At 41.7% G+C, this 60918-nt stretch overlaps 4 protein-coding genes and 1 pseudogene across 4 annotated transcripts in view; 2 read left to right on the top strand and 3 right to left on the bottom strand.

Annotated features, from left to right (window-relative positions):
- Positions 1-2637: 2637 nt before the first annotated feature.
- On the top strand, positions 2638-5921 carry LOC144325287 (vomeronasal type-2 receptor 26-like). The gene is made up of 3 exons (XM_077918043.1): positions 2638-2954; positions 5355-5646; positions 5808-5921. The coding sequence occupies exons 1-3, from the start codon at positions 2746-2748 to the stop codon at positions 5919-5921; spliced, it is 615 nt and encodes a 204-aa protein (XP_077774169.1). The 5' UTR covers positions 2638-2745.
- A 560-nt stretch (positions 5922-6481) lies between these two features.
- Positions 6482-12306, top strand: LOC144325288 (vomeronasal type-2 receptor 26-like). The gene is made up of 4 exons (XM_077918044.1): positions 6482-7297; positions 7953-8180; positions 10075-10201; positions 11405-12306. The coding sequence occupies exons 1-4, from the start codon at positions 6482-6484 to the stop codon at positions 12304-12306; spliced, it is 2073 nt and encodes a 690-aa protein (XP_077774170.1).
- A 3031-nt stretch (positions 12307-15337) lies between these two features.
- LOC114583653 (vomeronasal type-2 receptor 26-like) lies at positions 15338-16359 on the bottom strand. The gene has a single exon (XM_028704953.2). It carries the CDS (start codon positions 16355-16357, stop codon positions 15461-15463), a length of 897 nt encoding a protein of 298 aa, XP_028560786.2. The 5' UTR covers positions 16358-16359; the 3' UTR covers positions 15338-15460.
- Positions 16360-26934: 10575 nt separating this feature from the next.
- On the bottom strand, positions 26935-34829 carry LOC114583423 (vomeronasal type-2 receptor 26-like; annotated as a pseudogene).
- Positions 34830-54725: 19896 nt separating this feature from the next.
- LOC114583421 (vomeronasal type-2 receptor 26-like) overlaps positions 54726-60918 on the bottom strand; it is a 6605-nt gene continuing 412 nt past the window's right edge. Inside the window, exons 2-5 of the mRNA XM_077918045.1 lie at positions 59908-60774; positions 58296-58523; positions 57119-57131; positions 54726-55627 (exon numbers count right to left, since the gene is read on the bottom strand). Coding sequence (XP_077774171.1) covers positions 54726-55627; positions 57119-57131; positions 58296-58523; positions 59908-60774 — 2010 coding nt within the window. The remainder of the gene's footprint in view (positions 55628-57118; positions 57132-58295; positions 58524-59907; positions 60775-60918) is intronic.

A 60918-nucleotide genomic window follows, 5' to 3' on the forward strand; every position in this document is an offset into this window, starting at 1 on the left:
AACCATAAACCAATGCCTAACCGCAACCTTACAAGTTGTGACGATTTGCTACATGCCAATCTGCCAAATGGAAAAATTCCTACCCGGTCCCCATCCCAAGCCGGGCAACCAACCGTCCAAAGCAAGGCCAGAGGACACCTAAATTAAAGGGAGGGTGGGAGGGTGTTCGGCAGCACAAAGCAGGTGCTTGGCACACGTCGTGCTGCTGCTTTTATACCCCCCCCCCATGATCACCTGACTCAAAATGATTGGCCAATAAGCCTGGGGTGATCGTGGTGCCACTCCTGCATGAGGGTATTACTCTGCCCATGCTAGGGCGGGGGGAACTGGGTTGATGGCCTGCCCGCAAAAGGGACCATCTTTTAAGATGATCCCACTTACAGTACAAACTAAAAGCTGTCAATAGATCAAGGTGAGAGAGCAAAAGGAGCACTTTGTCCTCTGCATTCATCAGACAAAGCACTCTTCTGCTTGTTCATTTGTTCCCAGTTTGTTTATGCAGTTGTTCAGGTTTAATTAACTCTTTTTTGCTACCAATACCATGTACCTAAATGGCCTCGGCCCAGTAGACCTGAAGGAGCATCTCCACCCCCATCATTCTGCCTGGACACTGAGGTCCAGTGGCGAGGGCCTTCTGGCAGTTCCCTCACTGTGGGAAGCAAAGTTACAGGGAACCAGGCAGAGGACCTTCTCAGTAGTGGTGCCCGCCCTTTGGAATGCCCTCCTACCAGATGTCAAAGAAATAAACACTACTGACTTTTAGAAAAGCGTGCGCAGAAGCAGGGCCTCTAGACATGACTTTTCGGGGAAAGTACGGACCCCTGAGATGAATTAAGTTTGTATCCGGAGGGTCCACTGTATTATTATTATTATTATTATTATTATTATTATTATTATTATTATTACCTGCCTGATGGTGAGACACAATGTATGAGGAAGGAATGGTAGGAGTCTGTGAAATTCAACTTACTGTGTGCTGTTTTGCTGCTTATACACTGAGGGCTTGAGCACGAGGTAGCACTATACTCCACTAATAGAAAACAGTGGGGGTGGTGGAGCAACCGGCATGTGCATGTGCATGCGTGCACACACACAGAAACTTAAGCAAGAGTTGATATTATGCCATTAATTCATATTAATAAGAATAAGTATGAGTGCTAAAAATAACCTCCCTTGGACACTGAACAACTCTGACTCAATTTCTCTCCCATCCCTAAGGTAAAGGTAAAGGTACCCCTGCCCGTACGGGCCAGTCTTGACAGACTCTAGGGTTGTGCGCCCATCTCACTCAAGAGGCCAGGGGCCAGTGCTGTCCGGAGACACTTCCGGGTCACGTGGCTAGCATGACAAAGCTGCATCTGGCGAGTCAGAGCCGCACACGGAAACGCTGTTTACCTTCCCGCTAGTAAGCGGTCCCTATTTATCTACTTGCACCCGGGGGTGCTTTCGAACTGCTAGGTTGGCAGGCGCTGGGACCGAGCAACGGGAGCGCACCCTGCCGCGGGGATTCGAACCGCCGACCTTTCGATCAGCAAGCCCTAGGCGCTGAGGCTTTTACCCACAGCGCCACCCGCGTCCCCTACTCCCATCCCTAGCTGTGTGTAAAGAGGCTAGCCATCATGGAAGCTGTAATAATCTACAAATCGGATCCCTTCCCTCACTGCTTACAAGCTCTAGTAAGCAGTTTCAAGGATGGGATAACAAACAGGGTACCTTCAGTTTTAGATATCCCAGAGAATATTACATCGGCTCCGAATCAGATAACCAGGGGCAGAGACGATGAAGAAGAAGAAGAGGAGTTTGGATTTGATATCCCGCCTTTCACTCCCCTTCAGGAGTCTCAAAGCGGCTAACATTCTCCTTTCCCTTCCTCCCCCACAACAAACACTCTGTGAGGTGAGTGGGGCTGAGAGACTTCAAAGAAGTGTGACTGGCCCAAGGTCACCCAGCAGCTGCATGTGGAGGAGCGGAGACGCGAACCCGGTTCCCCAGATTACGAGACTACCGCTCTTAACCACTACACCACACTCCACATTCTAGTGCAGGGTGAACTTGGGTCTGCTCACCAAGTGGATTAAAACAAAATGCAAAACACAATTGCAGGTTTGTCCTAGGAGATGAAAAGGTTAATTGTAGCATACAATTAAACACACTCTTGCTCCACATTCATTTCATCCGTACAGTCACTGTGGGTCAATGTGAAATTAACTTTCACTACTATTCCTTTCTCTGCCATTATGGAGCAGATGATTTAATCCAGAGAAACCAGGACTCTTTGTTATGACAGATATGTTTGCTTCAGCAGTTTACTACTAAGGATGCAGCATAATCGTTGCAGAAGTGATTATTTGACCTGTAATTATCAAAATCACTACAATCAATTCACATGCTCAAAGACCCACTGGCTCTCTTGAAGGCAGCAGGAAAGCCCCAGGTCTAAAATGATTATAAGTACTGCAATATTCCATAGACCTCTAAGATTAGGGTCAGAAGAGGGACAGGGCACTGCCATTTTGATCAGCCTATTGTCTTTCTCTATGTTGGTGTTTATATACTGGCATTCATAGCATGCTTTTATAACTGTGCTGAGGTCCAGTATAAAGTGGATAGCTGCCTTTTTAAAGAGCTCATTTGTCAAAGTCAGCTGCCACCCTAGTCATCTTCTTTAAATGAGGCTGATGTTAGCAATAGTGCTGTAGAAAGGAGGCTGGTGAGTCTATTTGTGGAGGGAAATTTGTCATCGGGATGTTTTTTCTGCTTCTCCTGCTGCTTTCAAACATAGAGTGCAAAATGCATGCTTTGAATTGCACCAGAAATGATCCTGTACATATTCCACATGAGTGGTATGAGCCAGGTGATCTCCTCATTGGTGGGATGGTTTCTCTTATCCATTATGTATCCCGCCCAGTCGACTTCACGGAACACCCTTCTCTGGTCTTGACTGAAATCCCACTGTAAGTCTTTAGTTTAATTTAGAGATTCTTTAGTAGGGCACACTACTGAAATGTTCATTGTTCACTTTGCTTCATGATCTTCTTGTGGTATAGACATCCTTCCACACTTCTTTATTTGTTCCTTCTGTATGTCCCTTGCCTGATATGTGCTCCTCAAATCACTAATAATATTCAGGTCTTCTTGAAGATTTGCAGTGTAATCCTTATAGATAATGTTTTTCATTGCTGACACCAACTCTGTCTGCTGTGTGGAGAGCCGTCAGTCCCAGACTCTGGGGACTGTTAGGTGCCAGGAGAAAAACTGCCTCTACAGAGAGGTGCTTAGGACTTTTTAATTGATTTTCTGTAGGAGCTATTTTGAGTTGCTTTGGGAATGAACATTCGTGCCTCTCTTTGCTGTTGTGCATTGGTTTGATTTTCATTAGTTTCTTCACTCCTAATTGTGGAGACTTGAGTTCAAATTCCCACATAGTCAGGTCTTTCCCCAGCAGGATCTTGGGGAAATTCAGTTCCGGCACCTCTCATGTGGGTGCCATTTCTATTTTAAGAGAATGAGGGAGGCGTTCATGGTGAATTCTGGTGTCTCTTTTTCTAGAAAAATAGCACTGCATATACTTCATTTGGGGTATTCACCATATTTCTCAGTTTACAATCTGTGAAGACAAAAGGAAGGGGATAAACATGCATACCATCCTTGAATGAAAGGTTCATTGAATGAAAAGTTGTGTTTATAGCATAGGGAATAAATAATCAGATCTAAAGCTCACGCTATGCTGCTCTGGTTTCGCCAAAAGCAGCTTAGTCATGCTGGCCACATGACCCGGAAAAACTGTCTGTGGACAAATGTCGGCTCCCCCAGCCAGTAAAGCGAGATGAGCGACGCAACCCCAGAGTTGTTCATGACTGGGCTTAACTCTCAGGGGTCCTTCACCTTTTTAAAGCTCACGCTAAATAATATTTGTATAGAGGAAGCTGCCTTATGTTGAGTGCAGTCATTGAACCATCTAGTTTAGAATTGCCAAGATTGACTATCAGTCGTTCTCCAGCACATCAGAAAGGAGCCTTTCCCAAGCCTAACTAGAGACGCCAGGAATTGAACTTGGCAGCTTCTGCATGCAAAAGCATGCACTCAAAACCACTTTCTAAAGGCAGGTGACAAAGGCACGTAGTAATAATTGGGTGACAGCCCTTTATTTATTGAAAATGACATCTCACAGTCAACAATGCCAGCTAAGAGGGGGAATATGGACAGAAATCCAGCAAATGGAGTTTCTCCATCCTCAACAGCATGAAAATATACTTTGTACTGAAAAAGGCAGGCCTCATCTCCTTTGGTTTCTCATATATATATATATATATATATATATAATCTCACCACAGATGGCCACTGGAAAAGGGATATATGCAAAACGTGTGTGTGTGTGGTTAAATCATTCCACGATGGAAATTAGTTCAAGGTGAAAGTAGATTTTTAACCATTCTTATCTTGAATAAGTTAATTCTAAAAGAAAACTGCAAACTACAGCAGCACACAGTTAAAAAACAATTGTTCTGCTTTTACTTGCCTTTGCACCTTAAGAGGCAACAAAATGCTGTGAAGAAAGACACACATTGACTCATTTCACACGGTATGTTTATTGGATATATTCAGCAGTAAGTGCTGACTAGCAAAGAGGTATACTATAGAATAGAAATAGATTCATTAAAGCAGTCTAAAAGGTAATAGATTTTTGGACCATTTGTATCATGAAACAGCTTGTTAAGCTGAGCTAGGAAAAAGGGCAGCAAAGCATTAGACAAAAACTTGCTATCTTTCTTTGTTCTTGCAATTGTTTTACAGACTTTAGCAGCAATTTTGAAAATTAAGAAAGTGGAATTTAGGGAAATGCTTGAGCTAATCAATACAGAAATATACAGCATCTATGTTACGAATATGGTTTGGTTTAAAGCCTAATCCAAACATTCCCTTAGTTATGATGTACAGTGGTACCTTGGGTTACATACGCTTCAGGTTACATACGCTTCAGGTTACAGACTCCGCTAACCTAGAAATATTAGCTCAGGTTAAGAACTTTGCTTCAGGATAAGAACAGAAATCGTGCAGGGGCGGCACAACAGCAGCAGGAGGCCCCATTAGCTAAAGTGGTGCTTCAGGTTAAGAACAGTTTCAGGTTAAGAACAGTCCTCCAGAACGAATTAAGTTCTTAACCCAAGGTACCACTGTACAAGTATGAAAGCACATTACTGGAAAAGCTAGCCACAATACATTTTACTTTCTTTCTAGTACAGTAGTACCTTGGTTTACGAACTTAATCCGTACTGGAAGTCCATTCATTGTGTTAAAATGACTTTGTGCCGTGTTTAATGCACCCACGAAATAGCAAGTGACTTTCTTTGCAGTGTTTTAACCAGGTTCTACCAGAACATCTTGGCCTTGGTCTTTGCTGTTGACACAATCAATGACAATCCTAAGATCTTGCCCAATGTTACCCTTGGGTTCCACATCTACGACAGCTACTCTGATTCAAAAATGACCTATCGAACCACTCTGGACCTGCTTTTCAAATCGAATCAGTTTGTTCCTAACTACAAATGTGGCATCCAGGAAAATATAATTGGAGTAATCGGAGGACTTAGTTCCTTTACTTCTTCACGCATGGCAGATATCTTGGGCATTTATAAGATTCCACAGGTAGGATCTGAGTATGAGGGCAAATTTGCCACATTATTCTCCCCTTACTTTCCAGTGCAATTTGAGTACCAGTTGATGTAGAAATAGAAAAGGAGCTGTAATATTTGGAGTTGCATTGCATTATAAAATGCCTAACTACCTAAGAGACTTTCTCAAAACAGCTTTTGGAGGAATTAACTGTTAAGATACTGCTTATGAAGAAGCACAAGTCAGGAGATGGCAAGGATAAGACATGGTTCAATTGCAAGTACTTCATGCCTTTACAGATGCAATAAAGTTAGAAACCTCTCGCAATATTAACACCCAGGGGAAACTTACTGTATCTTACTATTACTGAAAAGCTGCCCAAATGTGTTTTGTTTTTTACAAGAACATAAGATCAGAACCTATTTTATGTGTCTGCAATACCTGGATCTATTTGATGTTAAAGGATATTGTTTTTATAGTGTACAGCACTTAAGATACTTTTTAAAAAAATGAATGAATGAATGGTCATGACGGCAATCTTGGTACATTTTAGCTAATGACTACCTGTTTTGCTTACAACTGCCTGTTAATCTGGAAAGTGTTGACTATATTGGGATTTATTTATTTTTAAAATGTTCTAGTATAGATGGTCATTGATCACAAGAGATTAAATTGCCTTGTAAATATTCCAAATGAAAAAGTAAAATATCAAAATATTTAAATCCATGAGACTAGAATGCGGAAAGGAGCAAATAGATACTCCTTACCCATTCTCAATTGTCTTGCTGTTCCTCTCTTCTTGCAGTTTTCATATGGCTCATTTCAACCAGCAGTGAATGATCTAATTACCGGTCCCTCCTTTTATCACATGGTTCCCAATGAAGGCCTTCAGTACCAGGGAATTGTCCAATTGCTTCTCCATTTCAACTGGAAATGGATCGGGCTCATTACAAAAAATGATGAAAGTGGGGAAGATTTTTTGAAGATAATGGAGCCGATACTCTCCAGGAATGGAATCTGCTCAGCATTCACAGAAAGAGCTGTAGAACACATGCATGATGCCACAATAAATCAATTTAAGAAGTATGCAGAGAGTATTTGGCCAATCCTCGGTGTAAGCAATATCAGAACTGTTGTCATACATGGAGAAATTTCATCAGTTATGTGGCTGGTTTGCATTATAGGGTCAGCCAGAATAATGCAAGGACTTTTTCTTGAATATAGAAAGAGGCTCTCTGAAGCAAAAGTGTGGATTACCACAGCCCAAATTGACTTCACCTTACATCACTTACACAAGTTAATAGATATTGAAATTCAAGTTTTCCACGGTGCTATCTCCTTCTCAATTCATTCAAAGGAGCTACAAGGCTTTCAAGAATTTGTTCACACTATCCACCCTTATTGGTCAGAGAAAGATGGTTTTATCAAAACTTTCTGGGCACAAGCATTCAGTTGTTCTTTTTCAAACTCCACATTCATCTCTAACCCATGTACTGGAGAAGAGAGGCTGGAGAGCCTTCCTGCACCATTTTTTGAAATGAGCATGACTGGCCACAGCTACAGTGTCTATAATGCTGTCCATGCTGTGGCACATTCCTTACATACCTTGCAGTCCTCTAGATCAAGCCACAGATCAATGGAGGCCATGGACACACTGTCTCATTGGAATGTAGAACCTTGGCAGGTAATGTTATCTCACAAGCCCAACTCAATTGTCAATACCCTACCACAGGACAATCGTTTGGCATGCAGTAGCCAATGCCAATGACCAATTTCTCTTTCATGAATTCTTGTTCAATGTTCTCTTAGCATTACCACCATGGATAAATCTTATTGTTGTTGTTTTAAATCCAAATAGAAGTTATTCAAGTTTTTCATAGAAAACAAAACAATCAACCATCATGTCTACATTCAGTGCGCACTTCTTAATGTTTTGCCACACTGTGATCTAGCATAATGGCATAAGTCTGGAATTCATGAATACTTTGTCTCATACAAAAAACAAATATAAATTCATGAAAGAAAATTACAGTGCTACCTCAGTTTAACAACAGTCCTGTTTATGAACAATTCAGTTTACGAACTCCACAAAACTGGAAGTAGTGTCCCAGTTTGTGAACTTTACCGCAGTCTAGGAACAGAATCCAAATGGTGGAAGGGCACCGGCGGTGTGAGGTCTCATTAGGGAAAGCATGCCTTGGTTTAAGAACAGTTTCTGTTTAAGAATGGACTTCTGGAATGGATTAAGTTCGTAAACCGAGGTACCACTGTATATGTAAAATTCAGGTTGAATATTTCAACACCTGAACAATGCTTTGGTTCTGTCTCTTTTTGCATAGCTGCACTCATTTATTCAGAGGATCTCCTTCAACAACAGTGCTGGAGATGAAATTACATTTAATGAACATGGAGAATTAGTAGCTGGATTTGATATTACAAACCTGGTCACTTTCCGAAATAACTCCTATGTCAGAAAAAAAGTGGGAAGGCTGGAACATCAGGCTCATCCTAGCAAAAAGATAATCATTAAGGAAGATGGAATAAAATGGCACAGAGGATTCACTCAGGTGGGCAATAGCAATTAATAATCATCAGGAAGCCATTTCTACCTTAACATTTGCTTCCACTTTATGTGTGTAAAGGTGGTGTCTCCCCTTTGCATTAACACTCTGGCACAGTCAGCTTCATATTTACAGTCTTTATTACATATGTACAAGAAACAGCTACAGTTCAGGATTAAGTGTCCGAACCCATTGAGTCAGATTTGGGGAGTGGCTTCCTTCGATTCCCACGCCAACAAAGTAGGCGTGGGAATCGTGTGAGATGTCTTTGACCCTTCCTCTCCCTCCTTTTCTGTGCTGATTTGAAAGCCCCCTCCCTTCCAGAGTCTGAGCTCCCTTCCTGAGCCATTGGGCAGTTGAAGAGCTCTTCAGCATCCCTGAGCCCTTGCTTCGCCTCTTCTGTCACTTGCTCCTCCAAATTCTCCCTGACAGTGTGTCACCTTTAAATGTAAGGATCTTGTATTCCATTCCATTTGACTTTTGTTTTTAATAGCACACCATCTGGTCTTAAATAAATTCTGCAAACTTTTTCTAAATACTAACTGTTCCTTCGTAGACAGCTGGATCGAGGCGGGTCGAGGCTGCTGATTCTTCTAGATCTGTCAGCAGCTTTCGACATGGTCGATCACGAACTCCTGGACCACCGCCTTGCCGACATGGGGATTCAGGGCACAGTTCTTCAATGGCTGCACTCATTTCTCTCTGGTCGGGGAGAGAGGGTGGTGTGTGGAGTACCTCAGGGTGCGATATGCGCCCCCTCGCCCAGCTTGTCCGGAGTTTTGGGCTGGGTTGCCATCAGTATGCTGATGACACCCAACTCTATCTATTGATGGATGGCCATCCTGACTCGGCCCCAGACACACTGACCAGATGTTTGGAAGCTGTGGCTGGATGGTTACGTGGGAGCCGGTTGAAGCTAAATCCTTTGAAGACAGAGGTCCTGCGGCTAGGACGGGACGATATGGGATTGGGGGGGCAACTCCCATCTCTTGCGGGGGTGCAATTAGTGCCAGCACCGTCCGTTAAGAGTTTGGGTGTACTCTTCGACACCTCCCTTTCCATGGAGGCACAGATTGCAGCTATAACAAAGGCAGCATTTTTCCATCTCCGCCAAGCTAAGCAGTTGGCTCCTTACCTCTCTCGCCCCGACCTAGCCACTGTGATCCACGCGATGGTCACCTCCAGACTGGATTATTGTAACTCGCTCTACGTGGGGCTGTCCTTGAGAATGACCCAGAAACTCCAGTGGATGCAGAATGCTGCAGCGAGACTCCTTACGGGGTCTTCGCTGCGAGATCACATTCACCCGGTGCTATACCAGCTGCACTGGCTCCTGGTGGAGTACAGGATCAGGTTTAAGGTGCTGGTTTTAACCTTTAAAGCCCTATACGGCCTAGGACCCTCGTACCTACGGGACCGCCTCTCCTGGCATGTCCCACAGAGAAACTTATGGTCTTCAAATAAAAACATCTTGAAGGTCCCAGGCCACAGAGAGGTTAGGTTGGCCTCAACTAGAGCTAGGGCTTTTTCAGCTGTGGCTCCGATCTGGTGGAACACTCTGTCACAAGAGACTAGGGCCCTGCGGGACTTGACATCTTTCTGCAGGGCCTGCAAGACAGAGCTGTTCCACCAGGCCTTTGGCCAGGGCACAGCCTGACTCCCTCCCTCGGCAATCTTTGCAGAGCTCTGGCCCAATGGTTGCCAGTGGCTTGATTTGAATTAATTCTATAATGAATGATTTTAGAGTGTTGCGTTGTGTTGTGTTGTACTGTTGTACTGTTTTATTGTTGTTAGCCGCCTTGAGCCCAGCTTCGGCTGGGGAGGGCAGGATATAAATAAAATTTATTATTATTATTATTATTATTATTATTATTATTATTATTATTATATCTTTGGATAGGTGCCACCCCTTTCAGTATGTAATGACATCTGCCATCCTGGTTTCGGGAAGAAAAAGAAGGAGGGAAAGAAATTTTGCTGCTATGATTGTGTTCAATGTCCAGAGGGAACGATCTCAAATAAGAAGGGTAGGGCATGTAATCTTAAAATATACTAAATGATCCATTTTATCATAATTAAATGTGAGCAGCTTTTTGAAAGTTTGTTGTCATTAATCTTGTGGGTTTCTTTTTTTTAATGGATTTATGTATTGTTCTCATTGTTTTAATAGTTACAATTATACTGAAGAGTTGGGCACAACCATAGTTTAAAGCCGTGTATCCATCCAGTTTCTCACCCGGTTAACATGACTTTTAACCATACTTTCTTCTCACTCACTGCAAAAAGTGGCAGTATTGACCTTCCTCTCAAAGCACACTATATGATGTGAGCCAAATAGCAATTTTCAGTGTTTAGTACATATGTCAGCTATTTAAGATATTTATGTAACTTTTTTTTGACACAGAAAAATGTGGCTCATGTGCCCCTTGGCTGATTTTTCCTATCAAAACCTCCACAAATGCTGCTCAAAATTTAATGCACCCATGGTAATATGAGAGTACAGCAGTAGTGTTATTCCACATACAACCTTTATAAAAATAGTTGGATAAATGATAGCTTCCAGAGATGTATTTTTCATGAGTCTGACCAGACTGCAGGAGGCAGTGGAAGACAGGAGTGCCTGGCATGCTCTGGTCCATGGGGTCACAAAAAGTCGGAGATGACTAAATGACTAAAAATCAACATGAAAGTGGAACTGGAAGTCTGTGAACCATTATATGCCACAGGGAAAATATAACAAGGGATAAAAAAAGTCTGAAAGACAAGGGAAGGTCTAGAGTGGGAGGGAACAGAAATAAATGTATCTTTTTTAAAAAAGAAAGAAGTTGTTTGGAGAGATGATGAAGGATATCAACAAATGAACTAGAGTTGATCCCAAGATTTGGATGACTGCTGGAATGATTCCCACATTTCAATGTTTAGGATTAGGAATTATTTTTAAATTGTGATCTTTGTATGCAGGGTGGTATAGAAATTTAATAAACACATGAATAGAAACCTTTATAAAAATCAGGTGGAGGGATCCTAAAACTCCTCCAAAATACAGTGTCATTAATATAGTAATGTCCAGCTCCAACACTTAGCAGTAATTTTAAGGAATTTGGTCAGAAAATTTTAAAGCTTTCCTTTCTTAAAAAATGGTGGTTAGCTCATTTTGTAATAAGATTGTTCTTAACCCTGAAAACGATCTTGATTGTTCTTAGTTTATCATAATAAATTTACATTATCAGGTGAAGAAACCTGTGTCAGTTGCCAAGAGGATCGTTACCCAAACAGAGGGCAGAATCAATGCATCCCTAAGATTCCAAACTTCCTTGCTTTTGATGAAACTTTAGCCATTATTTCAACTATCTCTGCACTTTTGTTGTCTCTGGTCACAGTTCTGGTGCTGGTCATCTTCATTAAGCACCGGGATACTGCCATAGTCAAAGCCAACAACAGAAGCCTCACCTATATTCTCCTCACTTCCCTCCTCCTGTGTTTCCTTTGCTCCTTGCTGTTCCTTGGAAAGCCTATTGAGGCGACCTGCCTTCTCCGACAAACTGCTTTTGGTATCATCTTCTCTGTGGCCCTGTCTAGCATCTTGGCCAAAACCATCTCTGTTGTTTTGGCATTCATGGCTACTAAACCAGGATCCAGGATGAGGAACTGGGTGGGGAAAAGACTGGCTTATTCCACTGTCCTCTCTTGCTCTGTTGTTCAAGTAGCGATCTGTGCTCTGTGGCTGGCAACCTCTCCCCCATTCCCAGATTTGGATATGCACTCATCAGCTGAAGAAATCATATTGTTATGTAATGAAGGGTCCGTCCTCCTGTTCTATTGTGTTTTGGGCTACATGGGCTTCCTGGCCATTGTCAGCTTCATTGTGGCCTTCCTAGCCCGGAAATTACCTGACACTTTTAATGAAGCCAAGTTCATCACCTTCAGCATGCTGTTATTTTGCAGTGTTTGGATCTCCTTTGTTCCTACTTACCTGAGCACACGAGGAAAGTACATGGTAGCTGTGGAGATCTTCTCCATTTTGGCTTCCAGTGCTGGATTACTGGGCTGCATCTTTTCCCCCAAATGCTTTGTAATTCTGGTGAGACCTGAGATGAACACCAGAGAGCAACTAATGCGGAAAAAAATATAAACAGCAGATGAGATTATGTTTTAATTGATGAAAAAAATAAAACTATTTCCTTCAATTATTGTAGAGACTAATTGTTCCATGACAGAAATGGCTCTTTCCCCCTAAATTCAACCTGATTGTTGCAAAGCCTGAATTGAAGAACAAATTGTACCTTTCAACATCTGTAGCTTCATTTATGTTATTTTTTATTCTACATAGGCTTATGAAAGAGATGTGAGGTGGGACCCTGTGAAGGAATGAATTCAGATTTTGCATCAGGAGGTTTGCTTCTGTGGATTCATAACAGCGACCAAAAACATTGCAGAAATCATTCTCTACCATGTAGTTATCAAAAATCCTATACAGTGGTACCTCGGGTTAAGAACTTAATTCATTCTGGAGGTCTGTTCTTAACCTGAAACTGTTCTTAACCTGAGGTACCACTTTAGCTAATTGGGTCTCCCGCTGCTGCTGCAAAGTTTCTGTTCTCATCCTGAAGCAAAGTTCTTAACCCGAGGTACTATATCTGGGTTAGCAGAGTCTGTAACCTGAAGCATCTGTAACCTGAAGTGTTTGTAACTCAAGGTACCATTGTAATCTGTCTAGAGCTCTAGTAGTCTGTTCTGTGTAGGACCACCTGCTCCAATACTCGGTACCTTTAGATGCCACCAAGAACTGCACCTTCCATCTTATGAATTATACTATGTATGATTTTATTTTGCTCTTATGTCACAAGGATAATTTTCAATGACACTATATTGGAAAACTGCCATTTGTTGTTCTATTAACAATGGCATCTAGCTAATATGTGGCTGTTTCAATTAGTCCATTATTAATTGGAGAGCCTGTGAAATGTATCAGCATGGAAAGTTGGGACTGGACAAATCTGGAATAGACTTTTCAGGTTGCTGGGAGACTCAAATTATAGTAAAGATGGAAGGAGCATGGGAGAATGACGCAACCCAAACTCAGCTACATTGAAGGTGGGTGGTATAACGATATAGAAATGAAATATTGTCTAAAATGAAGGGGTGGGGTCAAGTGACTACTGAAGAATCCAGCGAGTGTCCCTCTCTTGCTGTGACAAGCTCCCTTCCCCCGCTTTTCAAGAATGCACAGAGTAATGAGGAGATCAAAGCAGAGGTCGACACAGTTTGGTGTGTGGGAAACAGCCAGGTGAGGAGACAACTTAGAAAACGTGGAAGACAGGGACCATCAGTCCTGGCAACTGCTCCATAGGGGCAAGATCTGCTGAGCAACATTGCTGAGTTGTTTACTTGAATAAAAAGTTAACTTCACTGACAACTGGCTCTCCTTACCTGCATCTGACGCCAGCCCTGACAATAATGTATGTGATCAGATCATAACATTATGGTTTGAGCTCAAGATCCAAATTTGTCCATTCTTATGAAGTTCAAATCTAAATCCAATGAGAACCAGTGTGGTATAGTGGTAAGAGTATCAGATTGGACCTAAGAGACCAGGGCTTGAATCCCAACTAGACCATGAAGCTCACTGGATGACCTTTGGCTAATCACTGCCTCTCAGTCTAAACTAACTCACGGGGTTGTTGTAGGGATTAATGGCAAAGAATAGAACCATGTACACAACCTTGAGCCCCTTGGGGAAAACATTGAGATACAAAATGTTGTGACATAAGACAATGAGATAATCTTTTCAAACACATGCTCTTTATTTCTGAAATGGACCTATGTGGAGATATATATGTTCCAATATCTATAGAATAGTTAGCATGCAGCAAACATATAAGTCACTTCCTCTTCTTAAATTACGTAGAGAATTACAATAATAATGATATTATAATAATTTATTATTTATACCCCGCCCATCTGGCTAGGTTTCCCCAGCCACTCTGGGTGGCTTCCAACAAAATTTGAAAATACAGTAGTCCATCAAACATTAAAAGCTTCCCTAAACAAAAGATGCAAGAAGCTTTTGACAAGTTGCTAAAACAGATTTGCTACTTGAGATTAGTTTATCTGGCAGCCCTCGGCCTAACATGGCAGTCTGGAGTTATATATGTTAGAACATTTTTACACAACTTTTTTTCTTGTGGTTAGATAATATCAATCAAGGGGGGTGGAATCAAGCAAGCCCATGCAGAAAGCAGGGCAACCAGGTACACTTCCTCTGAGCCTTGTAGGGTTAAACCAACTGGGGGATCCCACCAGGGGCCTGCAAAATTCTTCAAATGACCACTTGGAAATTTTGAATCTGTCAGAAAAAGTCATAATTCACCACACAACTCAAAGAAGTGCTTCAAAAAATTTCCTCTTAACAGCCAACACATTTCTGTATGCAAAAATAACTGCATATATTGAGTTCTCATTTCTTTTCATAATTTTGTTAAAATTAAGAATCTTGACAGCTTCATCAAGTACCTTTTGAAAAATGAGTCTGGCATCTTCTTTGTAGCCAAAGCTTCTCATTGAATGAAACATTGGGTGCATTTCTTTAAAGGTGCCACAGTCTCCACACAAGCAACAAGTTCAATGATTTCCCCTGACATAGCATGAGCACTATTTTCCATATCTCTTTCTTTACAAGCACAGCATACAAACACTAGCATGAGAGCTTTGTTTGTAATATTAGTGGTTTCATAAATTTGCAATGAAAAGTTGTTGCAAGTCTGGACCCTTAAAATGAGTCTGTTTTATAACATCAAACATATTGAACCTGTGACTTCCTGCATGCAAGGCAGATTCTCAGGCCCTGATCAGTCTTTCATGTTTTTTCCTTATCCTGCAGACAAACTGATGATTTCCCTGTGCCTTTTTATTCACGTTATTTTAGGATTTAGATGGGGGGAGGAGAGTTAGCTACCTTCCTTCCTTCCTTCCTTCCAAGGCATGTTGGTATTTCTTCTTGGCCAGCTGTGGATGCTGCGATCCTGGCAACTTGTTGATGGAGATGCATCAACAAGGAGATGCATCTCCATCAACAAGGAGATGGAGATGCATCTAAGAAGGATGTGGAGGTATTTAAATATTTATTTGATCTAGCATCATTTATTGTGTAAGTACTGATTGTAGTTTCTACTTTGTTTTTAAATGGCATTCTTACATTTTGGGTGGTGGCCACACCATTCTAATTAGAACAAACTGGAACACACAATAGGCATGAGAAACGTCCACCAGACTTGCAGCTGTTTTTACTAATGTTTCATCTTCAGCTGCTCTTTTTTGTTGAGTTCAGGCCTGAGGACAATGATATAACATTTTGGGGAGAAGATACAAACCAGAATCCCAGCACTAGAGGCCAAGATGGAGAAGATCTCCACAGCCACCATGTATTTCCCTTTGCTGCTTAAGTAGGTTGGAACAAAAGAAAGCCACACACTGCAAAACACCAACATGCTGAAAGTGATAAATTTGGCTTCATTAAAAGTGTCTGGCAGCTTCCGAGCAAAGAAAGCCACAACAAAGCTGACAAGAGCCAGCAATCCCATGTAACCAAGAACAGAGTAGAACATGTTGGCTGAGCCTTCATTGCATTCCACTATGACTTCTTCAGGCAGAGAGTGCATGTCCAAATCTGGGAAAGGAGGATCAGTACCCAGCCATAGCATACAAATACTTGCCTGGATAACTGAGCAGCCTAGAATAAGAGCGGTTGAAAACCTTTTCCCAACCCACTTCCTCATCTTGGATCCTGGCTTGGTGACCATGAAAGCCAAAACCACAGTGAGGGTTTTTGCCAAGACAGAAGAAACAGCTACTGAGAAGATGATACCAAAAGCAGTTTGTCGCAAATGGCAGGTTAGCAGCTGGGGACGCCCAATGAATAGCAAGGAGGAGAGGAAGCAGAGAAAGAGGGAGATGAGCAGGGTGTAGGTGACATTCCGGTTGTTCGCTTTGACGATGGGTGTGTCCTGATACTTGATGAAGATTCCAAACACCAAAACAGTAGTTCCAGAAAGAGCCAGAGCCAAAAGTGCCAAGCTGATGCCTAAAGGTTCTTCATAAGAAAGAAAGTTTTCATGTTTTGGAAGGCACTGGTTTCGCTCCTTGTTAGGATACTGATCTTCTTGGCAGTGGAAGCAATCATTCATATCTTGAATCGGGGGTATAAATAAGAGTAGTGCATTATTCCGGAAATGTAGAACTCTGCGTCTGGCTAAAATAAAGTTATTTACTGTACATGATCATGGTGTTTCAATTTTTTAATACACATTTTTACTCCATATATTTTCATATAGTGCATAGTACAGATCACACAGGATTATTGTACAGTATAGGAAAGATATTTCCTTCCAAGTGTTTACATGTTCAACTGTTATATTAAGTAAATTACATTATAAATGTACACACTGTCTCAAGGATAAGCCCCAGAGTTCGCAGTGGCATTTATTTCTAATTATGTATGCATAGGATTGCAGTTTTGGTCTAAAGGGAGAGTAATTTCTATGCTCATGCGTAAACACTGCCAAGGAATCTGGATGGAGAAGTATTTCTTATCAAAAGCAATGTTTCACAGCTTACTAGTTGAAGGGAATCTGATACATTAACAGCAATAGTGGAATCATTTCCACTATTTCCCTAAATAAAGTTTAGCACTAAGGAAGGACTAAAGGACTAATGCTGTTAATATAATCTACTCAACATACCCATACCATCAAGGAACTGCATGGTACTTTCAAACTGACTGAGCTGGTGCTCTGATGAGGAAGTATGCTGGATACAATGAAGTAGAAGATCTTCATTTGTAAAAATGATAGTGCCCTAGCTCAACTCACATTTCTTGTCTGAGACAGCTAAGTTTCAGGCAATGATGACTGGATAAACCATGAAAAAATGTGCAAGGACTATATATTCCTTGAATGAAAGACTATATTTGAATGCATATATTGAGTGCGACAATTATATTGAGTGCGACAATTAGATGAGCTAGCCCAGTGTTTCCATTCTGATTAAGAGTAGCTCTCCAAGGTCTCAGGAAGGTGTAAGTCCTGCCACCTGAGATCAGTTTAAATGTGGTTGGCAGGAAATGATCTTGGGATACTCTGCATCTATGTCCAGAAGCTAATGGGTGGATTGTGGTGGGCTTTGTTATTATCTTTTCAATCACAGGCACCGACTCCAGGAAGCCAAGGCTCTGTTGGACACCTCAATCTTTTTTTGAGCTGCCCAGACCACCCCCTATAGTTGAGGCCAAACACTGAGTTGGGCACGCAGTGACATCAGGACATCACACGGTAACAGTGTTACTCAGAATATAGTGCCTCTTTTTTAAAATATGAAATACTTGTTTCTCATACACACAAAAAATTATTTGGGATCCTGTACTATCCCCCTCACTCTTGATATGACAAATTCCATCGCAGCATGAATAACATGTTTTCAATAGCAATTATAGAATAGTATGTTGTCTCCTACCTGTCTGGTTTGTAATCTTCCCTTCTGGACATGGAGCACAATCATAGCAACAAAATGGTTCCCCCTCTTTCCTTTGTCTGCTGTAACCTGGGCAGCAGTGGTCATTACACAGGGCAAGGGGTACAACCTGTTTTTAAAATAGATGGTAGAAACTGTGTTCTATTGTATTCTCATTTGTTCTTTGACTTTGGATCAACAGGGTGTTCTATTGAAATGATATGTTTTTGTATAAGGGATTGGTATGACTGTAATACGTTCTCAATGCTGTTTCGGTTGAGTTAAATTGTTTGTGCATCCTTATTAGTGGGAATGACCTGATTTGCTGGAATTCCATGGCTGTGGGACATAAATGCCAATGATCATGTTCTTTCTGGTTAACATCTGAGGCATATTAAGGCTAGTAAATCTGATAGGGAGGTGTTTAATTGTGAACAAGTAATGGGAAATAGAAATTGTACAAAATAAGAGTCGAAATGATTTGTGTGACTAATGTTGATTTCAGAGTGTAGTTGTCATTGTGGTGTTAGTATGTTACAGATATGTTGAGCAGTAGCTGTGTGTTTAAAGATTTAATGGGGGGGAGAGAATTTAGTTTTTTTATATATACATGGGATGCAGATGAGGTAAATTCATTTTTATTGATCAGGGAAACAGCAAACTAAATAGTGATTCTAGACAGTGAAAAAAAGATTCCTTTGTGTGAAAGGGCAGGATATATATTTACAGTGGTGCCTCGCAAGACGAAATTAATTCATTCCGCGAGTTTTTTCGTCTTGCGATTTTTTTCGTCTTGCGAAGCACGGTTTCGGAAAAGTTTTGGGAAAGCTTCAAAAATCACCAAAGTCTTCAAAAACCTCAAAAAAGGCTACCACACCGCGTGCTATGAGTTGCTCCTCGAAGTCAAGTCGCAACTGTATTAACGGTGTTAAGAAAAAGGAAACAAACTTGCAAGACGTTTCCGTCTTGCGAAGCAAGCCCATAGGGAAAATCGTCTTGCGAAGCAACTCAAAAACCCAAAAACCCATTCGTCTTGCGAGTTTTTTGTCTTGCGAGGCATTCGTCTTGCGAGGTACCACTGTAATAACTAAATGAATGAATGAATGAATGAATGAATAAATAAATAAATAAATAAATAATGTATAGTTAACTGTCAACTGAGAGAAATATCAGTTAAGAAAGTCAGCTGATAACTGCCTTCCATTAGCCAACTGCCATTAGTTCTTGGTTCTATGAAGGAGTCTTGGAATTTTAGTCAGCTAATCACAGAGCTGCAGAGTACTAATGCTGGGTTACCAGAATCAGTACAGTGGCATGTTCACAAACCATTCCTAAGCATAACAAGCCTCAATGAAGCAAACAAGAATTTATGCAGCATAGTTTAAGGAATTATCAAAATATCTAACTATGGACCTTAGAAGATGCAGTTGGATCCTACCTGGTTAAAACTCTGGTGCCATCTAATGATCTTCTCATTGATGAAGAAATCTCGGCCCAGTGGAGCTTGGGGATCCATTTTTCCGACTTTCACTCTTAAGAAGGACTTATTGTGGAAAGTCAACCAGTTGATAATATCAAATCCACCTTCTAGCTCACGTTTCTCATTAAAGAACACAGTGTCCCCAACACTGTTGTTAAACAAGATATTTCTCAGGAAAGGTTGAAGCTACAGAGGAAGAAAGAGAATGGTAGATTGGGTAAAAATAGAGCACATAGCACAAAGCTTCTGTTTTCTCATACTGCAATAAAATCAGACTATTTCTTGAAACCCCTGGTTTTCTTTCCTTTGAAGGAAAAACCACATCCAGTAATGTCCAGTAATGACAGCTTCCTGAATCCATACTAGCTATTACCACCATCCCATTCTGTTATCTTCCTTGAATTCTGGGGAAGAAATTGGACAGCAGAAACACCTTCACATTTTCAAAGTTGGTTTTTTTTTTTTTTGTAACAGCTTTGCAACAAACTTTAAAAAAGTAAGAAACAGTAAGAAGCATTTGCAGCTTACATGCAGGCAAACATATACAGTGGTACCTCTGGTTGTGAACGGGATCCATTCCGGAGGCCCGTTTGCAACATGAATAGAACGCAACCTGCAGCGGCACGTCTGCACACACACAGGTTGCAATTTGCTGCTTCTGAGCATGCTCGTGATGTCATTTTGCATGTCTGCACATGTGCGAGCGGCGAAACCCAGAAGTAACCCTTTCCGGTACTTCCGGGTTGCTGCGGGATGCAACCTGAAAAAATGTATCATGAAGCAAACGTAACATGAGGTATGACTGTATGCACACACCTCCAATTATCTCATGTGTGCAGGTATGCAAGACAAAGAAATGGCTGCAAATTCTACAACCACTTAGAACCCATATAGAAGACGTATATAAGGGTGCATATTGCTGAAGTATAATTAAATAATGTTATCTGGCATGTGTGTGTGTGTGTGTGTGTGTGTGTACACATAATATAGAGAATCATACAAACTGCCACTAGAATATTAATCTGTTATAGCTTGAAGAAAATGAGAACACCATCCCTGGAAAAATGGATTATCAAGAATTCAGACATTGTATATATGGTTATGTCTTTAAAATCTGAAACATGTATTGACAGCATCTGGAAGATCATGTTTGTCAAATATTATTTCATATGTGAAGAGATGCAATTTTTATGAGCAATATATTTTTGCAGCTTATTATAACGGAACTTTGTACTAAGACCCAATAATAATAAATGCATATAACGTGCAAGTCATTTCAGATACAAAGAGCTTAATGAAAAAGCAACAGCCCCTATGGATGTGGAAGTATGTGTCCGCACTCTCAATGCTGTCATCATACACATAGGCTTTTCATATATATATATATATATATATATATATATATATATATATATATATATATATGCTTTCGTAGATTTTCACGGGTACAGGAATGCAGGTTTTGGTGTCCTCGGGTATCTTCCCGTGTAAAAGTTGGGGTGTCTAGGCGACGTTTCGACGAGGTCTCACTCGTCATCTTCAGGCTGGTGCTTTCGGCTTCTTGTTACTGGAACAGAGCAGGATCTCAGTGTTTGAGTTCCTATAAATACTGTAGAGGAGGTATGGTGTATAGCCTCCAATGTTCTGGGCAGAGAGGAAGTTCCCAGGCTAGTGTGCCTTTTCTTCTTTTGTTCCTTAATTGCTTGAGGGATATCTTGAGTGATTTCTTGAGTGATATCCTGAGTACCACTTAGGTGGGTCATTAGGTGTGGATTAGTTGCTAAAGCCTTTGTGTCTTGACCTCTTGAACTTTGTGAAGAGTTTTTCTGAGAAGATGGGTGTACTACATTTAGTTGTGCTCTGGCTTGGCTTCGTGTATAGGGGCGAGCTGTGGTTTTGTGGCCTGTGCCAGCCAGATCTGTGTAGGGATTGCAGGGGGGTGCAGCATCCGGAGGTGCCACCATGGTTTGGCTACTGGATGGTGTCTGTAATTTATCTGTGGAGAGGGTCTGGGTTTGGGTCTGGTGTGGTTGATTGGTGATGGCGTTCTGTGTGCCTCTGGATCTGGTGTCAGTTTTTGTGGGGAGGGCTAATTTCCAGATGTCTGGCAAGCGGGATGTCTGCACCCCCCTGCAATCCCTACACAGATCTGGCTGGCACAGGCCACAAAACCACAGCTCGCCCCTATACACGAAGCCAAGCCAGAGCACAACTAAATGTAGTACACCCATCTTCTCAGAAAAACTCTTCACAAAGTTCAAGAGGTCAAGACACAAAGGCTTTAGCAACTAATCCACACCTAATGACCCACCTAAGTGGTACTCAGGATATCACTCAAGAAATCACTCAAGATATCCCTCAAGCAATTAAGGAACAAAAGAAGAAAAGGCACACTAGCCTGGGAACTTCCTCTCTGCCCAGAACATTGGAGGCTATACACCATACCTCCTCTACAGTATTTATAGGAACTCAAACACTGAGATCCTGCTCTGTTCCAGTAACAAGAAGCCGAAAGCACCAGCCTGAAGATGACGAGTGAGACCTCGTCGAAACGTCGCCTAGACACCCCAACTTTTACACGGGAAGATACCCGAGGACACCAAAACCTGCATATATATATATATATATATATATATATATATATATATATATATAGAATTGCTTTCCATGTTAGACATTACCTGAAAATAGTGTGTTTCATGAAGTCCTATATAGTGCCCAAGCACCATCCCTCCATTTTTGGCTTTGGATACAAACAGGGCATGCAAAGCATGTGCCACAGCATAGACAGAATTGTAGATGCTGTAGCTTTGGCTGGTCATTTGCATTTCAAAAAGAGCCCCAGGAAGGCTCTCCAGCTTCTCCTCACCAGTGCAGGATTCCTCCTCCATCTCCACATCTAGAAACTGGCAATCAAATGCCTGTTGCCAGAAGAAGCTGATAAAGCCATCAGCCTCAGAATGGGGATTCAGGTTCAAGAGGAAAGGGTGGAACCCGTCAACCTCACGGGAAGGAATGGCCAAAGATAAGGCACCATGGAAGTTTTGTATATCTAGATCTCTTTGAAATGTTTCTGATGAGAAATCAAAAAGGGCAGTCAGAACCCAAACCTTGTTTATTGGCCCCACATCAGACATTGATGCCGCTATCAGCAACCACTGCACACACTTCATGGTGGAAGTGTCTGCATTTACAACAAACACATTGACATTGGTTTTGCTCAGGGAAATGGCCATAACTTGATATTTCTCTACCATCGCAAACACATTGAAAAATTTACTGGCATTTGGCATTCTTTCGATGATGGCTGCACAGATTTCATTCAGGAAAAGCAGGGGTGCCAATGTCTTCACAAACATTTCTCCTTTGTTGTCAGCTGTGACAAAGATCCCAACCCATACCCATTGGAAATACAGAAGAAGCCGGACAATCCCATTGTATTGATCTGCTTCATTGGGCGCCATCTGGTATAAGGAAGAAAGATGCTTTTTTTCACCCACTGCTTCAGAAAATAAAGAATAGGTGACCTAGACAGGAAGAATGTAATAATAATAATAATCACCTTGTAGGATATTTGTTTGTGCTTAAATATTCAAACACATACTTAATTTCAGCAGGGTACACCAGAGAGACAGATGAAAAGAGTGGGGAGAGATCATTTAAAGAACTTTATAAATTAAAGAACTAGTGCTAAAGGGTGCTTGAGAACACTGTCCTGCAGCTTAAGGGACTCCTTCCTTCATACTAACCCCACTTAGTGTTCTGCTAAGAAAATGAATATTTAGGTTTTCTTTAGTTAAGGCAGCACTACTGAGATCAGAGTAATGAAAAAGACTTGCATTGCAGATGAATGTTCAATGCGGTGAGGCTCAGGACCTGTAGGCTCAACCTAATGATAATCCTGTTCCTAAGAAGCTCTGTTGAACCTGCCAAGAAGTAGGTTAGGCAGACATGTGGTGGTTGGCCCAGGGGCACCCAAAGAGTTTCATTTAGTTCTAAAGCTAACACTCTTTCTACTCCATCAGTCCTCACACTGAACTATCACATAAATTAAAACCTCATACACAATATTGAAATGGGATTAACTGAAGCAATTGAAACAAATGTCTCAATTGCTCTCCCTGCTTTTGTCAGAAGCTTTTCTGAGACACCAAATTGCAAAATTTAGTGGCCCATTATCCTATTTGCTGTAACTGGTGACTCATCTCTACATCACAGGCTGTGGACATGAGGGACAGTAAATGGGTTGAACTAGGGTACAAAACTATCACTTGAGCTCATGCGTCGTTAACCAAATACCCATTTTTCAGGTATGTTCCCACTATGAGGAAGAAACAGGAATCAACATCCCCTGCTGTCTGCCTTGCTTGGAAAACCCTGGAGCGAGTGCACAAGAACCATAAGCTTTGTTTCTGTAACTAATCCTTTACAGTCCTTCACACCTATTCCTTCCTTCACCCCAACCTGAAGACTGGGAATATACCATGAGAATACCTGTTATGCTGCAGTTATGAATTCTCATTCCATTCACAATCTTCTTACCTGTGGAATCTTGTAGAGTGTTAAGATGGTTGCCATATAGAGAGATGTTTCAGACTCGAGGCCCCCAATGACAGCTATCAGGTTCTTCTGAATGCCACACTTGTAGTTGGGGACAGTTTTCTTATGGCGAGAGATGAGGTTCAACGTATTCTGATAAGTCATCTTTGCACTAAAGTAGCTGTCATATATCTGGAACCCCAAGGTGACGTTGGATAAAATCTTGGGGTTTTCATTTATCTCATTCACAGCAAACACCAAGGATAAGACATGCTGATAGTTCTTTGGCACTGTGCTAAAGCAAGAGAGAGATTATGTATATGATCAACTTTCTGTCTTCTGCTTGGACTATTTCTTTCAGACTAATTTGCACAATACAGAATCACAGTTATCTTAAGGACGTGAGGAGAGAGCCATTCAACACAAAGGGAGGAAACATAGACAAGACTAATCCTGAGGATTAGTCAATGGATTTCCCCACTTCTCGTCTTTTGTTGTTACAGAAGCTTATACATGAGAATTTGTCAAAATTTCAGTATAAATTTATCCTTATATACTTGTGTTTGTATGAATTTTGCATAATAGACACAGTTTTACAGCACTCTTTGTTTGTTGTTTTTAATAAAAGATGAATTCATATTGACCCTGCAACATGTCATTTGCATTTTTGCACACGTTATTTGGCTGGAGACGTGCATTGCAAAATTCAGAAAAGTGTGAATTATTTTTAGCAAGTGTGTATAAGATAGGTCATAACTCCTCCCCCATCCTTGTTTACAGTCAGCTCAGAAGATTGCCCTGCCTGTTATTGACTGTTAGTCTCCCCGTCTTCAGTCCTACCAATCTCTCTGGGCACCTGCCACCACTGAATCGATTGCTTTTTCAACACAATGTTGCTTTCTGTTGTCTAGTTTTTTCCCCCTTAACATGAGACTTTTTTACCCAGAGGAAGAAAAATATCCTTACGCATATTCATCAGAATGCTTTTCCTTTGGCTGCTCCTTGAAGTGTAGTTCAGTGAAGGAGGGTGAGAACAGCTGTGAAGTGATACCACCAATGATGAAATGCCCAGGCTGATAATATTGGTGTTGGACATGGATGGGGTTAGTCACACAGTGCAAAGCAGGATGTACCAAAAACAGAGGAAGCACTATGAGTAGCACCAACAAGAGCAACACTAACATCCTGAGCTGAAAATTCATACCTCTTAACAATTAAACCCCTGTTTCAGCTTAAACTCATTAGCATCCTCCACTGTCAGCCTACATTAAAATTTGGCTGTGGGTATAAACAGCAGATTAGCTCTTGTTGGCACTGGGTGGTCTTTATGTACATTCTGAAGTTTCACCCTGGCATATGCTTGTGGACATCAAAGTGCCATGTGGATATTGCCAAAGGAAGGCTGAATCACAGTGGTTTCAGATAACTACATGCTTCACAGTAATTATCATAGTCCATAGTCTCTGGAGCATTGAAAACTATTTGGCATCATGCGCAGCATAAACACCTAGCAAATTATGTTTCCCCTGGCTTTTCAGTAGAGTGTGAGACTCGTAATTTCAGCATCATGGGTTTGAAACCCATGTTGGGCAAAATATGTTTCTGTTTAGAAAGGCCACAGTACAAGTCACAATAGTAATGAAACCCACATAGTCCAAGATATAATGGAACAGAGTGAATGTCCCTTTATTATAATGAAGTACAATTTCTGGAGTCAGTGAGTGCATGTTGAAATCTGGGAACACCTAAGAAATTGCCTGCCAGAGAGCACAGATCCATTTTAAAATCTTGTAGTAGGATAGAACAGTGGAATAGATAAATCTTCCCCCTTCCATTTCTTCATCAACCAGATGAAAAGAGGAAAGCAGAGAAGATGTCAAAATCAGTTTGACACCCTAAAAGCACTTAAGAAACCATAACTGCAATGAGAAAAATGTTATATTTACTCAATAATAACAACATAGGGGATCTGCAACCAAACCAAATTCACATAACTAGTCAAATCAAAAAATAGTCTGGGCAGAGAAATTCTCTAACTCAGGAAGGATCAATGACATACTAACTGGGCTTTTTGTGATTATTCTGATGGGAGTGAGGACAAGACATAAATGGAATAAACATTACTATTATTTGTGCTAATATGGATGTGCTACAAGGCATAGAACCAATATGTTAGTAAGGGCACAATCTAGCTCAGATGATAATGTTCCCTGACCTTTTGGCAAAATTAACCAAACCCAAGGCAAGACCCAATAGAGGCAGTGGCCATGCCTTTCATAGCCTACCTGCCACAAAGGAAAGCCAAGAGCCCATGCTGGAGAACAGCTATAGCTCAGTGGATGAGAAGGTCCTAGGTTGTTCCCAGTCAGTGTAGACCAGGCATAGGCAAACTCGGCTATTTCATGGGAGAACTAATACGCAAAATCGTTTTAGCACAGTATTTAGTCACTCTAGATCTGAGTGTTACTGCTGGATGACTGAGAATAAAAACCAACCAATCAAGGTAATCATTAGCTAAGACCTTAGCTCAAAGAGAAAAAGAGCTTTATATTGGGTTTGTACTCCAGTGCTACTGCTTGAGTCTACTTTGTCACTAGGTGGCTGCAGTAGCTTCGAGTACCAATTTCCAGGAATGGGAAACCTTGACAAGTCTGCATTTGGCGGCATGGTTTAAGAACATATGGAATTTGGCTATTGCTGAAAAAATTACGTATAAATTGTATGCATCCAGGGGGAATGGAGGACCAAGATAATTTCTGATGGGATTTTATTTCCTGTGCTTTGGACTTGCTCAATAGTCACCATCCATGCTAGGTTCAGTAATATGGATGTATTGATTTATAGTGGTGTGTTACCGTTTCTTTTTCTTATTATTTATTTTTTGTTTCCTGTCTATATGGTATGATGCAATGCTGTCAGCAGAAAAACATAAAAAAGTAAATGTTCCACAGTGCCAAAGTATTAAAATTAAAATAAAAATCTGAAATACATTACAGGGTCCCAAGTCACTTAATCCTTTTTCCATAGAAGTATGTAGAATAATAACACAATAAATGAAGCCACAGATATTGATTTTATTAGGTGTTTTTGTTGTTAACTCACACTTTGCAACAATCATGTTGGATTTAGGGGGAAAGAGCCATTTCTGTCATAAAATAATTAGAAACTCAGCATTAGTCTCTACTATAATTTAATTAATTAATTTTTCATAAATGAAAACAGAATCTGTTCTGCTGTTTATATATTTTTTCGTATTAGATGTTCTCTGTTATTTAACTCAGGTCTCACCAGAATGATGTAGCATTTGGGGGAAAAGATGCAGCCCAATAATCCAGCACTGGAAGCCAAGATGGAGAAGATCTCCACAGCTACCATGTACTTTCCTCGTGTGCTCAGGTAAGTAGGAACAAAGGAGATCCAAACACTGCAAAATACCAGCATGCTGAAGGTGATGAACTTGGCTTCATTAAAAGTGTCGGGTAATTTCCGGGCTAGGAAGGCCACAATGAAGCTGACAATGGCCAGGAAGCCCATGTAGCCTAAAACACAATAGAACAAGAGGACAGATCCTTCATTACATAACAATATGATTTCTTCAGGTGATGAGTGCATATCCAAATCTGGGAATGGGGGAGAGGTTGCCAGCCACAGAGCACAGATCCATACTTGAATAATGGAGCAAGAGAGGACAGTGGAATAAGCCAGTCTTTTCCCCAACCAGTTCCTCATCCTGGATCCTGGTTTCGTAGCCATGAATGCCAAAACTACAGAGATGGTTTTGGCCAAGATGCTAGACAGGGCCACAGAGAAGATGATACCAAAAGCAGCTTGTCGGAGAAGGCAGGTTGCCTCAATAGGCTTTCCAAGGAACAGCAAGGAGCAGAGGAAACACAGGAGGAGGGAAGTGAGGAGAATATAGGTGAGGCTTCTGTTGTTGGCTTTGACTATGGTAGTGTCCCGGTGCTTAATAAAGATGACCAGCACCAGAACTGTGACCAGAGACAACAAGAGTGCAGAGATAGTTGAAATAATGGCTAAAGTTTCATCAAAAGCAAGGAAGTTTGGAATCTTAGGGATGCATTGATTCTGCCCTCTGTTTGGGTAATGATCCTCTTGGCAACTGACACAAGTTTCTTGTTCTGAAAACGTAAATTAATTATGATCAGCTAAGAACAATCAAGACTGTTCTCAGGATTCAGAACTGTCTTATCAAGAAATGATCTTTCCTCATTTATTTTAAGCAAGGAAAGTTTTAAAATGTTTTTGGCCAAGAGCTTTAAAATATCTGCCAAGCATTGTATCTAGATATTTCTATATTAATGATATTTTCTTTTGGTGTGATTTTTGGACCACTTCCACCTAATATAAATTTTATATATATATACAGTGGTACCTCGGGTTACATACACTTCAGGTTACATACGCTTCAGCTTACACACTCCGCTAACCCAGAAATAGTGCTTCAGGTTAAGAACTTTGCTTCAGGATGAGAACAGAAATCGGGCTCCGGTGGCGTGGCAGCAGCAGGAGGCCCCATTAGCTAAAGTGGTGCTTCAGGTTAAGAACAGTTTCATGTTAAGAACGGACCTCTGGAACGAATTAAGTACTTAGTCCGAGGTACCACTGTATATATATTCATTCTTTACCACCCATCATATCATTCAACGTTCACAAGGTGGTTTATAATTTAAAAATAATAACTAGTCCTAAGAACTGAAATGTGGGTACTTCAAAAGTTTGGGAGAAATACTGGTTACCATACTTTTACTTGTATGACAAGCCCCCATGTATGACACGCCCCCTATTTCTGGGGACTCAAATTTAAGAAAATGGTGGGGAGATTCCCCAAAGTTGTTGAGCTTTTTGGGTGGAGGAGCTTCTTTTTGTCCCCTGCCCCAATCAACCAATCAACAACAGCCCATGCTGCAGCCACCAATAACAATCACCAACTTGCGGCAGCAACCAATCCCACATCCCCACAATGCACTACCCATGTATAAGACGACCCCTAATTTTGAACATGATTTTTGAATATACACGGAAAAGTACGGTAATTTGTTGGCAGTCTTCTCTATCTCCCAAAACAACCTCCTTCTTAAGGAAGATAACTCTACTGTTTCCTCCCAATGTAGAACTTTTATTTTGTTCCAGACCCTCTCATCCCATGTTACATTTTCCGTTCATGGAAATACAGCTCTACATTCATTCCACTAATCCGATGTATGAAAATTATTTTGCTTTAAAGATATTTTACCAAAATACCATGTGATGGGATGATGAGCTGCTTGTGCGTAAAATGCAAGTCCCTCAGAGTTTGATCAGGTTTTCAAACCTCTGCCTGTGACGGAGCCCCTCCGGCATGGCTGCGTCAGTCGCTAGCAGAATCCGAAAGTGGTCTCTTACGGAATCTCTTCCAGCATAAAAGCTCCTTAACGGAAACACGTCTTCTGGACTCTCGGCGTGACAGTTTCCGGCAAGGAGTGGGTGTCCCTATAGGAGGTCCTGAGACCTCCCCACTGTTTTCGCTGGAAGCGTCTCTGAGCCATCCCTCCGACTCACTTTCCCTTGGAGTTCCTCCTCTCCCCCTACTGGTTCCCTCTTCAGCTGCTGCGTCTCTCTCAACCTCAGTGAGCCTTTGCACCTCCTGTCCTTCCGATGGCAGTTCCCTGACATACCATGCTTAATAAAGGATATCAGTATTGCTGTACCCTCACATTACCACAGCTGCTTGTGTTTTGTGGAGCACTGATGGACAGATTGAGAGGAAGGAACAGCCCAGGGATGGATGAATGATATTATTCTGTATCTGAGGTGGGGAGGGGAGGTTAAGCAAATCTTTTAAATAAATGGCATATGTACTAAACACATGTCCTACCCATCTCATTTGAGATCATTCCTTCTGCACATCGAACGCAATCATAGCAGCAAAATTTCTTTCCCTCCTTCTTTTTCTTCCCGTAACCAGGATGGCAGATGTCATTACATAAGGAAAGCGGTGGCACCTACCCAAAGATACAGGAACAGTTTGGCCTTTTAAAAATGCTTGCAGAATCTATCTAATATCAGATGATCTGCTAATAAAAAAAGGAAGTCAAATGGAATGGAATGGAATATAAAATCCTCACATTCACAGGTGGCACATAAAGTGGAAGCAAATGCTAAAATAGAAATGGTCTCCTGGCTTATTAGATGACCATTTCCTTTTCTCAGAAAGGCAGTTCTTTGCCATTCCCTACCTGAGTCAGTCCCCTGTGCCATTTGATTCCCTCTTCATTAAAGATGATCTCTTTGTTAGGAGGAGCCCGAGGTTCCAGTCTTCCCACGTTGATTTTGACATAGGAGTTATTTGGGAAAGTGACCAGGTTTGTAATATCAAATCCAGCTACTAATACTCCATGTTCGTTAAATGTAATTTCATCTCCAGCACTGTTGTTGAAAGAGATCCTCTGAAGAACTGAGTGCAGCTAGGTGGAGAGATAGACAGAACCAAAGTGCTGTTAAGGTACTGAAGCAGGGGTCAGCAAGGTTTATCTTGCCTGGGCCGGGTCGGTCCTGCGGAGATCCCTCCATGGACCGGATCGCAAGTGTGCGTGCCTGCGATTTCCAGCACTGCGGAAGTGTGTCTCCACGCTGCGCTGTGCCAGTTTAGCGCAGCAAGCAAGCAGGCAACTCAGTTTGGGGATCCATGGGCCTCAGGTTGCTGACCCCTGTACTGAAGTACAGTGGTACCTCAGGTTAGATACACTTCAGGTTACAGACGCTTCAGGTTACAGACTCCGCTAACCCAGAAATAGTGCTTCAGGTTAAGAACTTTGCTTCAGGATGAGAACAAAAATCGTGCTCCAGCGGCACAATGGCAGCAGGAGGCCCCATTAGCTAAAGTGGTGCTTCAGGTTAAGAACAATTTCAGGTTAAGAACGGACCTCTAGAACGAATTAAGTACTTAACCCGAGGTACCACTGTATTTCCCCTGCATTTATTAATATAAATTCTTTCACAAATTCAGGTTATTATTTTTCTAGGAGACCAAGTATTTATGAATTCAAGACTTTTACCATTACTAATAGAAAGCATGCTATTTTAATTACTAGTTATAGGGAAAGTGTGGGAAATCATGAAGAAAAGTGTGCCATTCGTTATTGTTTAATGCGGCTTTCTTTAGAAAGCTTAAATAAATGTTGGCTTTAAAACAACACATTCATTTAAGGTGCTACTGCTGAGAGAACACTAAGGCATGAATCCATGGAGGCGAAATTGGTCATTGGCCTTTGGCTACTGCATGACACACCACTGTACTATAGTCAGGTATTGGCAATAGAGTTTGGCCAGTGAAGAAACATTACCTGCCAGGGCTCTACATTCAAAGGAGACAATCTGTCCATGGCCTCCATTGTTCTGTGGTTGGATCTAGCTGATTTCAAGATATGTAAGGCATGCGCCACAACATACACAGCATTATAGACACTGTAGCTGTGGCCAGTCATGCTCATTTCAAACAGAGGCGCAGGGAGGCTCTCCAGCCTCTCCTCTCCAGTACATGTGTTAGAGATGAATGTGGAGTTTGAAAATGAGCAACTGAATGCTTGTTTCCAAAAAGTTTTGATAAAACCATCTTCCTCTGACCAAGAAGGGTAGATATTCCTTACAAATTCTTGGAACTCTTGTAGCTGCCTTGAATGAATTGAGACGGAGATAGCACCTTCAAAAATCTGAATATCAATTTCAATTAACTTTTGAAAATGGTGTACTGTGAAGTCTATTTGTGCTGTGGTAATCCACACTTTTGTTTCCGAGAACAGCTTTTTATACTGAAGAAATAGTCCTTTCATTACTCTGGTTATCCCTATAATGTTAGCCAGCCACATCACTGATGCAGTTTCTCCATATATAACAACAGCACTGATATTCCCTACACTGAGAATTGGCAAAATACTGTGTGTGTCCTTGATAAGTTCATCTATCTTGTCGATACGCAGACGTTCTGGAGCTCTTTCTGTGAATGCTGAACAAATGCCATTCCTTGAGAGTATGGGCTCCATGATATGCAAAAAAATTTCCCCGTCCTCATCATCTTTGGCAATGAGCCCGATCCATTTCCAGTTGAAATGGAGAAGTAACTGGACAATTCCCTGGTACTGAAGGCCTTCATTGGGAACCAAACGGTAAAAGGAAGGAATATTGATTGGATCATTCACTGCTGGTTGAAATGAGCCATATGAAAACTGCAAGAAGAGGGGAATTTCAAGAAATTGAAATTGGGAACAGGAGAAACGTATTGCCCCCTCGCTCAGTCTAGTCTCATTTATTTACTTCTTTTGATTTCTTACTTTAAACCTTGTGATCAATGACCGCAATATATACTAAAACATTTTTTAAATGACTAAAGCACAAGTCATTCAACTCTGTTTTGATAAACAGACAGGTGTAAGAGAAACATGTAGTCATTAGCTAATACAAACCAAGTCTACCTCTACATATATTTGTTTAAACACGTTAGTTTAAAAATCTGTAAATTAAAAATACAACCTAAAACTAATAAAGCAGTATAACAATATTAAAAACATATAGATTCAGGTGATTCATACACATAAAACAGTTTCCAATCCTATGTGCTTCTTATTTTCCTCTTTTTAATTGCGGGGAGGGGGATACTTCAAAGGTTTTCAGTAACAGTAAGATAAAATGTGTGTGTCTCACCTGCTTGGAATCCTAGGAAGAAGAAAACAAATTAATGTTTTCTGGTATGACTGTAACATAGCACGTAACAACACATGTAACATATCTTTCAAGCCACAAAGCAGGCAAAGTTTTCAAGTTGGATAGGTTATTGTAACTCCTCTCTAACACGGCAGCTGAACGGACATTTTCAATGAGCCAGAATGAATAAAACACAAAACTCCTGAGTGTCCAGGACTCTAGAATAATTAGTTTCTGTGTTCCCAGTTGGAAATTGAATAGGTAGAGACACCTATTTCTCCACCTGAGGCAAAATGGGATCTGTGGTCTCTTGCCCCTTGCCACCCCACCCCGCTACTTCTGCCACCATCACAACCCCCACCACTTCTGCTGAAACACCCTGGCTCACACCGCAATGACACACACTGGAACAACCCCCTTTCTCTAGGTAGAGGGGGATGTTCTGGCAATGGTGGAAGCAATGTGGTGGGCAAAGCACAGATTCTTCTGCTTTTGCCACCTAAGGTGGGTGCTACACCCCCCAGTTCTGGGCAGAGAACAATAGTTTGGCAATAATGCAGGCAGCAGATTCACCACCCTTGGTATTTGTCAGATAGTCTTTTCATTCTTGTCACCTAAAGATAGAAAGTTTAGTAAAGAAATGCTGGAGTGTTTTGTTTGTTTTTTCAATTATTGGACAGATATCAGCCTTGTATTACTACATGAATCTACACATTTCATTATGTAGCAACTAGAGTCCTGGTGGTCAGTGAAGAATTTTTATCCACCTAGCTAATCTCTCTCTCTCTCTCTCTCTCTCTCTCTCTCTCTCTCTCTCTCTCTCCAAGCTAATATATATTACAGTCCAGTCTCTGGGCAAAATAACACATTAGCCATATGCAATAAAAATACATATACCAACATTAAACAACAGTCAACTTCAACCAGCTGTAGCCAGCAATATGTATTAAGCTGGATATTAGTAGCAAGCAAAGACTTCAGTAAGCATGTAGTTCTTATGTAGGCCTCTCATACCTGTGGAATCTTGAAAAGTCCTAAGATATCTGCCATGCGTGAGGAGGTAACAGAGGCAAGCCCCCCAATGATTCCTATTACATTTTGATGGACGCCACATTTGTAATTGGGGACAAACTGATGTGATTTGAAAAGCAGGTCCAGGGTGGTTCAGTAGGTCATTCTTGAGTCAGAGTAGCTGTCATAGATGTGGAACCCAAGAGTAACATTGGGCAAGATCTTGGGATTGTCGTTGATCATGTCAACAGCAAAGACCAAGGCCAGGATGTGCTGGTAGAACTTTGTCAAAACACTGCAAAGAAAGTCACTTGCTATTTCATGTGAGTATTAAACAGTGCACAAAGTCACTTTAACACATTATTTGTCCACTCTACATCTTGAAGATTCAGCTTCCTGACATGAAGGGAAAACACAGCCTGCATAACTAAGTTATACTGGTAAGAAAGTAAAATGTATTGTGGCTACCTTTTCCTGTATTCCTTTAGATTTGCACACCATAACTAAAGGAATATTTGTATTTGTCTTGAAATCAAATTATAATCTTCATTTCTCCAAACACATAGATTCTGTAGACATCTCCATATTTTGGCAAAGGCATTTCCCTAAATTTCACTTTCTTACTCTTCAGAATTTCTATCCATTGTGCTCCTTATCACTATGAACTATGAAGTCAAAACATCTGCTAATATTTGTAGAACTGTTGCAAGAACTTAGAACTTAGAAAGACAACAGGTGTTTGATGGCTTAGTGCTCTTGTTCCTGGCTCACCTTAGCAGACTGTTTCATGACACAAAGGGTCTGAAAGTCTAATGCCTTTTAGGATACTTTAATGAGTCTGTTTCTATTATATAATACATCCCTTTGCCACATGTTGTTGGAGATATCAGGAAAAATATAGAATGAAATTAAGAATTAAGAAATTAAGACAATGTGTGCATTTATTCACAGCATTGTGTTACTTATTGTTGGAAATATATTTATGAGTGAAGGTGTGGAAAATGCAAAACAATTGCTTTTTAATGGGTTGCTGCTGTGCCTGCCAGTTTACTTTTAGAATTGACTTTTTCAAGAAAGGAATGATTGAAACTCTTTCCCCCACCTTGAATACTGTTCCCTCCTAAAATGATTAAATCACGTCCCTAGTTTTACTATCTTTAATTATTTGAATGCTTAACATACACAGTAATGATCTTTTGAAATCATCATATATAAACAACTACATTAAATTAAAGGTCATTCCCTTACAGTGGGATTTCAATCAAGACCTGAGAAGGGTGTTGTTTGAAGAGGACTGGGCGGGAAATATAATGGATAAGAGACACCATCCCACCAATGAGGAGATCACCTGGCTCATACCACTCGTGTGGAATATGTACAGGATCTTTTCTGGTGCATTTCAGCTCATGCACTTTGCAAACCATGTTTGAAAGCAGCAGAAGATGCAGAAAAAACATCCCAGCGACAAATTTCCCTCTGTACATAGACTCTCCTACCTCCTTTCTACAGCATCATTGCTAACATCAGCCACATTTGAATAAGATGACTTGAGGTGGCAGCTGGTTTTAACAAATCACCTCTTTAAAGAGACAGCTGTCCACTTCATTCCTAATCTCAACCCTGTTATATAGGAATGCTTTGAATGTTAGAGAAGAAACACCAGCTTGGAGCTTACTCTATACGAATAAAGAGAAGCTGACAGCACCCTGCCTCTCTTTTAGCCCTAATATTAGATGTCTATGGAATACTGCATAACTTCCCCCACCACTACCAACTTCAGGTCAGTCACTGGAGTTTGAGCAGTTGAATTGATTATAGTCATTTTGATAATTACAGGGAGATAATACTACTTCTGCAATGTTTTTGAAATCTGTGCCACATTCTGAGTTGCAGACGCAAACATATTTATCAGATCGAGAAGTCATGAATTTCTCTTGATTCAATCCGTTGCTCCTTTATGTCCAAGAAAGACTACTATTGAAATTCAAACTGACTCACAGGGATGAAATGAATGTGAAGGAAGAGTGTGTTTAGAATATTGCCAAGTCACCCCGATCTCCATGAGTTGTGCAAGATTCCAGGGCTGAATGCACACTTTACCCAGGGCCTATGTTTCTTTTCTTTTTTTTACGGGACGCGGGTGGCGCTGTGGGTAAAACCTCAGTGCCTAGGACTTGCCGATCGTATGGTCGGTGGTTCGAATCCCCGTGGTGGGGTGAGCTCCCGTCTTTCAGTCCCAGCTCCTGCCCACCTAGCAGTTCGAAAGCACCCCTAAGTGCAAGTAGATAAATAGGTACCGCTTTATAGCGGGAAGGTAAACGACGTTTCTGTGTGCTGCGCTAGTGCTGGCTCGCCAGAGCAGCTTTGTCACACTGGCCACGTGTCTTCAGACATTGCTGGCTCCCGGCCTCTTAAGTGAGATGAGCGCACAACCCTAGAGTCGGACACGACTGGCCCGTACGGGCAGGGGTACCTTTACCTTTACCTATGTTTCTTTTTAGACAATAAAGCACAGCAGAGACATTGTTGCTTTTATTATACATGGTCTATTTGCACACATATGCAACTTGAGCCTAGGGTGGGGGGAATCCCAGCATTAAATGCCACGAAGGTCGCTTGCTTTCTCCCACAGGCACAGCAGGCTTGAGTCTAGAAACAGAAAAATGAGCCATGCTCTCTGTCTCTTGGTTATGTTCTGTCATGGTCTGTCCACATGGTACTACTGGTCCCACTTCTCCTTCTTTGCCCCACTATCCAAACTGAAGTCCTACATCTCTGTCTCTGCTCACTAAGACACACTGAATGAGAAAGTGACTCACTTCCTAAATACCTCCAGTGCTTCCAGGAAAGCACAACCAGAGAGTTTGTCAGCATTTATTTGAATGGTCCTATGTTATCCCATCCCACAGGGGCATGGGTGGTGCTGTGATCTAAACCACTGAGCCTCTTGGGCTTGCTGGTCGATCATAAGGCCAGCAGTTCAAATCTGCATGGTGGGGGTGAGCTCCTGCAAACCTAGCAGTTGAAAAGCATACCAGATTGAGTAAATAAATAGGTACCACTGCTGTGGGAAAGTAAATGGCATTTCCATGCACTCTGGCCCTCTTCACGGTGTCCTGTGTACTAGAAGCAGTTTAGTCATGCTGGCCACATGACCTGAATAGCTGTTTGCGGAAAGAAGCTGGCACCATCAACCTGAAGCCAGTTTCCAATATTCCTGTGATTCTCTTCCTCTCCTCTCTCTGAAACTTCCTATGCTCTCCCCAAATTTGCTCAAAAAAGGCATAGAGCCTCTTGAGCAAAAATGCATGGCACTCATGGGGATGCAGGAGAAGATAGGAAGGGGAAGTAATTTTTCTTGGTATGTTCTTGGTGAGGAAACTACAGGGAAAGTGATACCTGACATCAAGTCCACATAGCCTAAGAACTAACAGGACTACAAATTGTTCTGTGATTTATATCTTTCTTTGTGCCAACTGCTCTCTGTTGTTAATGTCAGGCCTCAACATGATAGTGTAGCAATTAGGGGGGAAATGCATCCTAGCAACCCAGCACCAGAAGCAAAGTGGATCTCCACAGCCACCATGTATTTTCCTCTGGTGCTCAGGTAGGTTGGAATGAAGAAGAGGCAAACACTGCAGAAGACCAGCATGCTGAAGGTGATCAACTTGGCTTCATTGAAGCTGTCAGGCAAGTTCCTGGCTAAGAAGGCCACAGTGAAGCTGACATTGACCCGGACACCCATGCAATCCAAAACACAGTAGAACTTGGGAGCAGACCTTTCATTACAAATAATTATGATTTCTTTGGTCATTGAGTGCATGTCCACATTTGGGAATGGGGGCGAGGTTGCCAGCCAAAGACCACAGAGCCCTACTTGAACAATGGAGCAGGAAAAGACAATGGAATAAGCCAGTTCTTTGCCTACCCATTTCCTTTCTTGGTTCCTGGATTGGTAGCCATGAATGCCAAAACCACCAGTGTGGTTTTGGCTAAGATGCTGGAGAGGACTACAGAGAAGACAATGCCAAAAGCAGTTTGTTGGAGAATGCAGGTCACCTTGTTAGGTTGTCCAATGAACAACAAAGAACAGAGGAAACACAAAAGGATGGCTGTGAGGAGGCTACAGGTGAGGCTTCTGTTGTTGGCTTTGACTATGGCTGTATCACGATGCTTAGTGAAGATGCCAAGCACCAGAACTGTGATTAGAGAGAATAAAAGTGCAGAGGAAGCTGAACTGAGGGCCAAGGTTTCGTCAATGGCCATGAAATTTGGAGTCTTGGGAATACATAGATCCTGGCCCCTGTTTGGGTACTGATATGCTGGGCAATTGACACACGTTTCCATGTCTGAAAACAAACAAACAATGCATGACAATTTGAAGGAACCCAAACTATTCTCATGAATTTCCTCATCAGGAGTGCACTTAGCATGGCGTTTTCTACCTTGAAACCTTTAAATCTTCTAGTCCTCTACAAAGCACTTGCACACAAATTGTAAAGCTAACTTGGGCAGTGATGGCAAACAGTGTCAGCCATCTAAGAAGCAAAAAACAGCGGGCTCATTTTGTGGCAGCAGTGGTGAGAGAAGGAGCTGGAGCGTGTTCCACAGACCCAGATCCTGGATAGTGGTTCTTCCAGTCACCTGGTGGTTTTTCCTGCATTATTTGTGGATCAGTAGTCTAAGAAGCAAACACATGTGGTTTTGGTTGATGGTACCAGGCATGATGGGACTGGAGATGGAAAAGTTTTTGTTCCCTGTTAAAACACTCATTTCAATGACATTATTTGTGTCTCTAAGCTAGAGAATAATCTAATGTCTATATCCTGTTTAGTAAGGAAGCTTACTGGTGGTTTGTATGTACTACAAGATCAGGAAGGTTTTACCACGAAATCTGGTGAAGAAGCCCATGCTAAAATTTGCTGAAGACAATCTGCAACCGTTTCTAGAGGAATGGAGTCACCCATAAAAATTTCTACAGCATCTAGTGGGATTTTATTACCTTTCCTCAATATACTCCATCCATGTCAGCTTGGGTAATATGGATGTCTTGATTTATATTGGTGTGTAACCATTTCTTTTATTATTATTATTTTATGTTTATTTCTGTTGAATATGCTTTGATGCAAGCCCGCACTTTGGGGTTGTTTAGGTAAAGGTAAAGGGACCCATGACCATTAGGTCCAGTCATGACCGACTCTGGGGTTGCGGCGTACATCTCGCTTTATTGGCTGAGGGAGCCGGCGTACAGCTTCCAGGTCATGTGGCCAGCATGACTAAGCTGCTTATGGCGAACCAGAGCAGCACACGGAAACGCTGTTTACCTTCCCGCCAGAGCAGTACCTATTTATCTACTTGCACTTTGACATGTTTTCGAACTGCTAGGTGGGCAGGAGCAGGGACCAAGCAATGGGAGCTCACCCCATCGAGGGGATTCGAACCGCCAACCTTCCGATCAGCAAGTTTTAGGCTCTGTGGTTTAACCCACAGCGCCACCCGCATCCCTTGGGGTTGTTTATTATGTCAATAAAGAAAAAAGATAATAATGTGGGTTCCTTGGGAAGCACTGGAAGAGCTATGTGGGTGGTTGGGGCCAGAAGCAGAAACAGATCCCTAGGATGCCCCTCCAGCTGAGGAAATTCCCCAAGCCTGCCTACTGGAAGAGCCAGCCCTCAGAAGAAAAGAATCCCAAACAAAATGTTTCACAATGCCAAAGCATAAGAAAAAACAAAAACACACCCAACAACCTTGAAATAGTTTCATTCCGTCAAATAGCCCCACCTCACTGATACCTCTTTCAAAATCCTATATAGAATAACAATAACATAAATGAAGCCACATATGTTGATTTTATTAACTACATTTTGCTGTTCAGCTCTAGCTTTGCAACAATCATGTTGGATGGGGGGGGGGATATTTCCTCTTTTTTTCCATAAAAGAAAAGAGAATCTCTTCTGCTGTTTATAATCTTCTTTGTATTAGCTGCTCTCTCTTGTTCAATTCAGGTCTCGCTAGAATTATATAGCATTTTGGGGAAAAGATGCAGCCCAATAATCCAGCACTGGAAGCCAAGATGGAGAAGATCTCCACAGCCACCATGTACTTTCCTCGTGTACTCAGGTAAGTAGGAACAAAGGAGATCCAAACACTGCAAAATAACAGCATGCTGAAGGTGATGAACTTGGCTTCATTAAAAGTGTCAGGTAATTTACGGGCTAGGAAGGCCACAATGAAGCTGACAATGGCCAGGAAGGCCATGTAGCCCAAAACACAATAAAACAGGAGGACGGACCCTTCATTACATAACAATATGATTTCTTCAACTGATGAGTGCATATCCAAATCTGGGAATGGGGGAGAGGTTGCCAGCCACAGAGCACAGATCCATACTTGAACAACAGAGCAAGAGAGGAAAGTGGAATAAGCCAGTCTTTTCCCCACCCAGTTCCTCATCCTGGATCCTGGTTTAGTAGCCATGAATGCCAAAACAACAGAGATGGTTTTGGCCAAGATGCTAGACAGGGCCGCAGAGAAGATGATACCAAAAGCAGTTTGTCGGAGAAGGCAGCTTGCCTCAGTAGGCTTTCCAAGGAACATCAAGGAGCAGAGGAAACACAGGAGGAGGGAAGTGAGGAGAATGTATGTTAGACTTCTGTTGTTGGCTTTGACTATGGCAGTATCCCGGTGCTTAATGAAGATGACCAGCACCAGAACTGTGACCAGAGACAACAAGAGTGCAGAGATAGTTGAAATAATAGCTAAAGTTTCATCAAAAGCAAGGAAGTTTGGAATCTTAGGGATGCATTGATTCTGCCCTCTGTTTGGGTAACGATCCTCTTGGCAACTGACACAAGTTTCTTCACCTGATAATGTAAATTTATTATGATAAACTAAGAACAATCAAGATCGTTTTCAGGGTTAGGAACAATCTTATCACAAAATGAGCTAACCACCATTTTTAAAGAAAGGAAAGCTTTAAAATTTTATGGTGAAGAGCCTTAAAATCACTGCCAAGCATTGTATATCTATATTAATTTTCATTTGGTATGTTTTCTCAACCCCTTCCACCTCTCTTGTAATTAATTAATTTAATGCCAACCTTCAGCCAAAGATCACAAACGAGGGAAAAACCCTGGTTAATCTGTTGACATTCTTCTCTATCTCCCCAAACAACATCCTTCTTAAGGATGATGCCTCTGCTTCTATTCCCTCCCAATCTAGAACTTCTCTTGTGTTCCATATCCTTTCTCTTTTCCTTCTGGTATCTAATGGTTTGTGGACATCCTGCTCAACATTTATACCACCATTCTGATGTATGAAAAGATCCTTGCTTTAAACATATTTGAAAGCTCTTCAAAGGAAAACTGTATGTGATCTAAAGCCTATTTTACTTTAAGCATCTTTGAAAGGTATAATTTCTCCAATTTTTTTTAAAGAAAACTATGTATGTGACCAATATACATGCTTTATAAAAAATACAAGTAATGCTGTACCCTAACATAACTACAGGTGTATGTGTTTTGAGCAGTATATTTTGGGGGTGGGGGGCGGAGAGCAATGGCCAGCCAAGAGACACATGAGCAATATTACTCTGTATCAGAAAAAGCGAGGGTGATTAAGTAAATCTTTTAAATAACTGGTATACATATTTTTCGCTCTATAACACACACCAGACCATAACACACACATAGTTTTTAGAGGATGAAAACAAAACAAAAAAAATATTCTAAACGAAATAGTGGATATATGATTTTTGTGGTTCATGCTGTGGCCCCAGACATGTGATCTGACAGTGAGTTTGGAGTAGCCCAATGCAAAAATCCTGAGGATCCATGTGGATCCATGCTTTGTAACCACGGAGGAGGGAAGGAAGGGGAACCATGGATCCTCTGCTCACGACTGCAGCAGATCCCCCCGCCCCCCGCAGGCATTCGCTCTATAACACGCACAGACATTTCCCCTTACTTTCTAGGAGGAAAAAAGTGAGTGTTATGGTGCAAAAAATACAGTATGTACTATACACATGTCCTACCCGCCTCAGTTGAGATCATTCCTTCTGGACATCGAACACAATCATAGCAGCAAAATTTCTTTCCCTCCTTCTTTCTCTTCCCAGAACCAGGGGGGCAGATGTCATTACATAAGGAAAGCGGTGGCACCTATCCAAAGAAGAAGGAATAGTTTACTATTTCAAAGATTCCTGCAAAATCTATCTACTGTTACATGATACCAGGAGGCCAGTGAAATGGAATGTAAGATCTTGGCATTCACAGGTGGCACACACAGTGGAAGAAAGAGCTTGGTTTGGTAGCCATGAATGCCAAAACCATGGGTATAGTTTTGTCCAAGATGCTAGACAATATATTGAGGTGAGATGAGGTTTCTGTTGTTGGCTTTGACTATGGCATTGTCCTGGTGCTTAATGAAGATGCTCAGCACCCGAGCTGTGGTCAGAGAAAATAAAAGTGCAGAGAAATGTACCTGGACTCCTGAATCAGCAGGTGGCCATTTCTTTTCCTAGGAGCGATAGTGAAGTTATTTCTAACCCCCAACTGAGTCAACCCTCTGTACCACTTGGTTCCTTCTTCATAAATTGTCATCCTTGTGTTAGTTTCCAGCTTTCCCTCGTTGATTTTGACATATTTGCCGGAACCTACCTGAGTCAATCCTCTGTGCCATTTGATTCTCTCTTCATTAAAGGTGAACTTTTTGCTAGGAGAATCCTGAGGTTCCAGTCTTCCCACGTTGATTTTGACATAGGAGTTATTTGGGAAAGTGACCAGGTTTGTAATATCAAATCCACCTACTAATTCTCCATGTTCATTAAATGTAATTTCATCTCCCACACTGTTGTTGAAGGAGATCCTCTGAAGAACTGAGTGCAGCTAGGTGGAGAGATAGACTTAACAAAAGTGTTCATGTGATTATATATAATCACTATTAGTTTTCTTTCACAAATTTAATTATTTTTGTTTGGGAAACAATGTATTTATGAATTGAAGACTTTTACCATTACTAATAGAAAACATGCCATTTTAGTTACTAGTTATGGACAAAGCGTAGCAAATCATTAAGAAAAGAGAAGAAAAATGGAGACATTATTGTTTTGTTTTCTATGGAAAGCTTGAACAAATATTAGCCAGACTTAAAACAACAACATTGATGCTTGGTATCAATGCAACAGAACATTAAATGAGAATTCATGGATGAGAAATAGGTCCTTGGCATTTGGCTACTGCATGACACACCACTCTCTTATAGTCTTGGCTAGCTGGGAGTCATGGTTTTGACGCATTTCAGCGGCCCTGGGCCCTGGGCTCAGCCTGTTTGGTTCCTGCAATAATAATAATAATAATAATAATAAATTTTATTTATATCCCGCCCTCCCCAGCCGAAGCTGGGCTCAGGGCGGCTAACAACACTCAGGGCGGCTAACAAGCACGGATCTCCTGCCCTCCCGCCTTCTAATGTCAGGCATTCAACACCTGACCATGCTTTGGACCTCAGTTGGTCACGTTTTGAAGGGGCCTGGTAGGAATTTTCTCTCTCGGCACATTGGTACCAGTCACTTGGTTTTTCACCTGCCTCATAGCAAATCATCACAACTTTATACGGTTTGGCGGTTAGGCATTGGAAAATGCTTTGTGTGTTGGAGGGGAGGTTGTGGCCATCACCTACCCCTCCCCTTGAAGGGTATTCTGTTAAAGGAATCTGATGTTCATGGTTCCTGTCCGATGCCCAGGTGGTGGCTAGGGCCATGGCAGTACCCTCCGGTAACTCTAGGGGAGAGCTTCCAGTTGATTTGCATCAACAAGTTCCCCCTACAGGTTGTTAACCCTCATGTGACTTCCTGCAGGGCGGGCAGGAGTCAAGTGTAGTTGGGTCGAATCCAATGCCTAAGCCAATGCCACTCACATTATGTAACCAATAAAGTTGTGGCCTTTTTTAGCCCTTTAACTTAAAATACTTGTGTCCATGTGTCTTATTTCATCATAAAGCAGGGGATGGGGCCATGACTCACAGTTGGGTTTGGCCAGTGAGGAAACATTACCTGCCAGGGTTCTATATTCAAAGGAGACCATGTGCCCATGCCCTCCACTGTTCTGTATTTGGATCTAACTGACATCAAGATATGGAAGGCATGTGCCACAGCATACACAGCATTATGGACATTGTAGCTGTGGCCGGCCATGCTCATTTCAAACAGAGGTGTAGGGAGGCTCTCCAGCTTCTCATCTCCAGTACATGTATTAGAGGTGAATGCAGAATTTGAAAATGAACAACCAAATGCTTGTGTCCAAAAATTGTTCATAAAACCATCATCCTCTGACCAAGAAGGGTAGATATTCCTTACAAATTCTTGGAACGCTTGTAATTCCCTGGAATGTATTGAGAAGGAGATAGAACCTTCAAAAAATTGAATATCAATTTCAAATAACATTTGAAAGTTATGTAATGTGAAGTCAATCTGTGCTGTGGTAATCCACACTTTTGTTGCAGAGAACACCTTTTTATTTTGAAGAAATATTCCTTTCATTACTTTGGTTATTCCTATAATGCTAGCCAACGTTATAATTGATGAGGTTTCTCCATAGATAACAACAGCGTTGATATTGCCTGCACTGATAATTGGCAAAAGCTCCTTTGCGCCCTTGATAATTCCATCTGCATTCTTGATATGCATATGTTCTGGAAGCATTATTGTGAATGCTGAACAGATTCCATTCCTGGAGAGTATTGGATCCATCATCTGCAAAAATTGTTCTCCACCTTCACCATTTTCGGTAATGAGCCCAACCCATTTCCAGTTGAAATGGAGAAGTAACTGCACAATTCCCTGGTACTGAAGGCCTTCGTTGGGAACCATGCGATAAAAGGAGGGACCATTGATTGGATCATTCATTGGTGGTGGAAATGAGCCGTATGAAAACTGCAAGAAGAGGGGAATGTCCAGACAATTGAAACTGGAAACAGGTGAAACATATTGCCTCTTCACTCATTCTAGTCTCATTTATTTAATTATTTTCATTTCTTGCTTTAAACCTTGGTTTTTTCATTTAATCTCTAAGCAATTTGTGATCAAATACCACAATATATAGTATGCAAAAACACTTTAAAAATAAATAAAGGACAAGTTATTTCCAAACAGATAGGTGTAAGCAAAATCAGAAATATAGCCTAAAACTGTACACAGGTATGAAAATTCAGGTGCTTCATACACATAAAACAGTTTCCAATCCTATGTGCTTCTTATTTTTCTCACTTTAATTGCAGTGGGGAAAACCAAAACACTTTGTACCTTTTCAGTAACAGTAATATACTGTTTCTGCTACTTTGAAAGCCAGAAAGAAGAAAATGAATTAATGTTTCTTGGTTTGTCTTTTTTTAAAAAGCCAGAATAAAATAAAGCAATGTATCCAAAGTGGATAGTTAATTGCATCTCCCCTTTAATATGGTAGCTGAATGGACATTTTTATGAGCCAGAATGAAGAAAATATAGAACTTCTGGGCATCTAGGACTCTCTGGCTCTGCGTAGAGAGCAATATATTGGCAATAATGGCATTATACATTGACAATCCCCCATCATGGATCACTGCCTTGACGTGGCGAAGGGGCTTGAAGAACTCAGAGAAGCTATGAACTATGCTGAGCAGGGCACCCAAGATGAACAGGTCATATTGGAGAGTTTTGACCAAACGTGATCCACCTGGAGGAGGAACCGGCAAGCCACTCCAGTATCTCTGCCAAGAAAACTCCATGGACAAAGACAACAGGCATATAAAAGTTATGACGCTGGAAGATGAGCCCCTCAGGTCGGAAGGTGTCCAACATGCTACTGGGGAAGAGCGGAGGACAAGTACAAGTAGATCCAGAGCTGATGAAGCGGCTGGGCTAAAGCCGAAAGGACGTTCAGTTGCGGATATGCCTGGAAGCGAAAGGAAAGTCCAATGCTGTAAAGAAAAATATTGCATAGGAACCTGGAATGTAAGAACCATGAACCTGGGTAAGTTGGATGTGGTCAAAAATGAGATGGCAAGAATAAATATTGACATCCTGGGCATCAGTGAACTAAAATGGACGGGAATGGGCGAATTTAATTCGGATGACCATCATATCTACTACTGTGGGCAAGAAACCCGCAAAAGAAATGGAGTGGCACTCATAGTCAACAAAAGAGTGCCAAAAGCAGTACTGGGATGCAATCTCAAAAATGATAGAATGATCTTGATACGAATCCAAGGCAGACCTCTTAACATCACAGTAATCCAAGTTTATGCACCAACTACTGGTGCGGAAGAAACTGAAATTGACCAATTCTATGAAGACTTACAACACCTTATAGAAGTGACACCAAAGAATGATGTTCTTCTCATTATAGGGGATTGGAATGCTAAAGTAGGGAATCAAGAGATAAAAGGAACAACTGGCAAGTTTGGCCTTGGAGATCAAAACGAAGCAGGGCAAAGGCTAATAGAGTTCTGTCAAGAGAACAAGCTGGTCATCACAAACACTCTTTTCCAACAACACAAGAGATGACTACACGTGGACATCACCAGATGGGCAGTATCAAAATCAGATTGATTATATTCTCTGCAGCCAAAGATGGAGAAGGTCTATACAGTCAGCAAAAACAAGACCTGGAGCTGACTGTGGCTCAGATCATCAGCTTCTTATAGCAAAATTCAAGCTTAAACTGAAGAAAGTAGGAAAAACCACTGGGCCGGTAAGATACAATCTAAATCAAATCCCTTATAAATACACAGTGGAAGTGAGGAACAGGTTTAAGGATTTAGATTTGCTGGACAGAGTGCCTGAAGAACTATGGATGGAGGCAACATTATACAGGAGGCAGCAACGAAAACCATCCCAATGAAAAGGAAATGCAAGAAAGCAAAGTGGCTGTCCAAAGAGGCCTTACAAATAGCGGGGGAGAGAAGGCAAGCAAAATGTGAGGGAGATAGTGAAAGATACAGGAAATTGAATGCAGATTTCCAAAAAATAGCAAGGAGAGACAAGAAGGCCTTCTTAAACGAGCAATGCAAAGAAATAGAGGAAAACAACAGAATGGGAAGAACCAGAGATCTGTTCAAGAAAATTGGAGATATGAAAGGAACATTTCGTTCAGAGATTACCATAATAAAGGACAAAAGTGGTAAGGACCTAACAGAAGCAGAAGACATCAAGAAGAGGTGGCAAGAATACACAGAGGAATTATACCAGAAAGATATGGATGTCTCGCACACCCCAGGTAGTGGGGTTGCTGACCTTGAGCCAGACATCCTGGAGAATGAAGTTAAATGGGCCTTAGAAAGCACTGCAAATAACAAGGCCAGTGGAAGTGATGGTATTCCAGCTGAACTATTTAAATTTTTAAAAGATGATGCTGTTAAGGTGCTACACTCAATATGCCAGCAAGTTTGGAAAACTCAGCAGTGGCCAGAGGATTGGAGAAGATCAGTCTACATCCCAAGCTGGATTTAGAAGAGGCAGAGGAACCAGAGACCAAATTGCAAACATGCGCTGGATTATGGAGAAAGCTAGAGAGTTCCAGAAAGACATCTACTTCTGCTTCATTGACTATGCAAAAGCCTTTGACTGTGTCGACCACAGCAAACAATGGCAAGTTCTTAAAGAAATGGGAGTGCCTGATCACCTCATCTGTCTCCTGAGAAATCTCTATGTGGGACAAGAAGCTACAGTTAGAACTGGATATGGAACAACTGATTGGTTCAAAATTGGGAAAGGAGTACGACAAGGCTGTATTTTGTCTCCCTGCTTATTTAACTTATATGCAGAATTCATCATGCGAAAGGTTGGGCTGGATGAATCCCTAGCCGGAATTAAGATTGCTGGAAGAAATATCAACAACCTCAGATATGCAGATGACACAACCTTGATGGCAGAAAGTGAGGAGGAATTAAAGAACCTTTTATTGAGGGTGAAAGAAGAGAGAGCAAAATATGGTCTGAAGCTCAACATCAAAAAAACGAAGATCATGGCCACTGGTCCCATCACCTCCTGGCAAATAGAAGGAAAAGAAATGGAGGCAGTGAGAGATTTTACTTTCTTGGGCTCCATGATCACTGCAGATGGGGACAGCAGCCACAAAATTAAGAGACGCCTGCTTCTTGGGAGGAAAGCAATGGCAAACCTAGACAGCATCTTAAAAAGTAGAGACATCACCTTGCCAACAAAGGTCCGTATAGTAAAAGCTATGGTTTTCCCAGTAGTGATCTATGGAAGCGAGAGCTGGACCATAAAGAAGGCTGATCGCCAAAGAATTGATGCTTTTGAATTATGGTGCTGGAGGAGACTCTTGAGAGTCTCATGGACTGCAAGAAGAACAAACCGATCCATTCTTAAGGAAATCAGCCCTGAATGCTCACTGGAAGGACAGATCGTGAAGCTGAGGCTCCAATACTTTGGCCAACTCGTGAGAAGAGAAGACTCCCTGGAAAAGACCCTGATGTTGGGAAAGATGGAGGGCACAAGGAGAAGGGGACGACAGAGGACAAGATGGTTGGATAGTGTCTTCGAAGCTACAAACATGAGTCTGACCAAACTACGGGAGGCAGTGAAAGACAGAAGTGCCTGGCGTGCTCTGGTCCATGGGGTCACGAAGAGTCGGACATGACTAAACGACTAAACAACAACAACAACACATTGACAATCTATGGAAGGGCTTGCTATGGTCAGTAAACAGGACTGGAAACAGGAAACAACATACTGATAACCAGCACTCAGGTGTTTAAAAATAGTTTGCTGGCCCAGATCCAGCAGATTCACCACCCTTCATGTTTGTCATATATTCTTTGAAATCTTGTCAACTAAACATAGCAAGTACAGCGAAGAAATGCTGAAGTGCTTCATTGAACAGCCTTCAGCCTTGTATTTCTGCATGAATCCTCACATTTCCTAATGTGGTAACTATAGTCCTGTGGTTGCTGGAGAATATTTTATACCTAGCTAATATTGTATCTATTTAGCTTCAGTCCATTTATTGGGCATAATAACCCCGTAGGCACATACCTAGGGTTAACTGGCATTGCTCTAGAGAGACTGAATTGTTTTAATGTCTTTCTTAATATTCTATATGTGTATGGCTACCCCATAGAAAGGCTGAGATTCTTCTTTGCTTAGGAAATAGGCACTGAATGAGCACTTTTTGTGCAACTGAAACTTCAGAGAGCTGCCAAATTATTACTCACTAAGCATATACTAGGCATACAATGATAAATGGCATTTGCACAAAAGCTAGTTTGGGGCCTGGGAGTGAACCAATTCCACTGAATAGAGAAAGCAATTCCTCCCCACACATTATAAATCTTTATGGTTAACTTAAACTGTTTATCATCTTCTCTGCATATAGTAGTATGGGAAAAGAACTTATGTTGTTAGTTTGTATGTATTGTATTTCTGGATTACGGTGGAATATTTTAGGATGTATCTGTATAATGGCATGTTGAAATGATTAATTTCCCCCCAGAAAAGAACTTGAATAATTTACAGATAGATTGAATAGAAGCAACACAAGCAAGACTAGACCAGTTGGATCAAATTTACCACTCAAAGATGCAATCGAGAAGCATCTTATTTATTGTGATTTAAACAAACAAACCCTTCTCCCACAGCAATTTTTGGGGAATGTGGGGTTGAAAGCATCTTTCAGATAAATAAATCCTGCAGCTAATTGCAGACTGTGTCCCTGTGAATCTTTTTCAGCTTGGTGTGTTGAAACTATGCTGTATTGAGAAGATGCCAGCAAGATCTAAAACTCTCCTGTTAATTTTGTAGCATATTAAATTGTGTACAGTGGTGCCCCGCAAGACGAACGCCTCGCAAGACGGAAAACCCGCTAGACGAAAGGGTTTTCCGTTTTGGAGGCGCTTTGCAAAATGAATTTCCCTATGAGCTTCCTTCACAAGGCGAAAGCCCATAGGGAAATCTCCGGGACAGCGGGGAAGCGCAGCGCATCTTCCCCACTGTCCTCGGACCTCCTCCAAAGGCTGGCGGTGGGGCGGAGAGACCTCCTCCCGCCGCCAGCCTTCGGATGGCTGCTCCGAAGGCTGGCGGTGGGGCGGAGAGACCTCCTCCCGCCGCCAGCCTTCGGAAGGCTGCTCCGAAGGCTGGAGGTGGGGCGGAGAGACCTCCTCCCGCCGCCAGGCTTCGGAAGGCTGCTCCGAAGGCTGGCGGTGGGGCGGAGAGACCTTCTCCCTGCGCCAGCCTTCGGAGCAGACTTGCGGTGGGAGGAGGGTTTTCCTTCCCACCACCAACTTTCAGAATGCTGTTTTGAATGTTGGCGGTGGGGAGGAAAAACCCTCCTCCCACCGCAAGCCCCGGGAACAGAGGAGAAGCGCTGCACGCCTTCCCCTCTGTTCCCGTACCTGTCCTGAAGGCTTGCGGTGGGGAGAAAAGCCCTTCTTCGCACCGCCAGCCTGGCAAGCGGTCTCCATAGGAACGCATTAATTGATTTTCAATGCATTCCTATGGGAAACTGTGCTTCGCAAGACAAAAAACTTGCAAGAAGAAAAAACTTGCGGAACGAATTAATTTCGTCTTGCCAGGCACCGCTGTAATTCCAGGCTCAAACTGCACACATTTTCCTGTCAATTGATCATAAGATAATAAATTTATAATTAACTGGGATGGACTATATCCTTTAAAATATGGAAATAATTACTGCCCTGTTGCATAAGTCTGTGATAATCTCTGAATGATTTGTAAATATAAAAAGCAAATTGCCAGTACATTAGATATAATCAACTTTTTGGGAGAGGGGTGTAATCTAGAACTAAATAAAGTACATATACTAACATCAAACCACTGTCAGCTTCAACCTACTGTAGCCAGTAATCTATATCAAACTGTAAATCAGAAAACATAGTTCTGATTCAGGTTGCTCTTACTTTTTGGATACCCATATTATAACACAATGCAGTTCCACATATTTCAGACGCTTCTATATTTCTCCATTAACTAGTACTCAAATAGTTACTGGAAAGAATGGGGAAAATTATGCAGCAGATTAAGGGAAGTCCCCATTGCCCTCACTTTCAGATCTTACCTGTGGAATCTTGAAAAGACCTAAGATATCTGCCATGCGTGAGGAGGTAACAGAGGCAAGCCCCCCAATGACTCCTATTACATTTTGATGGATGCCACATTTGTAATTGGGGACAAACTGATGTGATTTGAAAAGCAGGTCCAGGGTGGTTCGGTAGGTCATTCTTGAGTTAGAGTAGCTGTCAGAGATGTGGAACCCAAGAGTAACATTGGGCAAGATCTTGGGATTGTCGTTGATCTTGTCAACAGCAAAGACCAAGGCCAGGATGTGCTGGTAGAACTTGGTCATAACACTGCAAAGGAAGTCGCATGCTATTTCTTGTGAGTATTAAACAGTGCACAAAGTCATTTTATCACATTATTTGTCCACTCTACATCCTGAAGATTCAGCTTCCTGACATGAAGGGAAAACACAGCCTGCATAACTAAGTTATAGTGGTAAGAATGTAAAATGTATTGTGGCTACCTTTTCCTGTATTCCTTTAGATTTGCACATCATAACTAAAGGAGTATTTGTATTTGTCTTGAAATCAAATTATAATCTTCATTTCTCCAAACACATAGATTCTGAAGACATCTCCATAGATTGGCAAAGGCATTTCCCTAAATTTCACTTTCTTAGTCTTCAGAGTTTCTATTTATTGTGTTGTTTATCACTATAAAGTTCCAATTGCAAACATCCACTGAAGTTTGTAAAACCATTGCAACAAATTAGAAAGATAAAAATTGTTTGTCTAATGGTTTGGTGCCCTAGTCCCTTAGCAGATTATTTCATAACAGAAATTGTCTTAAAAGTCAAATGCCTATTAGGATGCATTAATGAGTCTCTTTCTGTTATATAAATATATCCCTTTACCAGTTACCACATGCTGTTGGAGGTATCAGAAAAATATAGAATGCAATTCAGACGATGTATTTATTTCTTCACAGTGTTGTGCTTTTTATTGTTGGAAATACATTTAAAACTGAAGTCATGTAAAAGAAGAACAGTTTCTATTTAATGGCTTGCTGCTGTGGTTTCCTTTTCAAATTTGATATCACCCGTTGATTATAAATAACTCAAGGTACATAAGTCACCATCATTCCACTAACAGGGATAAGCAGACTAATGAAAATTGAACAAATTCACAATAGCTAAGTGAGGCAAGGATATTCATTCCCACAGCAATTCAAAACAAATCCTACAGAAAATCAGCAACAAAGAATTAGGAAGTCCGAAGCCCATTTCTAAAGAGGTGGTTTTGCCTGAAAACTAAGCTCTCTGGTGTTAGGAGCTGGCAGGTCTCAACACAGCAGGCCAAGTTGGTGTCACTGTTGCAAAGTTTCATCTAGAAGGATTACACTGAAAATCTATATGGAGCACAAAACATTAAGCCACTCTGGAAGAGTCTGGGCAGTCAGGGGAAATAGAAAAGGGGGAAAAAATAAGAGGGATGGAAGGATGTCTAAACAACAAGAAGGTAATGAAACAAAGAATATAGTTATCATCATATCTAAAACACATGGAATTGATGCAGTCACACACACACATATATATATATATATAAACAACTACATTAAATTAAAGGCCATTTCCTTACAATGGGATTTCAATCAAGCCCTGAGAAGGGTGTTGTTTGAAGAGGACTGGGCGGGAAATATAATAGATAAGAGACACCATCCCACCAATGAGGAGATCACCAGGCTCATACCACTCGTGTGGAAAATTTACAGGATCATTTTTGGTGCATTTCTGCGCATGCACTTTGCAAACCACGCTTGAAAGCAGTAGGAGATGCAGTGAAAACATCCTGATGACAAATCTTCCTCCACAGAAAAATTCTCCTACTTCCTTTCTACAGCATCAATTCTAACATTAGCCACACTTGAATAAGATGACATAAGGTGGTAGCTGATTTTAACAAATCAGCTCTTTAAAGAATGCTTTGAATGCTAGGGAAGAAACACCAACTTGGTGCTTACTCCATACAAACAGAGAAGAGAAGCGGATCAAAATGACGGCATCTGCCTCTCTATTAATCATAATCTTGGAGGTCTGTGGAATACTACAGAGCTTTTCCCACCAGCTACTACCTTCAGGACAGCCACTAGTGCTTTGATCAGGTTAATGGATTATAGTGATTTTGATAATTACAAGGAGATAATCACACTCCTGCAATGTTTTTGAAATCTACAATGCATCCTGAGTTGCAAAAGCAAACCTATTTGTCAGATCCAAAGGTCATGCATTTCCCTTGATTCAAGCTGATGTTCCATAATGTCAGAAAAAGGAATACTACTGAAATTCAAACAGACTCACAGGGATGACATGAATGTGAAGGAAGAGTGTGATTAGAATATTGCTATGTTACCCCAATCTCCATGAGTGGTGCAAGATTCCAGGGGCTGCAGTTACACTTTATCCAGGGCCTGTGTTTCTTTTTAGACAATGATGCACAGCGCAGACTGTGGTGTTTTTATTATACATGGTTTATTTGCACATATAAGCAACTTTAGTCTAGGTGGAGGGGAATCCCAGCATTAAATGCCACAAACATAGGAACCAACTCCTAGGGACCTATGGGGACTTTGCCCCCTCTAAAAGATTTGAGGGGGCTGGGCCTCACCAAAATTGATGGACATTGCCATTCAAATGTTGTGCATGCAGCACATTATGCGATAAATTATGTGGGGCGGGGCTTACCTGCCCACCCGCCAATATTTTATTCAAGTTGGCAAACCTAGCCACAAAGTTCCCTCACTTTTCCCACAGGCACATCAGGCTTGAGTCTAAAAACAGGAAAATCCGCCGTGCTTTCTGTTTCTTTGTTATAGCCTACCACAGTCACCCCAGATGCTCCTGGCCCCACTTCTTCTTTATTGCCCCACTAACTGATTGAAAACTATACCACCCCAGCCTAAATAATCCATGGTCCTTTGTTGTCCTGTCCCTCTCCTGCACTGTGGTAGGAGGGTGCTCAGACCCCCTCAGAGCATTGCGCTTCCCTCCCTAAACTGGGCATAAGCTAACCAGGCTTTGGAAAGGAGGTTCTAAGGCTCTGACACAATCCAGAAGCCCTCCTGCCTCCTTCTCAAAACTGGGTGGGGGGGGGAGTAGAGGTGTTGTGGGGTAGGGCATCAGGCAGGAAGGAGAATCAGGCAGGCAGTCTCCTACATTCCCCTGGAAAGACACATTCAGAGCTCAGTTTGCTCTAGATCATTTCACAGGTTTTCCAGCCTGATGCCTGTGCTTCCTTCTTGACAGACCCAGACATCTAACTTGACCTGGAGAGATTCATAGCTGTTCCAACTCAACTTGACAGATAGGGGTAAATTTCTTTCTCTGTCCCTCTCATAATACTAGAACTCAGGACTATCCAATGCAGGTGAATATTAGATTTAGAAAGACAAAGGATAGTACTTAGCCTCAAAAAAACCCCCTACCAAACCAAGGAATTGGCTCCCAGAAGATGTAGTAATGGCAACCAACTTGGCTTTAAAAGAGAATTGGACAAATGCATGGCATATAAAGCTACCAATGGCTACTACCTTTGAAGGTAACGTGCTTTTAATACCAGTTGCTGGGATTCAGAAGTGGGGAGAGTGCTGTCTATTCTTGGGCTTCCCTTGAGCATTTAGTTGGCCATTGTGAGAGCAGAAAACTGAACTATACAGACATTCTTGCTCTGATCCAGCAGTGCTCTTCTTGTAGATTCATGTGCTAAACCGGGGTCAGCAAACTTTTTCAGCAGAGGGCCAACCCACTGTCCCACAGACCTTGTGTGGGGCGTACTATTTTTTTTGGGGGGGGGGGAATTAATGAATTCCTATGCCCCACAGATAACCCAGAGATGCATTTTAAATAAAAGCACATTCTACCCATGTAAAAACACCAGGCAGCCCCCACAAATGTAAAAACACACTAATTACCTGGGCCAGATTGAGAAGGCGATTGGGCTGCATTCAGCCCCCAGGCCTTAATTTGCTTACCCATGTGCTAAACAATGTGGCAAATTAAACGCAGGAAAATGCATCAAGATAAAAAAAGTAGACTATTTGAGCAGAAGTTCATATCCTTCTCTTCTTTCTTTTATTCTCTGTGCCAGAAATGATTTGACAGTGACTAAATAAATAAAACAATTTCATGGCATCAAAACAAAAATCAAATTTCTGAAATATTTTATTTCCTTCAAAATGTCCAATACACTTTATGTCTCTCTCTTTTATTTCCATGAAGGTGATCTAGTACATAATTAGGAAGACAAAGACTTGTAATTTATCTCTTCTTTCGTGTAAGTTGTTCTCTGTTGTTCAACTCAGGTCTCACCAGAATAATATAGCATTTTGGGAAAAAGATACAACCCAACAACCCAGCACTGGAAGCCAAGATGGAAAAGATCTCCACAGCCACCATGTATTTTCCACTTGTGCTCAGGTAGGTTGGGACAAATGATTGCCAAACACTGCAGAAGACCAGCATGCTGAAGGTGATGAACTTGGCTTCATTGAAGCTGTCAGGCAACTTCCTGGCTAGGAAAGCTACAGTGAAGCTGATGGTGGCCAGGAAGCCCATATAGCCCAAGACACAGTAGAACATTAGGATTGACCCTTCATTACATAAGAATACAATTTGATGAGTAATTGTGTGTGCATCCAAATCTGGGAATGGTGGAGAGGTTGCCAACCAGAGAGCACAGATTCCCCCTTGAATATGGGAGCAGGATAGAATAATAGAATAAGCCAGTCGTTTCCCCACCCATTTCCTCATCCTGGATCCTGGCTTGGTAGCCATGAATGCCAAAACCACAGAAATGGTTTTGGCCAAGATGCTAGAGAGGGCCACAGAGAAGATGATGCCAAAAGCTGTTTGTCGCAGAAGGCAGGTTGCCTCATTAGGCATTCCGATGAACAGCAAAGAGCAGAGGAAACACAACAGAAGGGAGCTGAGGAGAATGTAGGTGAGGCTTCTGTTGTTGGCTTTGACTATGGCAGTGTCTCGATATTTAATGAAGATGCCAAGCACCAGAACTGTGATCAGGGACAACAAAACTGCAGAGGAGGTTAGAACAATAGCCAAAGTGTCATCAAAAGCTAGAAAATTTGGAATCTTAGGAATGCATTGATCCTGACCTTTGTTTGGATATTGATCATCTGGACACGTAACACAAGTTTCCATGTCTGGGGAAAACAGAATATTTGAAGTTTAATTCAAAGAGCATTGCCCTCAAGAAGATCTAGATATGTCTGGCTAGCCTACAATCACCATGGAAGGTTGCAAAAACTTCTGAACATTTCTTGTTTCAAAAAAGACATGCCAGAGATCAAACCCAGAATTTTCCACAGGAATTTGTGGGTTTGTGTATTGGTTTTTGACCACCTTCCAGCCACCTTTGGGAATAACAACCACTATACAGTGAAAAGAGAGAATCACTGCAACAATTAGGCATTTTGATGAGCAGAAGAAGCTGAGGAGATGCAGAGAATTCTACTCCTTTCCCCCATATGGGGATGGTGGACACGTTTGCCATGCCCTCTTCCCCTGCAAGAAGAGAAGACCCACCTGCATGGGTAATGGGACAATTTGCCCTATAGGAGAGGAGATCAGAATATTTAATCCAATCCCACACCACACTATCCCCTCTTTTCACTGAGACACCTAATTTGGGGGATGATACTAATTGGTCTGTGTCAAGGTGGTTTTTGTTTGTTTGTTTTGCCTACTTCACACTACTTAGTGTTGTCTGCATGACTGGAGTAGTGCTTTGTTTGAGTTTGGCAAACTGGCATTTGGTCTGGGTAGGTGAGTGGATTTTGGAAATTATCAGAGCCAGAGTAGAGTTTGGGCCTGTCGGGTGCATTAGGGTGAGCGCTGGCCAAGGGTGCCACAGTGTGCATGTCAGGTTCATATACCCAGGGAAGACACAGGGGGTGTTTCCTTGAGACTTCCTGCATGATCACAGTGTGTGAATGGAAGCTGGCTCAGGAGATTAGAGGGTTGAAATCCTTCCATGAATCCACTTCACCTTGTAGACTTCATTGGTTTGGGTTAATTTGTTTGATTTATTCTGATAGCAGATTCCATAGCTGGTTTATTTTCATAAATATAACCTATTAACCCATATTTCTTGTTGAGTCTGTTGGCAATGTAGGTTAGGCTTCCATTGTTGGCTTTGTCTATGACCCTGTCATGGTGTTTTATGAAGATGCCAAGCATCAGGACTGTTACCAAAGAGAAGAGGTGTAGAGAAATTTCCAACCATTACTGAAGTTTACTTTTGTCACTTTTTTATTATTTCTTTGTTTGACCCCTCAGAATTAGTCCTCCTCATAGAAATATACATTAAATTAACAAGTTACAATTTTTTGTGTGTGTGTTCTTCACTCCCCTTCAAAACAGTGACCAGCGTACATGCCCCCTTTCAATGTAGAGGGCGGACGGGCGGGCGGGAAGGTGACGTCGGGACGGTGTGTGACTAACGCATGCACCACCCCCATGCGACCTCACAGCCAGTACAGCGCCCGCCACAGTGGGGAGTGTCGGGGCGCACAGTGCGCCTCCTCCCCTCGCTAGTATCCGCCCCGGAGCCGCGGCAAAGGTGTAAAAGAGCCACATGCGGCTCCGGAGCCATGGGTTGCAGACCCCTGCTCTAGATGATTAACATGAAATACCCATAAAACATATCTATGTAAACAATGAGAAAAATACATAGTACCATAATTTGAAAAAAACTGCAATATTAACAATAGCAAATTTGCAAAAGAGGAAATGTTTCTTTAGGTATATCTGAATACAATATTTCGTACCCTCTGCATTTGAGAACATCCCATCTGGACATGCAGCACAATCATAGCAGCAAAATTTCTGTCCCTCCTTCTTTTTCTTCCTGTAACCGGGAGGGCAATAGTCATTGCATACTGAAAGGGGTGGTACCTATCCAGTGAGGAAGTATTTAGCATTAATTAAGTGTTTCGAGGAATTCATCTTAGTCTTAAGATCTACCACTAAGCAGGAATCATAGCCGCACTATAAATTTAAGATACATTCATTGCACTATAACCATCCTAGTTTCTTGCTTTAGGAATGGATACAGCTCATTATAGAATTAACAAATCCAATAACAAACATACTAAATAAAATTAGTACTAAATAAAAGGCAGAAGCTAATGTAATAGAATAATTTTAACTGAAAATCGACTGAAGAGACGTATTGTCAAATCATTTCTGATGGATAAAACTACAGCTAAATGCATGCCCTCTTCTAGGGACTGCTGTAAGGTAAAAAGGTAAAGGTACCCCTGACCGTTAGGTCCAGTCACAGATGACTCTGAGGTTGTGCACTCATCTCCCTCTATAGGCCGAGGGAGCCAGCGCTTGTCTGCAGACAGCTTCCAGGTCATGTGGCCAGCATGACTAAGCCGCTTCTGGTGAACCAGAGCAGCGCACAGAAATGTCGTTTACCTTCCTGCTGGAATGGTACCTATTTATCTACTTGCACTTGATGTGCTTTCAAACTGCTAGGTGGACAGGAGCTGGGACTGAACAATGGGAACTCTCCCCGTCTCAGGGATTCGAACCGCCGACCTTCTGATCAACAAGCCCTAGGCTCTGTGGTTTAGACCACAGTACCACCCGCATCCCTCCATCATAAGGTACGGTTCCCATATATAATGGCTGCTAATCTAATTGGGTTTAATGGCAGGCCAGAGAAGTAGGTTTCAGATTCCAGTCTTAAAAATATGGGCAGATTAAGAGTCCTGCCTTAGCTTTCTTTGCATCTCTTGCCATCTAGTTCCATAAATGACAATGAATGTTGATATTTGGAAGGCCGTGTGGGTATTTCCTCACCTGAGTCAAGCCTCTTTGCCATTTGATTCTGCCCTCATCAATGGTGAGTCTTTTCCCAGGAGCTGCCTGAGGATCCAGCCTTCCCACTTTGACCCTGATGAAGGACTGATTTGGGAACGTGACCAAGTTTGTAATATCAAATCCAGCTACTAATTCTCCATGTTCATTAAATGTAATATCATCTCCAGCACTGTTGTTGAATGAAATCCTCTGAAGAAATGAATGGAGCTAGGAAAGAAAAGAGAAAGCACTAAAATGTGTTGTAATGGTCTCATTCTGGGTTGTACTACTCCAAAAACTCCGCTCACCTTTTCGGGTGGGTGGCCTTGCGGCCAGGCATCAGGGCCCCTGCAGTGATCTGGCGGCGGGCAGAGATTGACGCCCCCCCAGTCACTGTCCAGGTTGTGTCACCAGTGCTGAGCAGGCCCCGCCTAGAGGTGGCCTCACTGTCCAATCAGCACAGCTGGGAGGCGTGGCTACAGCAATCTTAAACTGTGGCACAGGAATCTTAAACTGTCGCACCCTTCACCAGATCTCCCACTTTTTATGCTTTGCTATGACACAACCTTTCTATGGACAAATGTCAGCTACCATATTGTTCGGTCTGGGTAGGTATTTTTTCCACTTGGCAAATTGGCACCAGCCATTTGGTTTTCACTTACCTTGTAGCAATCATCACAACTTTGTGGAGTTAGGCATTGGGTAAGCCTTTGTTTCGATGGAGGGGAGGTTGTAGCCTTCACCCGCCCCTTCTCATTAAGGGTTTCTTGCTAAAGGGATCTGGGTGTGTGGATTCTGTCTGATGCCCGGACATGGGGTAGGGCCATGCCACCCCAATGGGGACCTCTCAGGGTGCCCCTATTTGATGTGAGTCATAGGGCTCCTCCTATTGGTGGTTTGCCCTTAGATGGACTCCCTGCAGATGGGTGGGAGTTGCTGCCAGTTGTTGATGTGTTGCATAGGGAAACCTGCAGCAATTAATATCTCTTTATATATATATAAGAAATATAACAATTCCCATTTTTGATACAATTAGGATTATATTTGTTATCATTTGTTATCCCACAGAGGAACTTACGGTCTTCAAACAAAAACATCTTGGCGGTCCCAGGCCACAGCGAGGTTAGGCTGGCCTCAACCAGAGCCAGGGCTTTTTCGGCTGTAGCACCGATCTGGTGGAACGCTCTGTCATAAGGGACAAGGGCCCTGCGGGACTTGACATCTTTCCGCAGGGCCTGCAAGACAGAGCTGTTCCACCAGGCCTTTGGCCAGGGCACAGCCTGACTCCCTCCTTTGGCAATCCCCACAGAACTTCTAGCCCAAAGGTTGTCATTAATTTGATTGGAATTAATCTTATAAAGAAATGATTTTAGAATGTTTTATCATGAGCCCAGCTTCGGCTGGGGAGGGCAGAATATAAATAAAAATTATTATTATTATTATTATTATTATTATTATTATTATTATTATTATTATTGACTACATTCATCCTCGAACATTTCTGAAGGTCAGTGGTGAAAAGTCCTTAAAACAGATGTGGATGTGTGAGATTTACATGTAAAGATTCAGACTTGTATACAAGCTGGACATATGCCTTAAGATAAATCAGTACCTGCCAGGCTTCCATATTTTGTGGAGACAAGCTGCCTCTGACCTCCTTGTGGCTGGCTTTAGCTGAATATGCGATATGTAAGGCATGTGCCAGAGCATACACAGCATTATAGATACTGTAGCTGTGGCCAGTCATGCTCGTCTCAAAATAAGGTGTAGGAAGGCTTTCCAGCATTTCCTCTTCTGTACATATTTTTCCAGTGATTGTGGAGTTTGAAAATGAACATCCAAATGCTTGTTGCCAGAAATCTTTTATAAAGCCATCTTCCTTTGCCCAATTAGGATATACACCCCGAAGAAAGTATTTGAAGTCTTGAATCTCCTCTGAGTGAATTGCAAATGAGATAGCACCATGAAATGTCTGTAGATCTGTGGTAATTAAACTTTGCCACCTATATAATGGAAAATCTATTTGGGCTGTGGTAATCCAAACTTTAGCTCTAGATCTGTGTTGAGAAAATATCACTTGCATTATTCTGGATGCTGCTATACTATTCCCTGTAAATGTTATGGCTGCACTTTCTCCATATATCAGAACTGCATTGGCTTTGCTTGATATGAAAGCTGGCATTTTAAAGCGTATATTGTCAATCAATTCACGTGCATTGCTGGACAAATGCATTGTTTTTTTGCTTCTGTCTGTGAATGCTGAACAGATTCCATTCTTGAAAAGCATTGGCTCTATCGTTTGCAAGAAACGTTCTCCACCTTCATCATCCTGAGCAATGAGCCCTACCCATTTCCATTTGAAGTGCTGAAATAACTCAATGATTCCTTGGTACTGAAGGTCTTCATTAGGAACCATACGGTAAAATGAAATTAAATGAGCTGGATAATTCAGTGTTGGTTGAAATGAACCAAATGAAATCTAAAGGGAAAGAAAAACACAGACATTTTGGAGTGGTAACAAAGGTCATTATATTCTCATTTACATAATTATTTTCATAAAGTTACGATCCTATATATCCCCAATGTTCTTCTATTTAGGATGATGTCCCCTACTTTTTACATT

The sequence above is a fragment of the Podarcis muralis genome, chromosome 13 (genome assembly GCF_964188315.1).
Source record: "Podarcis muralis chromosome 13, rPodMur119.hap1.1, whole genome shotgun sequence".
NCBI classification, from domain to species: Eukaryota; Metazoa; Chordata; class Lepidosauria; order Squamata; family Lacertidae; genus Podarcis; species Podarcis muralis.

Coding starts and splice junctions, on each gene's coding strand:
- LOC114583653 (XM_028704953.2), bottom strand. CDS start 16,357: ATGAATGATTGCTTCCACTGCCAAGAAGATCAGTATCCTAACAAGGAG.
- LOC144325287 (XM_077918043.1), top strand. CDS start 2,746: ATGTTTTTTCTGCTTCTCCTGCTGCTTTCAAACATAGAGTGCAAAATG. Junction 2,955..5,354: donor GTCTTGACTGAAATCCCACT/GTAAGTCTTTAG, acceptor CTTTCTTTGCAG/TGTTTTAACCAGGTTCTACC. Junction 5,647..5,807: donor GCATTTATAAGATTCCACAG/GTAGGATCTGAG, acceptor TTCTCAAAACAG/CTTTTGGAGGAATTAACTGT.
- LOC144325288 (XM_077918044.1), top strand. CDS start 6,482: ATGGTTCCCAATGAAGGCCTTCAGTACCAGGGAATTGTCCAATTGCTT. Junction 7,298..7,952: donor GGAATGTAGAACCTTGGCAG/GTAATGTTATCT, acceptor CTTTTTGCATAG/CTGCACTCATTTATTCAGAG. Junction 8,181..10,074: donor GGCACAGAGGATTCACTCAG/GTGGGCAATAGC, acceptor ATCTTTGGATAG/GTGCCACCCCTTTCAGTATG.